We start from the raw sequence: 72,089 nt of genomic DNA, 5'->3' as shown, positions 1-72,089 counted from the left end.
CAAAGAGTGAAAGGATCCTCGTGAGACCCGGAAGGAGAAATGTCTTTTGGAATCAGATCATTAAGAGACCTTGTGTGCCATGACAAGAAAATTAGATTTACAAGTAAGGCAGTGGGAAGTCATCAAAGTCACTTAAGCAGAGGAGAGATACTGTCAAATTATCTTTTATTCAGTTAACATGTTGACAGAGTCAAGCATGGCTCTTGATAGAGATCAGTCAGGGTTAATAATCACTGAGAACGAAGGAAAAGGAAATAGTGATCAGTAGTCAATACTCACTGCGCTCTTGTACTCCTTGTGGTCCATTTATTTTTAACTTTGAAGACATGTTTTAAGAAAGGCAAATCACTACTGAAATTTGAATAACTAGCTCAATCAAAACATTATGAGAGCAGTGTTTCAATCCACAGCTGTCAAAGTTTTTTCTGTTCTCTCACTTTCTGTCTCATCACTCAGCTAGTTTCCTAGGTCTCCATTCCTTCTTTCCGCTAGTGCCAGCAGAGAAACTTCCAAAGGCTGCTGGCAGTTGTATTAGCCAGGGTTCGTCAGAGAAACAGAACCAATGGGAGATATATATGTATATACAGCATTCCCTCACTCATCGCAGGTATTACGTTTTAGACACCCCCCTCCCCACGAAGTAGGAACCTTACATTTATTCAACACTCTTAAAACTATGTAACTTTAACAACATACGTATACAGTACCACAAAATCCCATGATATAGCAAAAAACTGCAATAAATAATTAAATATAATATTTTTTAAAATCCTGCGATACAGTGAGGCCGCAATCAGTCAACCGCGATATGGAGAAGGGACTACTGTATACACACACACACACAGACATAAAATATGTAGATAAATATTATATATAATATGTATACAGTGCAATAATATACATGGTGGGAAAAAATAGGTTCCTAGTTGTTCGTAAGGAAAATAATACAATAATAAATAAATAATAATACAAGTATAAACTCTGTTTCGCATACTCACAAGTGAAAACCTACTTTTGCCCCACACTGTATATGTAGACATTTACTGTAAGAAATTGGCTTGTGCAACTTATGGAGGCCGGGAAGGCCAAAATCTGCAGAGTGCGCAGTGGGCAGAGATCCAAGAGGGCTGCTAGTGCAGATGAAGTTCAAAGTCAGTCTACTGAAGAATTTTCTCAATCGAGTCCAGTCTTTTTGTTCTGTTCAACCTTCAACAGATTGAATGAGGCCCACCCACATCATGAAGAGCAATCACAGTTTACTAATTTAAAGTTAATTGTGTTCAAAAAGATCTTCCAATTTGACATAAAATTAACCATCACAGGGGTCATCCCTGGACAGGTCTCAATGTAAGTTTCTACTTGATGGAATAATCTATGAAGCATCCCTAAGAGTCCCCCCTGCATGATTGGAAATGTCTCTCATCCCAGCAACAAATATTGGCTGTTGAAAAAAATCATTTGCTGCAAGTATTAACTAGCCATAGAGTCAAATTCAAAACTTCTTGTACCCAGTCTCATGATAATCTTTTATTTGCAAATAGCATCTCACGGGCTCCTTGGACCCTATTCACTGTGCCTTATGCACATGTTTTTATGTACCCAGAAAAATAAAAGTCTTGTTTTGTTGTGTTGGAAGGCATTTTTAACATTCACATAAAGGCACTCCTGTTATGTAAATAGGACCAAAATAAATAAAATGAGAGGAAAATTCCTAAGTAACATGAGAGGAAAATTTAAATTTCTCCCTGGGCAATTTCCAAATTCAGCATTTGGGAACATGTTTTACTATTTATCGCAAAGACAATTAACATAATGTATTATGTTTTTCTCTAAACTGTAGAAAAATGTCAGTCATTTTCCATGTATTACTGCTATTAAATAATATTCTAAGCATGTAATGCCTACAAAGAGCATTAATCAAAAACATTATTGTATCTCGCCAGCATCTGCTGAGCTCCTAGTCTATGCCAGGCACTGAATAAACGCTTTCTGCTTTCCTACAGTTCCAGGGCATCGTTCCCAGTTGGGCACACTATACTATTTGCACTTAAGAGAAGCATGAGATTGTGGATGCAGATACCAAATCCTAATACTTGGCAATCATTTCCTCTCTTACTCAGCACCACTCCTCTTCCAACTGCCCTTCATCCAATAAACAGCTCTGGAATGAAATCAACCCGGGGAAATAAAACTCCACAAAAGAGATTTCCTAGACACTCCTTGGACCTCCTGGCTCAGGAACTGTGTATCCAAATGTACTGAGTCTAGCACTGTGCATGAATGAGGAGGGCTACCCCTGGCTTGTGTAAAGTGGAGAAAACAATGGAGCTGTGGTGGTGTCTGGTCTACAGGATGTGGAGGTCCTGGAATAGCCGGGACATTTGCACTCACAAAGGAGAAGCAGCTAGGCATTGCAGCTAGCCACAGGCACGTGGCTGGGATGTGTTCGCAGCAGAGACCTGATGGGGCGGGTTGGGCAGGTGCTCTGCAGTGCCATCATCTCTTCTCTGAGGCTCTGACAAGAAGAGAATGGGAAGGCATTCCTGAGACAAGAATGGAGAGCACACACTGCCAGAGGATCACACTCCCCGTCTTCGTACACATATCTGGTAAACTAGCTGAAGTCTCACATGTTGTGCTGAGCTCCATATCTGAGAGTATCATTCCAAGTAAGTAAAATGAAAGAGAAGCATCATGAAATTCTCTGTTTCCTTTGGCATTTTCTACAAGTTAAAGCAAATTCTGTGCTGAAGTTAGGGTGCTTTAAAATGCGTTCAAAGAGCCCTGGCTGGTGTGGCTCAGTTAGTTAGAATATAGTCCCATAAACCAAAAGGTTGCAGGTTTGATTTTCTGTCAAGGCATTTGCCTAAGATGAAGGTTCAGTCCCCAGTCAGGTTGCATATGAGAGACAACCAATTGATGTCTCTCTCCCTCTCTCTCCCTTCCATTCTCTCTAAAAATCAATAAGCATGTCCTCCAATGAGATTGTTTGTTTTTTTTAAGTGTTCAAAGAGACCTGTGTTAGAGTGGTGATAAATTTTAGGAAAGAAAGAATTCTTGGCAAACTGATTCTTGACTGCAAAGTTGGTACTTGACAAGAGGAATATTTAACATAGTCTGCTTTTACAGGAAACTAGATTAGTATTAATGTAAAAGTTAAAATGACTATGCTCAGACTAGTTCATCCTTCCATTATTTATCTTCAGTGATCAAAGTGACATATGTTATAATCCATCTGGATGAGCAAAAGATCAAAACAAAGCACATGAAGCAGAAGTATATGCTATATGCCACATGTTTCTATGATCCAATTTTTCTTAAACTTGATGCAATGTAGCTTTTTAACCAATGTATTTATCAATCAACAAAAATATATAGATTAGAGTGGAAATATGGAATGGTTAGAGGAAATGATACTGTTAAATGTACTGAAATTTTTCAATTCCTAACACTTTTGGGGGAAGAATTAAGGAGAATAGCAACAAACAACAATCTCAAAAAGACTATGACATGTGCAACTGCTATTCAAAAAAATAGGATTTGTATTCAATGACACATATATTTCATTAAACCACTTTTGCAAAGTGACACTGGACAAGGAGGAAGGCAGGAAGGCGATCAGAACAGAGCAGGGGCTCAGCAGACCTCACACACTGCAAGGGCCTGAGGGCCCGAGACAGACGCGGCCTCCGATCCAAGGCCCAGACTTCATCACCCTCATGGCATGACACCTTTCCAGGTTCTGCATATGACAGTTCTTCATGGTGTTGGTTAGGCACATGGTAGGTGTTTTAAAAATACCTGTTTGGGACAAGCCTCCTGGTTTGTTAAGTTATAATATGTTTTGACCCTCATTTTACTCTTGAAGATAATCTGATTGATTACAGGGACCCTGCAGTGTTCCAGGTCTACATCAAGTAATCTGAGTGGAAAATTGCTAATTACCCTGTTTTCCCACGGGTCACAGAGGCTCTGAGGTCAGTCAGACCACCAGGAGACTGTACTGAATTGTCCATTAATGCCTTCATGACAAATTAATCATGCATCTGGGCATGCTTCAAAATAGAGCAAAGTAGAGCCTAGAGGAAAAGGAACTTGACTTTCTCTCCATCTGAATATTAAATCTCTTGTAGGCTACTCCCTCTAAATCTTCTCCATCTGCTTGAACACCAAGTGACTGAGTTCTTCTCCTGCTTCATGAAGCAGTCCCTTGTGTTTGCAGACTGAAATACCCTGTTCTCAATATTAACAAGTTCTTATGTATAGTGCAAAACGTCTACTTCTCTGTAAGATTAATTGACCTCAGTAATCGTGTTTAGTCAAATACCTTGGGAACGTAAACTCTGTGATTACCAGGAACTCATCGATGTGACACTCTACCCCTAACTGCTTCAATGCTAAAAGATAGTACTCAATAAATTTCTGTTGAATAAATAAACGAGTCAGTGAATGAATGAATTAATGATTGGATGAAGTCTCAAACACTTTCAGTGATTTTTAGTGAAAAGGAAATTCTAGTGTAAAAAATAATGATAGTCAGGAAGCCTGGATTCTAGTTTTACCTCTGCATCTCAAGATTGATAACATCTTATGGCATATTTTGATATAAACACTCTAGGATTTATCTTTCTTTACCTGAAGAAGAGGAGTTTGGTTACGTGTAACCTAAGTCCTCATCAGACTCTGACAGTGTCCTTTTAATTTGAGGTTAGGCATTCCGAAACACACCACCACTAGCAAGTTCTGAACAGTACAACCTAGAGTGAGACTATTATCTCACTAGTTCTAAATACTACTTCTTTATCCCACAACTATTTATTTTGAGGCTGCAATGTGCCCGCACTGCTCTGGGCCATGTGATTATAACCAAGGAGAGAGACAAAGCACTTCTCACTTATGTGCCTTATTTTCAAGTAGGAGTAGACAGAGTAGGTAATTTCATAGTGGGATTCTTATTAATGAAGCCAATAAAACCAGCAGTGGGATAGAAGTCCGGCAGGGAGCTGCAGTACCATTTAAGACAAATTTAGACAGATGCTTAGAGTCAAATGCATAAAGAATTAAGTGGAAAGTACTGCAGGTGAAGGGGGACAGTAAATTCCAATAATTCCAATCCCTGAGCCACAAATGAGCCTTGTGTGCCCCAAACAGAAGGGAAGCCCATGGTTTCTGGCCATAGAAAACCCAAGGGCAAGTTGTCTTCCATACAACTTCATTGTAGTGTTTTACCAGTAGACCAGTTCAAGTTTATCATCTTAGATTTTCCACTTACATTAGCCCTGTTAGTGAAGGTGCCACAGAACCAAAGCTAGTGGAGGGGCTGTCTCTCCATAAGGAATCATAAATGGTGTCAAATTATGAACATTTACAGAGGTGAAAAGTGAGGCTAAATGTGCTCAGGTAGAACTCCAAGAAACTAAGACTAAAGAAAACAAGTAATAAAGCCAGGGAATAATTAAATGGGCCAAATTAAGACTTAAAAGAGTCTTTGCCCATGTATTTTTAAAGAATACGTTCTTCAGAGCTTGTATGTACGACCCATGGGCATGGACTTGGTGGGGGATTGCTGGGGGAGGGGGGTGCTGGGTGGAGGGGAGCAAAGGGGAAAAATTGGAGCTATTGTAACAATCTAATCAATAAAATATACTAAAAAAAAGAATATGTTCTTCATAGTAAGAAATATTGGCAAACTATTGTATTTAAAAGTCTAGGGGCTAGATGAGCAGACTCAGTTACTTAAGAGATTGTCTAACATTGCTGAGCCTTCCAAACAATATTACATTTTTAAGACATATATATACCTTTTATATTGTCATTTAAAATATCATAAGAAGTAGTAAAATATGAATTAGCTAAAGGAAAGAACCCCATCAAAAGAATTCTGCAGTTTGCATTTGAAATTGTTCAATTTTTAAAAATTAAATTACACTTTACTTTTAAGTATTAATTTATTTATATTAGAAGATATATTTGGACTAAAAAATCTTAAATGTATGTTTTAAGAGCTCTACTAGGTATAGAAATCTAAGGGGCTTGATTTAGAAGAATCAGAATTAGTCACTATCAGTGTAATTGTTATGGTTGTAAAGTTAATTTAGCAGCTGAAATTAACCAATCTAGCAATGGCAAAGATGATTTCTATATGTAAATGTGGTATTAAAATAGATTGTCATACCCTTCAAAAAATACTGTGGCAAGCATAAAATCTGCAGTTAACCTCTTCAGAGACTATCAGAACAAGCTGTGCAAATTTATCAAGTGTAAAGTCTCTAGAACAGAAAACATGAACATTATTTTAGAAAAGACCACTGTATCAGTTTCCTATGACTGCATAACAAACAACTGAAAAATATAAACACCCACTTACTTAGCTCACAATTCTGTGAAGTTGTTATTTGGGCCTGGGTCAGAGGCTCAAGTGATCTCAGCTAGGCTTGTCCATACCTCTTCAGTCAGCAGCAGACCGGTTGGTCTTCAACAGTGTCACTCACATGGCAAGCTACCTATTGGCTGGAGACGATGGAAGTGAGTGGGCTATATTTGTGTCACTGTGTGATGGCCACTTGATTTTAACCACTTTGCAAGAAAAGTTAGGAGGGCAAGTGCTAATGCACAAGTATTTTTCAAGGCTCAGTTTACATAGTTGCCCTACTCCCCATTGGCCAAAAACAGTCACGTTGGCAAATGCAGAAACATTTGGAGATACTTACTATTAAAGGCCTTGCATACAGGGAGAGCAAAAAAAAGTAGGAGCCATTACTGTGATTGATCCACCATAGCCACCTAGAGTAAACCCCCTAGCAAAAATAAATCTTCGCATTAAAAAATGACAAGGAATTACTGCAAGAAATAACAAATAAAGGTTCTGAGAAAGATAATGAGAAACTACTAGATTATATGCTGCATGAAGAGAGACCATGTCCCTCTTGTCCACCACCATATCCTTAGTATCAGGCCAGTGATTGGCTATTATTGGCATTACTAAAATTTTGTGAAATAAATAAACAATTGTAATGGAAGTGAGTTTTCCCCTAGAAGGGCTAGATGTTAAAGCACACCTCCTGTACTGTACGGTGGGAAGAAGCAAGTTGCTATAGTGATTTTCCCTGGGTTGACTGCCTGGCTTTGCCTCTTATTACCTGTGTATTTTGGGGAAAAGTACCTCTCCTTTCTGGGCCCAAACTTCTTGAACTATTAACTGAAGATGATGACAGTATCCATGTGTGATGGTTTTAAATACAGCTCCTAAGTTATTTGACATGAATTGCTTTAAGAGATACGGTCTGCGACACTTCTGAATAAAGTGGGCCATGAGTGTTTCAACCAATAGCGCCTAGCGAGAATAACACTGCATGACTTCCAACTTCCAAGACTTAGTCATAAAAGGGGATGTACCTTCTGCCTTGATTGTTGGAACACTTGCTTTTGAAGACCTGAACCTCAATTTTAGAAATATGACTACCCAAAGACCACCAGACTGTGAAGAAGACAAGGGGCACAGAAGGGCCATGTGTATTGCTCCAGCTGGCAGTCTTACTCTTGCAGTCATCCTAGCCCACATACCATCAGATTATTCCAGCTTTCAACTGTTGAGTTTCTCTCTCCAACCTTTGAATCTTTCCAGCAGAAATCTCAGGCATCATGTAGCAGGGAATTCTGCTATGCTTGCTCTGCCCCAGCCCAGCTAAGCTGTCTGAATTTCCAAACCATAGAATTCATGAGAATACTACTGTTTGTTCTAAGCCACTAAGTTTTGGAATAATCTGCTATGTTGCAGCAATAACTATAACAGAAATCTGGTACCTGGAAGAAAGGTGCTACCATAAAAACCTCAAAACATGCCTTGGCTCTGGGAACAGGTATCAGGCAGAAGCTAGAAGAATCCTGTGATGATTAATTTTGTGTGTCAACTTGATTAGGCCACAGGGTGCTCAGCCATTGGGCCAAATCTTATTCTGAATATGTGTGTAAAGGTGTTTCTAGGTGAAATTAACATTTGCATCATTAGACTAATAAAGCAGATTGCACTCCTTAGTGTGAGTGATCTCCATCCAGTCAATTAAAAGACCTGAGTAAGAAAGAACTCCTCCTTCCTCCTGCTTGGCCATACTAGAAAAACTGGACCCAAGAAGTCTCATCTGTAACTGTAGAGTTTAAATGACAACATCCTGGACTTGTAGTTGACAAAATGGAGTGAGACTTGAGAAAGGGAATTATTATATTTTGCACCCTGGAATGCAAGGGAAGGAATGTAATTATTTGTGGCTACAGGTGAACTGTAGCACTTTTAGAACTTGAGCCCAGAATTATTTGATGCTACTTCCTTACATCTAGATAGGAAAATAAACACTGACTAATAAGCTACTGCCTCAGTGATGTTGGGGCTGGTTTCTGAGGCTGGGTCATAGAAAGCAATGCAGGTTCTGATTCGTTTCTTGAAAAACTCACACTTAGAACTTTGTGCCACCGTTAAGAAGTCTGACTCCCCTGAAGGGCCATGTTGTGCAGATACAAAGGTATATGAAGTGGTTAGATGTAGTTATCAGTTGGCAGTCCTCGTCTTCCATCCATCCCAATGCAGGTGCCCAACACCTGAGTGAATGAACTTTCAGATAATTCCAGTTCCTGGTACCGAGTAACCTCAGAGCCACAGACCTGGAGTAACAGCACCCACAGTGAAACTACCCTCACTGTGCTGTTAAATTCCTGATCCATAGGATTCACAAGCATTATAAAATGATGGCTTTAATCCATTCAGTTTTGGGGCAATCTATTACGCAAAAATAGCTACTGGAATACAATCTCATAGAAAAGTTGTGTCATCATAAAAAGCACACAAAACAATTTCTGTTGTTGGTGTTCAATAATTAGTAGCTAGAATAATAACACTGATGATTATAAATATATGAAATACATACTTCAGATATAAGTTTAGTGTCAGGGTTGGCTAAAAGCTACATTTATCTTCATAGTATGGTTATTATTTATTTAGCAGGTTGGGCAGAGAAATTACCTGTTAATGCTAATAGCCACATATGTGTATATGAAAAATGCAGGGAAAGAGGAAAACCTAATTAATAGCTGAAATTCAACCATCTACCTTCAAGGCTATTAAGACCAGGATTTCTACAACTTTAAACACGTGGGAGAAACTGATCATGTCCCTTGTTGACATTATACAAAGGCAGAGTGACTGACCCCTAGTAAGTATCATGTATAGTGCCATCTAGTCCACGTAAATTAACTCCCTAGTCTCCTATTCTGTTATCCCAACTGCAATTCAGCGCAGTGGCTGGTCCTTGGGCACTTCTTCTCTCTCAGCCATTTAATTGATGTTGCAAGCATGGATATCCCCAAAGAGTATCAAAGGAAAATTTTTCACAGAAAAACTCATGTCAAATTGAACCAAGCCAGTACCTTAGGTAAATGCTATAAGTTCAACAGTTAATAAAGTCATCATTGTGCAGGTGAAGGCATTTAAAAGCTGTTCAGCCCAATGTTATTTTGTTTAGAAAAGAGTTATTATGACTTATAAAAACTGAAAAAAAAAAACTTTCACTATTTCCCTAAGTACTCAAATATTCACAAAATAATCCTGTGCATTAACTTTCAACAAACTTTCCTATTTAGTATCATCAGCTATTTTAGGTTTTCATAGTATGGCCTGTTCTTTATAATATCTAAGAAGCTGGTAAAATAAAAGGTAATTAAGGGCACTATTGCCCTGGCTGTGTCGCTCAGTTTGTTGGAGTGTCGTCCCATACACCTAAAAGTTGCGGGTTTGATTCCCAGTGAGGGCACATAACTAGGTTGCAAGTTTACTCCCTGTTTGGGGAGCATATGGGAGGCAACCAATCAATGTTTGCCTCTCACATCAATGTTTCTCTCTTTCTCTCTCTCTCTCAATTCCTCTATCTTCTTCTCTGTTCCTTCGTCTCTCTCTAAAATCAATAAACATATGTTTTTAAAAAACATAACCACCATAAAAATGAAGAAAAGCAAAAACAAGGATCAAAATGATATTTATTATTATTTATAATTCTTAAATTTAAAAACCCATGAAATGTTGAAAAACATTACTGTAAGTAAAAAGCACTGGCAACATGTACATGGAACACAAGTGAAAGACAACATGGATCTTCCTACCAATTTTTGACTCTAGAAAATTCTTGGTTCATCAACTGTGGGGTTGAGGTTATGAGAGCAAAGGAAAGCCACAAGGTTAAGTTTCACTTACCTAAGACAAACAGACATGGTCTATGCCATAGAGAGCAGAGTTTTGGCAAACTTCAAATAGTAATGAGTTAGCTGTTTATTTTCATTATTTTTATCATCATTATTATAAAAAGCTCAATCTATGATGCCATGCAACCTTAAATATTTCACTACTTCATCGTTAATGGAAGCTATTAATTAATTAGTCATACTCATTACAAATAGAATATGTTGATGAAAAATACAGTCAACATAGGGAATTAATTTCTTTAGCATTTTCATTTACCAAGCTTTTAATGGTATTTATTTTGCCCCAGTGAAACCCCCAAGCACTTTTAAATAATCAGTGTATTTTAATTCTCACAACTTTGAGGCAGTCCTCACATCTGTCACTATTTTACACATAAAGAAACTAAGGCACAGAAATGTTAACTAATCTAACCAAAGTCTCACAGTTAAGTAGCTTCGCTAGTTAATATTTGTACCCATTTATTATTCCTCCAGACATGTTTTTAACTACCTCACTCTGTTGCCTTTAAACACAGACAGCATGCAACGAGAACGAGATTACTTGTAAGCCTAAAGCATGAAGTTTCTGTTATACTCTCATTGGACACCAAAGAGAATTCCTGAGTTAGACGGTAACACTGATAATCAAAGGTAAACTTTTCACTGTGTAATCGACTGTGTAAAGAAATCACTTTTTTTATGCTTAGTGAAATAAGCCGGCAAAGAAAGAAAAATACCATATGATATCACCTAATACAGGAAACTAAAGAGCAACACAAACAAACGAACTAAATAGGACAAAGAGCAGAATAGCTGTCAGTAGGAGGGAGGGGAGAGGGGGAGAAGGGGGATAAGTAAGGGAAGGGTCTAGTCAAGGAACGTGTATGAATGACTCACGGACATGGACAACGGGGAGGGATATGATTGCGGGAGAGGGGGTGGGCTGGGTGGTGGGGAGCAATGGGGGAAAACGGGACAACTGTAATTGAAAAACCAAAAGATAAAAATAAATAAATAAATTCCTTCTCCATGTCCAAACCAAAAAAAACACCTGACTTCAAACTGAAAAAAAATAAAAAAATAAAAAATAAAAATAAAACTTGAATGAACTGCAGTACTAGTTTTACAGTAGTAAGTTGTAGTATAGAAAGTCGTTTTAGACTAAAATAAAACATATTGCTAGAATTTAAATTTTTAAAGCTCTGTATAATGTACAATAAGAAATCTCATATTTTCTAAGTTTATGAAAATGAATTTTGTGTAAATTTGGAGAGTAAAACTGTTACGGATCTATGTCTGTGTAACTGATACAACTGTTAGCCATACACCGCTGAATGGGACTTGGTTAGGAGTAAACCTGTGTGGGTTTACAGGTAGGAATAATTACTATCTGTAAAAAAAAATTGATCATCTGTGAAAACACAGAGAGCTGGTAGTCACTTAGCAATTGTTTGTTCACTCTGTAAACAAACACATGTGCTTTTCTGTTCCCTGCAGCATCGCAGGCCCAATCATGTCCTGGTGCCGAAACTTTTCCTGAGAAACATTCTTTTGGATGGTGACATCAAAAGTACAAATCCTAAAAAATTCAGAGTGTCCCTTCGTATTAGAGAAGGTGTATTCATTGGCAGTGGCTGGGCTAAAGAGATTTCTTGGCAACTGTCTTCTTTGCCTTCATATCTACATTTGCACAGTTTGATGAATGGGATAATCAGTGTAAAAAAGTGAGAGGCCAAGGGCCCCGAGTCAGCCAGCCAGCCAGCCAGCACCCTGGAGCACTCTGTCCTTCCCTTATGTCTCCTTTCGTTCACTTAGGAACAAAGTCTTATCGTCAGTTCTCCCCTCATGTCACACCTATTTCAATTATTTCCCAGGCTTGCAGGGACAGGGAAAAGAACGAGTATTGAGGAGATGCCATTTCTCACCCTCCCCCGGAGGTTAGGAAGGCTGCTACATGTGGCTCAGGGTGATCTGTGAGGAAAGCCGCATTCAGACGGCATCCCCCTTTAGCAAACCTCCGACTGAGGGGCTCTAAATCCATGTCGCTATTGTCAGCTCCCTTTGTGCTGCAGAGAATTGAGTCAAATGTTGGCTCATCAGCAAGTTCTAAAAATCCCGACTGGTAAAGCAGTATAGCTACAGCTGCTCCTCCTACACTCCAAGACATTTCCTCTTGAAGATTTTTGTTCAACAAGCTTTCACACATGATGATTACACTGAATCTCATTAAATCACCTATGAGTACATACTAATATTTAAAAAGTCCACACCAGGGGAGGAGTTTTAACAATCTACCTGCTTAAGTGAGCCCACACTTTTAAAAATACTGACCAGGGTATACCAGCAATTACTAATTGTTTTCATTTAATAGTCAATAAATGTGTTATTCAATCTTACTAACTAATACAATTACCTATAACATCTGCTTTAAACAAGAAATAGTAATGTGAATTATGCTAATTTCATTGCTGAAAGCCAATAATAACATGAAAATTAGCTGGTTTTCATTATATGAAAGTATTTTAATACTATTAGCATACTGAGTGGAATCCACTCTAAGCACATGGGACTCTAATACTCAATTTAGACTCAGGAGAGTAGTTGGAAAGGGCTTTTCTGAACAAATAAAAAAGAGAATTAGCCTTGTACCCCCTGGCATTCACCCTATAGGGTCTGATTCACACCTGCTGAAGATGTAGTTCATTTGGTTAATACAGAACATTCTGAGTAACACAAGTTATTCACAAATAAATGTTTGTGCCTGCTTTACCTGAATCCCAGCTATTTTCAGTCTCAGGAGTCAGCTGTTGCACAGGTAACGATGCAGGGCACTATTGTAACTACACTTTGGCAAAGGAGAATCATTTAGAGCTCTATTGTGTTGTAAGTGATATAACATCCAACCAAAAAAATGACTTTAAACAATAAAGAATATATTTTGAATTACTTGAAAATTGTTTGGTTTTGAACAAGCATTGGTCTCAAGCAAGGACTGACCAAGCAGCTCAACCAATATCACTCAGAACTTACTTTTTCCTTCCCTCTCTGCCCCATTTCCCAGTCAGCTTCAGCATCATCAAGAGCATCTCTGGTTCCCCTGATGCGCCAAACTTCTCCTTTATAATACCCAGATCCAGACCTCATGTCCTCATACAAACTATCCAGAAAAAGAGAGTAAGTCCAGTCAAGAGGTTTCTAGGACCAATAAGGCTTCTCTTCCCCAAAAGTCCAAAATGTGTGCCATGGATTCTGATACAGTTATGTATCTATTACTGAACCAATTTCTATGACAGAATATTATGATATACCGACTGACAAGCAAATCAAGGCTCACCCTGAAACTTGTGGCTGAGAACGGGCAGGGGTGGTTCTCTAAGACTGTTATAGAAGGAAGAATGAATGATGCACAGCAGAGACAACAGGTGTCTGTGAAAGATGAGTCCTCAGAACTCAGTTCTATCCCACCTGAGCCAAATACAGTAACTCCTCACTTAACATGGTTGAAAGATTCTGAATTAAGTAAAAGGACCTATAATGGAACCAGTTTTACCATAGGCTAATGTATGTAAACAAGAGTGAAGTTCCTATGGCATCTCATCAATGTTATAACAAAATGGCATTGAATGAAACAATGTTATTCCAGGATCTCCTGTATGCCTTTGAAGGCAATCATAGTCTTTACATACCCAGAGTGGAGCATGATCCCATGATTATGTTAAAAGAGTGGAAAAAGAAAGAAAAGAAAATGCTCTTATTTTTGAAATAATATATGGTAGCAACAAACATCGTTATTTTCTACATTTACTAGTAAATATACATTTTCTTTAGGGGACAAACTAGAGAGATTAGGTGACTTACTTGAGGTTAAAAGGCCTTGGAGAAGCCAAGACTCCATTTCAGGTATCCTGAATTTCACTCAGTCCAGTGTGCTCTCTAAATGATTTTGTCCATTATTATTTCATTTTATCTTATTTTCTAAATTATAACAAAATTAATTCTAGTTATGTTTTATAAACAGAACCCATTTTATATTCCCACCTGACTTTATGAGTCATGAGCAGAAACTGTAACAATACGAAATCGAAAGTCCCTCATTGAAAGGTGAGCAGTTTTGAAGGTTATATAACTCTTTTAAATTTGGGGATTGTAAATCTGTTCTTGAAAGAAAACTTACCAAATGCAATAATAGTCAGCAGGCCTGTGTTTTTCCTCCCAGTTTTACCACTAAATAGTGGTGTGACATCGGCAACTTATTTATTTTCTACAGGTTTCAACGGTAAAGTTAAAATAAAGAACTCTTTAAGGGACTTCCTGATTTTGAGATCACTTGCTTCTACAAATTTTGCTTAAGAAACGTGAAAAGGTTATAGTACCTTAATTGTAAAGAAACACATAGAATTTGAAATTAGATTGGCTCATCTCAAATTAGGCACTGGCCCTGAGATTAATTAGTTTTTATGATTTTCTACTAAAAAGTAAATTAATAAATCTATAATTCATCCACTATGTTTAAAATGAAGAATATATATACCAAACAGCCATATTTTTTCAAATCACTGGAGTTCCTGGAAGGATTGCCAATGAACAGATCAAGAGCTACTGTAAGGTGGCCAATCAGGATATCATTGGAAGGCAAGCAGAAGACTTTGAAAGGGATTATCCCAGAAAAAGGGAAGGGAATTTAACATTCTTTTTAGAAAGAAAAAAAAAAGGGAAAAATGAAGGTAAAGAAACATCATAAAACATCATGAAAGCAGTAAAGGAAAAATGTACATATAAACAAAGGTGGTTTTTGTTTTTGCCCCCCCCCCCCCCAAAAAAAAAACCCCTTCTAAAGCGTGGTCCACATGCATGATCAGTTTGCGAGTGCAGAACAGGCGGGAGGAAAGTGCTCATGACCTCTTCTCTCCTCTGATGTCACTTCCGTTGTCTAACTCCCAGCTCTGTGCTCACAGCTTATGCAGCACCCAGTGAAGTGACAGTAGCACCCTGGGCTGGGTCCATGGTTCCCCTCTGTATTTGAAATACAGGAGGATTTAGAAACATTTGCTTATAAATCCCAGAGAGTCACAAGAAATATGTGCAAGAGGTTGACTAAATACTGAAATTTATACAATCATAACTTCCAGTTACGGAGTGTGAAATTAAGTTACCTCAAGAGTTCTAAGAATTTGATTACTCTCATAAGAGACAGATGTCTTACAGGCCCGAATCCCCTATGTGAATTAACTGGAGCCTAATAAGTGGTATTAACAAATCTAAAAACAAAAAGAAGAAAAAATGGATTGACAGAAGCAAGACAGCCCACTTAGAAAAGTGGGCAAATGAGAATTAAAGAAGCCAAACTGATCAGTCTCTGTACCCAACTCGAAAAGAAGAGAACTGGAGAGATCTAGAGCTATGAACCTCCTCAGAGAGCACTTTTCTTCCATGGTTCTCCCAATGCTGCAGCTTTTCCAAGATATAGATGAACTATCCCTGCCCCAAACCATTGAATTTCCCTCATTGATTCCATGCTACCAAGGAGAGTCTGATTACTAATTTCTTTCCTCGGACTCTTCTAGAGCATTGCATCACTAAAAATCATTATTTGCAGGTTTAAGTTAATAAATTTGACCAGCTACACTATATATAAATCTTCCATAACTCTGATTAGTCTATCCACTTCACAAGAAACTGACCATCTAATAATCAAGTTGTGCTAATAAAATCTCGTCTCTGGAATGCAAGTCTGAGGCACTGTCTTTTAACTGTTCAAACAGCCTCTAGAGCTGATGTATCTAGAAAATAAATCTGCACCCTTTGCCCAAATATTAATACCAACTATTACCAAACTGGATGTAATATGCTATTTCGTTTCTGTGCTTCTGGCGTTATTGAGGAAATACATAAATAATTATGCCATTCCATGTAAAATATGTCAAGTGCATAGTGATTATATACCTTGGAGTTAGAATTACTTCTTTTATTTTAATGTTATTATTTTTATAGCTTAGATCTTTTGGAATATTATAATAGTTAGTAGTTTCTATATTTAAATTATTAAAAAGAAACTAGATATAAAGTGCATGGGTTAGTATATTCAAGAGTTTCTAAGTTCCTAATGGAAGAAATTAAATTTGCTCACATTTAAATTAGCAAATCCTTAATTCTGAAACTCGGCCATTTGCCTCGTGTGTGTGTGTGTGTGTGTATTATTTTGACAACTTTGACAAGCAAAATACATAAAAGAAATTTCAAAGGAGACTGTGTCACATTTGTTCAATCAGAAAAAGTACATATGTGTTCAAGATGTTCTACCTTCCTTCAGAGACAATCAACAGTTGTCCTCAACAGATGTGTCTTGCTTTCCAATACACAGGTGTATGTTGTTTAATTAATCCATCTAAAATGTCATTTATAACTGTTTAAGACTCTTTAATTCATCAAAACAAGAGATTTAATAATCTCTTTAATGAGATTTAATGTGTTTCAAACAAACTCTTAAAAAGAAACATTTAACTCCAGCCTCTAGAAAACTGAGTATTTGAAACCTAAAAAGTACTTCTCTTTCTTAGAACTATGTCTCTTTTAAAAAATAACATGTAGGCTGGGAGCTTCCTTTGTTTTCCCCCATAGTTTACCTAATTTCCCTTAAAGAATGCCCACTGATTTGTCTTGTGACATACTCAAGTGTGTTTGCCCCTGAAAGAAATGTAGCCATTCATAAATAAATATTGGTTTAATATTTGTGAGGATGTCTGAAAATGTGATTTAAATGCCTGATCTTGCTGCAAAATTAAGCCTGAATGTAATAACTCAAATATTATATTTCCCTATCCTATGTAAGTCTCAAATAATGTTTTTTGTCCATGAAGGAAAAGATGAAACAGATATCAATATCTGAATAAAGATTGTGGCTATTTTTATTTGAGGTAGAATACTTTCATTATTATTTCTAACATGGAAAAAGTCAAGTTTGTTTGATTTTTTTTTTTTTTTCAAAAGTCAGATAAGCCAGCCATCCCAGCTTTATCGGATTCATCAGCAAGTAAACCTCAACAACAGGAGATTTCTAGTGGGGGCATATGCCAGAGAATGAGTGTGGTAGCGGGCAGGGGGATCTGGAAACAAAACCATGTTTTCATTTCCACACATCATTCAGATGGGATCATTCTAGATATCAAAATTGTCACTCAATGTCACCTTATGAAGTTTCATCAAAATTATCTTAAAATGCATCCAAAGAAACTAGATGATGAGTAAGGACAGCAATGTATGACGTTTACTAATCTGTTTTCAGCAACTCAAAGCCTATTTTCAGAAGAGGTCAGTGCCCTCTACTTCCTACCCCCATGTCAATAAATTCAACAGACAACTCTTTGATGTCCTAATAATCCCATTACCAAGTCAAAGAGGAGACATATTTGACATATTTAAGAGAATATTTTCAATTAACAACAAACTGACAAAGTTCCTGACTTTACAAGGATTTTTAATTCTTGGAAACTCCAGAAATACCCAACATGCCTACAGCAGAGCAATTACTGTACTGTAATGTAAAAGTACCTCTTACACTAAATCAGTCAGACAAATCTCCTGAAGTTTTGAACAAATTCTAGCCAGTCGTCTTCAGTGATGTTTCAAAACCAGTTCAAATTACATACAAAAAAGCTATAAGTGTCTGTTCTAATATAAAGGTACGTGTGAGTTTATTACTCTCTTTCTCTCAGGTACACCTTGATACTCCTCTCCATTGCCTTTGATTGTTTTGCTTGGTTTTGGTTTTGTTTCTATGCCCCCTCAGTCCCTAGTACCTATTCTTTAGAAAAATAAATAACACACAGAACTGGAGGTAGGGAAAGAACATTTTCTACAAAGCTAATAAGACCTGAAGACTAGGTAATAGTTAGATTAAAAAGATAGAGGATTACAGTATCTGGCATTCTATCTTGTTCCCTTTTAAGTGAACACAACAACATTTATATTTTCACCCAATATCCTTGAGTCTGCTCAGTCTTTTTCTTAAAACACTTTGAAGTAAGTTCCCAGCATCTGATCTTTCAGGCAGTTTAACTTAGAATAGCAGCTGCTAAATTTTGCTGTAAAATTAAGCCTGAATGTAGTAAGTTGAATATTATATTTCTCTAGCCCATGTAAGTTTCAAATAATGTTTTTTCCATGAAGAAAAAAATGAAACAGACATCAAACAAAAGTAACACACATTCATGCACTGGGAATGTATACAGAGAGCAATAAATCTTAGGAGGCAGTGAAATGTCATCCTCATTTATGTTATGTATTCAGTGACACAGCTGTCATATCTCTGGTTTCTGTAACTTTGTAAATGGAGTCACTTTCCAACATTCTAGCTTAATGAGTAGTGAGCAAAATTAGCAAACGTCAAATGCCCCACCATCTGAAAATGGACAACAGCAAAGCACACTGACATCCAGGACAGCTGGGTTGTGCCCCATCTACCATGGAAGTCCAAAGTGACTCTGGACACCATTTAGGAAAGGAGGCAAAAGTTTTTATCTGTCAAGCAGCAAGTGTCCTTGTGGATTTGATTCCCTTCTTCATTCAGAAAATAGAGGTTATGTTTAATGTGTCCCCATTAGTTACAAAGGATTCTCTTCCGCTCCACTATCACACACTGAGAGTGGGGGTCCGGCTGCTCTTAAGCCTCAGCCACATCCTGTGGCACAAAGAGCAGCATTGGCTATCGTTGGCCTGGTTGTCCTTGTTCATTAAATCAAACCTCCTCTTACCTCGACTTCCTTGTTCTTCTCTTTGTTTCTGCCCATTGAACTTCGCCCATTGCTGGCCGTCTCCCGTGCGGGGATTACGGATATCTGGTGGAGGGGCATACTGGCAGGGCTGCGGGTGGCCAGGCCCTGATTGGATGCCTTATCTCTTCGCTGGCCCTGAGTAGCCCACCTGCACAATTGTTCATATCCTTTCTTTGCCAAGCTTGGGTCTAAACAAAAAGGGGAAAAATAGTGTGTGAGACACTGTGCAGCAGGAGCCAGGGTCTCTGGCCAAAATGTCAAACACACTAAGGGAGTCTAAAAGAAATGCAAGAACCAATAATCCAGGGAGTGTTGCCTCTCAAAAGGATGATTTACTGCAAGTCATAACTGCTCTGCTTTGTCACTGGGGCACCCCCTCTCCCCTAAGAGCATTGTGGGAGACGATTCAATTTCTATGGTGCCTAATAACTGTCATGGAAACCAAGGAAACCTGGGTCTCACAGGCCCTTATTAGCAACTGCTTCCTTTAATGGCACAGACTCCCACATTTGCAGTGGCTGCCACTTCTGCTCTTGTTTCTCTCAATTCCCCAAGGGTCCGCTGAGCACCCAGAGACATTGCATTCTGCTGACTAAGTAAATAAGCACAAGGCTGAAAAGCTTAGTGTCCTATCTGGAGCCAAATCTCCTCCTTGAAAGGCATGACGAGCTGGCTGTGTCCTTCATGCCTCTGCAATAATCAGCTTAGGTCAAAGGATCAGACTTGAAGTGAAGAGCGTTGAAAAAGGTGTTATAAAATAAGAACAGAGAAAGAGGAGAGAGAGAGAGAGAGAGAGAGAGAGAGAGAGAGAGAGAGGTGGAGGATGAACTGGGAGCAAGTGCCAATGTCTTCCTTTGGATGAGGGTAAAAAGAGTTAACATCCCCCGCACCTGCCTTAGTGAGACATCAGCAACAGGAGTCAGAGGCATCATCATCCTGAAAGGCAGAGCAGCACACTACACATTTCAGCTTTACTGCAATTCCTGTGCTCCCTGAAATATATTTCTTACAATCAGTAATAGCTTCTCCTTGCTTTTCCAAGAAGAAAACAGACTCTGCTAAAAACTTTATTGTCCTCTTAATATATGATTGATCCAAATTTCTGCACTTCGTATTAGAAAAAAAATCCAATCTCTCAGTAAAGTGAGTTTTCAAAATATATTAACTTTTTTTTAAAAAATCCCTTTCCCTCTATGATCATTTCTTCTTTGTTAGGGTACTTAGTATTGTGTTTCTAAAAGGACAGAATTTGGATACATGCACTTTATATTTTCTGGATGTTTTGAATAGATCAAATCTCCCACTACCTTTTGTGCTTCTTTACCCCAAAAGAAACAAAATTTATAAAATCTGTTGTTTTGTTTTATATATCCTCAGGCACTGTGTATAAGTTCTAATTTGTCCCTAATCACAGAGGAGAACTTCCAGGTAGTTTCTACTTTCAATTCATTTTTAACCAGCTTTGTATTCCACAACAATAATGCCATTTTCTATAAGACATTCCAAGTTGTTTAAACTCAGGGTAGTTATAAAGTGAAAATGGTAGGTACTCCCATTGGCAATTAAGACAAAAATAATCAATGTAAAGATTGTTTTTAAAAAATATCTTAAGTTAAATATTTACTGAAGTAAATACTTTTACGTACTTTCCAGTTTGGTCTAACTCTTTGTTCCTAAATTCAAAACCCTACCAACCATCGGGCCCACCTGCAGAGATTTTATACACACAGATAGGTACCTAAGACTCACTTTACTACAGATTCTGGATCAGTAAGGCTGCAGTGGGAAACTGAGCTGCACATGTCTTTAAAATATCACAGGTGATTCTGACACAAACGAATTTTGGGAATCACTGCAGTACATCAGTAAAATAACCTTAGAACCATAAGCAAATTAGAGTTTGTCTAGTAACAAATCTCTTGCTTTAAAATAGTAAAAAATAGAGCTAAGTAGCCCTAAATCTGGCATTTGTTTATCATCATTCTTAGCTTACAAAGAGCATTTGTGAAACACAGAAGCTTTAATGAAGTGACTAAAAGCCAAACTCTTCCAAAATTGTCACATCTGAAGTTAAATAGGTAACAACTAAAAATCACATCTGTGACAGGTAATTGTGAAGTAGACATTTCCTTAATTTAAAAATAATCCTTAGACACTATCAATAAGAGCCAGGTGAAATAAAGAATATAATTTTTGAACTGAAGAACACAGCAGAAGGAATAAAAAGCAGGCTAGAGGAAGCAGAGGATAGGATCAGTGAGCTGGAGGGCAACATAGAAAAAAATTTCCAAACAATGCAACAAAATGAAAAAAGACTGAAAAAGAATGAAGAGGGTTTAAGACAGCTGCAGGACAACATAAAACGTAACAATATCCATATCATAGGAATACCAGAGAGAGAAGAAGGGGAGCAAGGGATAGAAAACCTGTTTGAAATGGTGATGACTGAAAACTTCCCTGACATGAGGAGAGATAAAGTCACACAAGTCCAAGAAAGCACAGAGGGTCTCAATGAAAATAAACCCAAAGAGGCCCACTCCAAGACACATCATAATTAAAATGACGACATTCAAAGACAAAGAGAAAATCCTAAAGACAGCAAGAGAGAAACAGTAAATAACATACAAGGGAGCTCCAATAAGACTATCAGCAAATTTCTCAACAGAAACACTACAAGCCAGAAAGGAATGGTAAAAATATTTCAAGCAATGAAAAACAAAGGCCTACAACCAAGACTATTCTACCCACCAAGGTTCTCATTCCAAATGGAAGGTGAAATAAGGAGTTTCCAAGACAAAAGAAAGCTAAAAGAATACATCTCCACCAACCCAGCATTGCAATAGATGCTAAAAAGACTGCTTTAAGAAGATGCAGAAAAAGAAAGAGAAAAAGAGAGAAGAACACAGATACAAAGGGGAAAAAAAAATCACAATGACTAAGTACCTATCAATAATAACCTTAAATGTAAATGGATTAAATGCTCAAAAAAAAAAAAAAAAAGGCATAGGGTAGCTGAATGGATTAAAAAAACATGACCCACCTATATGCTGTCTACAAGAGACCCACCTCAGAACAAAAGATCTACACAGGCTGAAAGTGAAGGGATGGGGAAAAGTATTTCAAGCAAATGGACATGAAAAATAAAAAGCAGAGGTAGCAATACTTATATCAGACAAAATAGATTTCACAAAAAAAAAACATAAAAAAAGACAAAGAAGGACATTTCATAATACTTAAGGAAAAAACCATCAAGAAGATATAACCCTGGTAAACATATATGCACCCAACATAGGAACACCCATATTTATAAGGAAAATCTTGGAAGACTAATAGAAGGATATCAACAACAACACACTTATAGTAGGGGACTTTAACACCCCATTATCAACAATGGACAGAGCTTCAAAGCAAAGAAACACCAAAGATATTGAGGCATTGAACAACACTCTAGATCAAATGGACTTAATTGATATATATATAGAACCTTTCACCCCAGGGAAGCAAAATATACATTCTTTTCAAGTGCATGTGGAACATATTCAAAGATAGACCACATGGTAGGACACAAAACAAGCCTCCACAAATTCAAGAAAATTGATATTATATCAACATCTTCTCAGATCACAATGGCCTGAAATTGGAAACCAACCTCAAGGAAAAAACTCAAAGACATTCATGGAGAATGAATAACATGTTACAAAATAATGAGTGGGTCAACAATGACATCAAGGAAGAAATAAAAAAGTTTCTGAAAACAAAAGATAATGAACATAGCAGCCCAAAATCTATGGGATACAGTGAAAGCAGCCCTGAGAGGAAAGTTCATAGCAATACAGGCCTACCTAAAAAGATAGACAAATCTCAAATTTAAAAAAATCTAACCCAACAACTACAAGAACTAGGAACAACAACTAAGAAAGCCCAGAGCAAGAAGAAGGAAGGAAATCATCAAGATCAGAGCATAATTAAATGACATGGAGCCTAAAAAACAATTCAAAAGATCAATAAAACCAGGAGCTGTTTCTTTGAAAAGATAAACAAAATCGACAAACCTTTAACCAGGTTCACCAAGAAAAGAGAGAGAGAGGACCCAAATAAACAAAATCAGAAATGAAAGAGGAGAAATCACAATGAATATCACAGAAATACAAAAGATTGTAAGAAATTACTACGAATAACTATATGACAAGAGATTTGACAACCTGGGTAAAATGGACAAATTTCTGGAAATATATAATCTTCCAAAACTGAATCAAGAAGAAGCAGAAAGCCTGACTAGACCAATAATAATTAGTAAAATTGAAGCAGTAATCAAAAATTCCCAACACACAAAAGCCCTGAACTAGATGGCTTCACAGATGAATTTTACAAAACATTTAGGGAAGAACTAAGTCCCATCCTTCTCAAACTATTCCAAAAAATCCAAGAAGGAAGACTCCCAAAATCTTTCTATGAGGCCAGTATTACCCTAAGTCCAAAACCAGGACAAGACACAACAAAGGAAGAAAACTAATGGCAAATATTGCTGATGAGCATAGGTGCTAAAATCCTCAACAAAATACTGGCAAACTAGATTGAGCAACACATTAAAAAAATCATACACCACGATCAAGAGGGATTCATCCCAGGGATACAAGGATGGTTAAATATTCACAAACCAATAAATGTAATACACCACATAAACAATATGAAAGACAAAAATCACATGATCATATCCATAGATGCTGAAATAGCATTTGATAAAGTACAACACCCATTTATGATGAAAACACTCAGCAAAATGGGAATAGAGGGAGCATATCTCAACATAATAAAGGCCATACATGAGAAACCTGAAGCCAACATCATACTCAATGGGCAAAAACTGAAAGCATTCACCCTAAGATCATGAACAAGACAAGAATGTCCACTCTCTCCATTTCTATTCAACATTGTCTTGGAAGTTCTAGCCACAGCAATCAGACAAGAAAAAGAAATAAAAGGCAAAGAGGAAGTAAAACTATCATTCTTTGCAGATGACATGATAGTGTACAAAAACCCTACAGACTCCACAAAAAAAACTGCTCGACCTAATAAATGAATTTGGAAAAATAGGGTGCAAAGTCAATATTCAGAAATTGAAGGCATTTCTGTACACCAACAATAAAATATCAGAGATAGAAAATAGAAAAAAATCTCAGTTACTATAGCAACAAGAAAAATAAAGTACCCCCCCCCCAAAAAAAGTACTTAGGAATAAACTAAACCAAGGAAGTAAAAGACCTGTACTCGGAAAACTACATGACACTGAAGAAAGAAATTAAGGAAGATACAAATAAATGGAAACATATACCATGTTCATGGATGGAAAGAATCTACATCATTAAAATGCCCATACTACCCAAAGCAATTTTTAGATTTAACACAATCTCTATTAAAATACCAACAGCATATTTCACAGACCTAGAACAAATACTTCAAAAATTTATATGGAACCAAAAAAGACCCCAAATAGCCACAGCAATCTTAAGGAAGAAGAACACAGTAGGAGGAACCACAATACCTGATATCAAACTATACTACAAGGCTACTGTAGTCAAAACAGTCTGGTACTGGCATAAAAACAGACATATAGATCAATGGAACATAACAGAGAGCCCAGAAATAAACCCAGGTCTATATGGACAAATAATATTTGACAAAGGGAGAAGGAACACAAAATGGAGTAAGAAGAGCCTCTTCAATAAATGGTGCTAGGAGAATTGGACAGAGACGTGCAAAAAAAATGAAACTAGACCACCAACTTACACTACACACCAGAATAAACTCAGATGGATCAAAGACTTAACTGTAAGCCATAACACCATAAAAGTCATAGAGGAAAACATAGCCAGGAAAATCTCAGATATGCCATGTAGCAATATTTCTACTGATATATCTCCTAGAGCAAAAGAAATAAAGGAAACAATAAACTAATGGGACTAAATCAATCTAAAGAGTTTCTGCTCAGCAAAATAAAATATCAGCAAGATGAAAAGAGAACCGACAGTATGGGAAACATATTTGCCAATGATACCTCAGACAAGGGTTTGATCTCCAAAACATATAAAGAAATTATAAGACTCAACACCAAGAAGACAGACAATCCAATTAAAAATGGGCAAAGGACCTGAACAAACATTTCTCCAAAGAGGGTCCAAAGGAATCAACATCACCAGCCATTAGATAGATGCAAATTAAAGTCACAATGAGATACCACCTCACACCAGTCAGAATGGCCATCATCAACAAATCAACAAACAAGTCCTGGCAAGGATGTGGAGGAAAGAAAACACTAGTGCACTGTTGTTGGGAATGAAGGCTGGTGCAGCCACTATGGAAAACAGTATGGAATGTCCTCAAAAACTAAAAATGGAGCTTCAATTCCATTGCCAGGATTATATTCAAAGAATCCTGAAACCAATTGAAAAGAACCTATGTACCCTATGTTCATAGCAGCACTATTCACAATAGCCAAGTGCCGCAAACAGCCTAAGAGCTCATCTGTAGATGAGCAGATCAAAAAACTGTGGTACATTTACACAACGGAGTACTATGCAGCAGAAAGGAAGAAAGAACTACCATTTGTGACAATATGAATGGAACTGGAGAGAATTATGCTTAGCGAAATAAGCCAGGCAGTGAGAGACAAATACCATATGATATCACCTAACACAGGACACTAATGAACAATGCAAACAAATGAGCAAAATAGAACCAGGGGCATGTAAACAAGGAGCAGACTGACAGTGACCAGGGGGTGGGGGAAGGGGAGAAGGCAGGGGAGGTGAAGGGTCTAGTCAAGGAACTAGTATAAATAACCCATCGTGGACAATGGGGTAACAGGGTGGGAATGGACTGTGGGAGCAGGGGTGGGTGGGTGGGGTTGGGGCAACGGGGGAAAAAGTGGGACAACTGTAATAGAAAAAAACAATAAATTTTTAAAAAAGAAGAAAATAATCCTTAATGCTTCCATGCAGAAGGACTGTCTCAATGAAAGAAGGGTTGGGAATAGTCTGTAAATTTAAGAGTGTGTGACAAATACTTAAATGTAAATTATGAATCTGTTTAGAAAAGTAATATCCTCAGTGTTTACACCCATGAAAAGCTATGGCAGCTTTCCAGATAATTTAGACTTCACTACTTTTGCTTAAAATATTCATTGAAGTTACAGGAGAGGAGGTTTTTAGCTTGAATTAACTAAATGGCTGTCTTAATCCTTGACCTCATTATGTATTTAGCTTTATCTTTTGTTTACTCTCAGATTTTTCAAAAATCAGATTGAAATTTCAAGCTAATTTGATTTATTTGGTTGAGTTATTTCAATTAGCTTTCTTTTATCTTAAAATGAAGAAAATAAATTGCATTTCTAAACAAAGATATTTACTTTCTAGAATATTTTACACATTAAATATGAGACAGTTTATTATGTCTTCTCGAGTAAATATTTCAGAAATAATAAGGAACATTAGTAACCAGGATGCTTAATAAACATTTACCTACCATTGTATTAGGTACTGCCCCAAAACAAGCTTTTAAATTTTCAAAGTGTATCAGAGAGAGAGAAGAAACAAAAGTACATGCTGTTAACACTTTGTGTGTTCTAATACTTTCTTGACTTGGAAGACACATCAGGTAACATCCTTGACTTGTATCTAACACCTTTCCCTAAGCAACTCCCAAAGTGTTCTACTAACTAGAAGCATGAAGTCTCTCTGGATTGAATCATTCTGTAACAATCCAAAAAAAGAAGAAAAAACTGTCATGGAATTTCTTTCTCCCGTGAGAACAGTCTACCTAGTGCAGTAATTAACCCCCGTGGAATAAACAAGCAGCAATGCATTCAGCAACTGAGCACTGCCAGGCTCTGCCTCGCTACCAGTGAAGAGCCATGGATTCTGTAATCAGTCATCCAGCTCATTTGTATCTATACAATCACAACACATGATCATGATCAGGATTTCCCAGCCTGATTTCTGTGGGAATTATTCACTATAATTATTGTTGAACCAATCCTGGAATAGTCATTCTCCACCTGATCCGATGCCATACAGCCTGGGTTACATTTGTTTTGCTTCCACCTTCTGGTTTCCAACCCTCTGGCTCTGGGAACAGTACCTTAATCACAGACTCTGGCTCCTAAATTTGGCAGTTACAGTTTGTAATTTTAATGCTAGGACCTCCCTAAACAATTCTGATTTGGTGCTTCTTCTTGCTTTCAATGACATAGGTTGTCTCTAGTTTAAATGGAAAACAAAGCAAAATATGCATCTGATTCTGTACTCTTAAGTCCTCCCTCAACTTTTCCAGTTGCAAAAATAAAAGGGTGCCTCTGAGAGGTTTATTTAGATTGTAATTAAGCAAGAAAAGAAAAAGTGTTAGGCAAAGGAAAAGAACCAAGTAAATATCTGCTAATGTATTAACTAGACAGACTGATAATTCAATTCAACAAACACTTATTGAACATCTGCTTTCTGAACCATGCTAGGAATCAAGAGACAGGAGGTAATTTATAAAATTATGTGAGACAGTCTCTGTAGTCAAGGAGTTTTCTATGTCATTAGGGGGATATGACTTACACATGCAAATTAGTTTAAAAATATATACCATACATCAATATTTGAAACATAATATAGAAAATTGACTGCAAGTACAAAAATAAAAAGGTTTGGCCACCAAGAAATCATCATAGGTAAATAGTTCATCTTAAGGAGGAATTGGGGGTTTCTAGAAATAAAGTGATGAAGTCACTTCAAGGCACAGAATATGAGATTGGCATGTGGGAGAGCAGAACACTTTTAAATACTAGAGAAAATTTGTCTAAGGGTATCAATTGATTTAGGACATGTATGTCCAACAGAATATGACACTGATTGAAACTTGGGAGAGGACATGGAAGAAACTGGGCACTAGCCTTAAGAAAGGTAAAGTCTATGCCAAGCAATATCAAAGTTATAAATGCATTGAGCCCTGGCTGGTGTGGCTCAGTGGATTAAGTACCAGCCTGGGAACCAAAGGGTCACTGGTTCAATTCCCAGTCAGGGCACATGCCTGGGTTGTGGGCCAGGTCCCAAATTGGGGGCATGCAAGAGGCAACCATACATTGATGTCTCTCTCCTTCTTTCTCCTTCCCTTCTCCCCTCCCTAAAAATTAACAAATAAATTTTTTTTTAAATGCCTTGATATAGGATATAGAATAATAAGCTAAGAACTTCAAGTGAATTCTAAAAATAGAAACAAATATTCTGAATTGGGAAAGATATTTCACAGCACAGTCCTGGTGAAAGAGAGAAAACCTGGATTGAACGGGTTCTCATCATGCCATCACACAAGGCCACTGTAAGAGGTTATAGGAGCAAGATACCACTGCACAAAACTTTGCGATATCTTGTAAAAGAGAAGGAGTAATAAATTAGATTTAAAAGCTATTTTTACTGGGGAAATGCTGAAGCATATACTTACACAGAAGAGTTAGGAAGTAAACAAAACAAGATCAATGGGAATAATGAGAGGGAAAGATAAAACAGAAAAACAATCTCTCAGTATATAAAAAAATCTTCAATGTGATGAAGCATTTCTAATATGGTATATTTTTCCTGGGTTCTATATGAATGTTGGACTTCAATCATGATTATTTTGGTACAGGCAACTATCTTCTGTAATTAGAACAACATCCTTTTAATGTAGAAATTCTGTCTCTGAAGACCTTTCAGAAGCAATTGCATGATCAACCTTGAAACATGAACATGAGATAAACACTTAAGATTTTTTATTTTAATCTCTGAAAAGTATTGGTCCTACTTTTGGACACATCTATTTTCTGAGGTTGAAGCAGATGACAATGGAGCCAAGGAATTCATTTCAGTCTCTTGCAGAATCAATAGCAATCCACACAGAACACAAGGTATGTGATAATTACCGCAGGCACCAAAACAATCACTTGCACTAGTTTTTATTCTTTATATTATGCTCATGACAAAAGAATGTCATCCGAAACAGAAGCTTTTTATTAACTTCATAGGACTAATCTTTGTTCCTTTCTAATTTTCTTCAGGAAAGAAAAACATCATTTCATTCTATTCTCTAAAAAAAATGTCAGAAGTAATCAAAACTCTAAGGAATATAAGCATAATTAATACTTAATTAGCTTTGTGGAAATAGTTTAGGATTACACAAGATCCAATTTTGTGTTGTATATTATTTCATTGGTAAAACAAATGAAATTAAAATCTTATTAAAAAAAACAAAATTTAGTTTGGCAAATGAAGTTTAACTCAGTCTCACTTTCCAAGTATATAAATGCACAGGTTAATTTTTGTTAACGTTCTCTGAAACTCTCAAAACACTAGTGTATCTACCATATAAGGAGCAAACAGGGAAAAATAATATTTTAAGGCTAATATCTACTTCTCCACATATCTTCAGAAAACGTAAAGCAGTCCTCCCGAAGGGATTGGTTGGCCTATGGGAGAATGAATTCATGGCAGAAGGTTTTCAAATCACTTGTTTCAGAACCTTTCCAGAGAAATAAGGGTAGGGGGATGTATTTTCACAGAGGGGAGTTTTTGTAGCTTATGGGTTTGTTTTTGTTTTAATCCAAAATAACAGAATCTGTGAACTAACTGGGTATAACCCCAACTGAACGATGTGTTCAAAGAGTTTATTGAGCATACAAAACTAGCTCTTGATCCTCTTGAGAACAAAATAGTTTATTCCTATTTTTTAAACCAGCATGTTTATGCCTTGCAGACTTTTAGAAATAAGATGGAATCCCAACAGAATTTAATAATATTTCTTTTCAACAGCCATACTACTCTCTGCTATGGATTAAGTTACCTCTTCCCCAAAATATATGTTGGAGTCCTAGCCCTCACGCCCTCAGAATATGATCTTATTTGGAGAAAGGGTCTCTATACAGATGCAATCAGTTTAAAATGAGGTCATTAGTGCAGGCCTCAATCCAGTAAAACCAGTGCCCTCAAAAGAGGGCTAAACTTGGACACAGAGACACATTCACACAGAAAGAACGCCGTGTGACATTTGGAGGTGTGATGCCCCCCGAAAGGAACTACCGAGCACTAGGGCCCGGTACAGTCTTTCTTGGTGCCTTCCAAAAGAACAGGGTCCCGTGCACACCTTGATCTCAAATTTCTAGCCTCCAGAACTGCGAGACCATACATTTCCACTGTTTAAGCCCCTCAGTTTTCGGTACTTCGTTACAGTAGCCCTAGGAAAGGAACTCACTCCTCTAGACAGGTGCTGTGAATCATTTGTTACTATTAACCCTCCTCTAAAAGTGTAAAATAACTGGATATAACCCCAACTGAACAGTGTATTTTAAAATAACTATATCTTAATCCTTTTAAGAACAAGATTTCTTATTCCTGTTTTTTACACTGGCATGTACAGTCCTTGCAGACTTTTAGAAACAAGAAAACAAAGTAAGAAATGAGATACTCATTGATTTTGAGCAGTTAATATAATGGCCTCAGAGAAAAGGTTTACTGAATTCACTGAATATTCTCTTTGCATGCATTGTTATTTCAAAAGTAATGTTATACTCTAATTTATTTTCTGACATGGATGAAAATATTATATGAACATTTTAATTTGCCATTATAAAAAAGCAATATCCTAATGGAAAGTAAATAACACCTAAAACCTTAACTCCTAATTTGTTGCTTATACTTCTAATATTTTTATAAATTAAAACAATTTTGGGTAAACATTACATACTCCACACTCAGGCAGCTAAGAGTTATGATCTTTTTCCAGGAAAGAAAGAAGTGATGGTCAGAAGAGTAATTTTACATTTCTACCATTTCAGATACTGAGTTAAGAGAATCAGTAAAAGCACTCAGATACCCTTGTTTTTTAGCTCTGTACAATAGACTCCATTCCTCACTAAAGCTACTGAAGTTTTTCTTCAGATTAGTAACCCTTCCTGGTGAGAGGCAAACAACAGGTGTATGTTAGAATGAGATTTACTGAAACCCGCGCATCCTGAAAGACATGATGCTTGTCTAGCCAGGAGAATAGGAATAATATTCCTTTGGAGATCCAGGCTTGCATAAGCAGGCAAGTGTGCTCAACAGGAAAAAGACCCACATGAAAGGCAAAACAGAGGAGAGCCTACAAGGCATGATACATAAGACGTGAGTGCTTATAAAGGACCAGGTGAAGGCAGAGGTTTCTGGAGGTAGTCTTAGCAGAAGAGTGGTGTCTATTGTGTCCTGAGAAGGCACAGTTTCAGGAAAAGTGAACGATTATCAATCAGAACCAAGGTATTAGTCAGATGGTAACAGTGGGTATCAAGTCCAAGGGAAATAGCCTAGGATAGAAATAGAAGACCAAGGATGATCTGATGAAATCCAAGAGCAGAGAAAGGCAGTTTTAAAAAGTAGCCTGAGAGCCCTGGTGACATAGTTCAGTTGGTCAGAGCACTGTCCTGTAACGCCAAGGCTGTGGGTTCGATCCCTATTCAGGGCACCTACTTGTACATACAGGAATCAACCAATGAAGGCATAAGTAAATGAAACAACAAACTGATCCCTCTCCCTCTCCCCGCCCCCTCTCTCTCAAGTCAATAAATTAGAACAAAAAATTTTAAGTAGCCTGAGAATGAAGAGTACAGTGTCTGCATTTTCTGTTACCCTATGTGTGGTTATAGGGACTTGAAAGAGCCAGAAAAAGAGGAGCAGAGGGAATGGTAAATGGTTGAATTCAAGTGGCAAGCCAGGTGTATTTTGAAGTAACATCTTGAATATAGTCCGACAATTAGAGGTCTTTCTGAGTCGGTACACAAAGGAAATTATCACAATTAGAGCTCTGTGAAAATAAAAACAGCTGACTCTTTTAGTCAAACTTTAGGAACAAACTTTAATATTCAAGTAGGGAATACAACCACTTATTGGGACAATTAAGGAAATCATTTAAAAATATTTCTAAAGGCTGGATTCAATAGCTTCTGAAACATCTTTTATTTGGAGGATTCTATGACATTATGTGTTGTATTTATCCTTTGCACACAAGGCTATTCCTTGTATAAAGACAGTAAACACTATGAGGAAATATAGTTTAGTAAAGTATAATTCGATATAAGTGGGCAGAGAGTCTGCTACTATTGAAGACTTAATAAAACACAGCAGAGAAAATAAGAGAAAAAGCACAAGGAATAAAAGGTATCTGATCTTATGGCAGAAGAAGACTTAAACCATCAAGTTATAACAATAAATGTAAGGGATTTAAATGTCTAGTTACTCACTTTATTGTTTGTCAATTACACATTCTTTATAATTTAAAGGTTCCTAAACTCACACACAAATGAATTCTATATGTAAAACATCTAAAAGTAGGTATAAGTAATAGAATAGATTCCAATTATAGTTAACTCTGAGGGATGAAATATTTTTTAAGTTATTACTATACAAATTTAATAAAAAGAAAGATATTCACTAAAATTATTAAAGGGTATACAGTATGAAATACTATAAAATATTTAAAAATGGGCTCTTGAATATTGAAGAGTATCACTATACTTCCTTAGGAGAATAAATCAAAAGACTTATCAAATGTACATTATATAATTTTATAGGATATTTCTATATGTATGATTAGGTCATCAAAATTTAATGATTAGAGTAATATATTAATTATTCAAATATTTTTATATTTAATAATATTAATAATCATCTAGACTTCAATTTTCTAATGCAATAAGGCTCTATTTTTTCACTTACCCTTATGTAAATATATTTAATTATTAACCCAGTAGTAATATGTTAATACTTAAATTAAATTAAATAATGAATGTAAGCTTCTTGGCACGTAGCCTATTATGGAGTAAGCACTAAATAAATGTTAAACACTCATTTTGAAGTTTAAATGTACATAAAAATGTTTCAATCATTAAACATGTGCTTATAGTTAAAGGAATACTGAAAATTAAATATAGTTATAAAAAAATAATAATTGAGTATGTTCCTTCAAACTCTACCTAAAAAGTATTTCAAATACAGAAGTAAAACCCAATCTCTGATATATAAGTGGAATTACTTCCACTTGCCAATTAAATATATATGCATATAGTCTACTGAAGAGCACTTTTTAAAACTAAGAATTATCTTAATAGCATATACATAGTTTACAAACTGCAGTTTACACAATGCAACTGTTCAGAGTTGCAGTAGCACAGTAACATTATAAATTTGAGTTATTACATTGTAGAACATAATAATGACAACAGTAATTACTATTTGTTGAGCCAAGTAATGTGTCAGGCACCCTACATATATATTAACTAATTTAGCTCTCATCATAATCTTTTAGGCAAAATTATTATCTCCACTTAACAGAGAAGGGAACCAAGGCTCCGAGAGATATATGACTTTCCCAAGTTCCCACATATATAGCCAGTGACTAATTTTTAGATTAAATTTAATTCTGTCCAACACCAAACACCTTAATACAGCATGTTAAGAGATTACTGATGGATGGATTACTGAACAAATACAATATTGATTGTGTGAGTTGCTGATCAGATTCATCACCGTACCTTGCTTATGCTGTCCTTGCAGTCCGTGGTACAAAGCCAATGCATGAATGTTCGTTCCTAAAACTTTGGTAACAATGACACCCAGCCCAATGAACTCAATAACGTCTTTGATTTCATAGTAGTGGGCCATTTTCCCAAGAATGTGGAGTTAACAGAGTACTAACAGGTCAAAAACATAGAAAATTAACTTTAAAACTGTAGAAAAACTAACTGAACCATAGAGATTCTAAACTATTTTTCTGCCATATAATGAATCACTAAACTGAAAAGAAGTGTTCAGCAAGACATTATTTCCTAAAAGTTTTCACAGATGGCAGTCATCATAGATGCCAAATGATCAAAAGAAGTACATAAATTTTAGAAACAAACTAGATTTACTACCCTAAGAGCTCTGCAGGCATTGGCTGATAAATTAAACTTTCAGTGAACATAAATGTATAAAAAGAGAAAGAAAAAGGAGACAGACACACACAGAGAGAAACTAAACAACTTTATTTAAAATACTTAAAAAATAAATTTGATTTTGGAGACTGGAATACTTGCTGATACAATTACTGAGTTAGATATAATTTAATAATTTTTTTAGTCCCTGTGGGGGTTACATTGAAAAATAAGGAACGCTTGAGAAGACTATTAAGAGATATTTATTCCAAGACAGCACAATGGACAAATATCTATAACTGGTTTAAAAATAAGATACAATCTGAATGATGATTCTATTATAAACATTATACATAATTTTAAATTTGATATCTTTTCCTTCAGAGAAGAACAACTACCTAATAAAATGTTTACTACTATATGATAATAGCATCAATATAATCAAGCAATAAAGACAAAGATTTCTATTTAAAATTAAGCAGTGATTTTTCATCTGTTGTAAAAGAGGCTGTAATTACCCAAGGATCATTTTTCTAAATATAACTATAATTAGAAAATGAATGAGACATAAAAGAAAATGATAATCATTTAGGTCATATTAAAATCACCACATAAAATGTCTACTTAATAACAGAAAGTTTAACGCATCTGCAATCATATTGTACAAGATTCTACCTTTCCTTTTAAATAAGAGGCTAATATAGATGTTATACCTTAAATTACTTACAAATAAAGACAACTATTTGCTGTTAGAGTCTATATTAAATGAGTACTAAAAAATTATTTAATAATTTCATTTGAGGTCAATACATAAAGAGTTTAAAAGCATGTGATTATAATATGTGTAAAGCACACGATATATTTTAACACATTCTAAGCTGTCAAAAAGTTAGGTTATAAAGACCTAGGAACAGAATGGAAATCACAGAATCAGGTAAGGATAAAAGAAGCAAGGTGAACAGTACTAGGAAGGAAGCAGCTCAAGGTTAAAAATCAAGGTGGGGAGATTACTTCCTCCAATTCTCTGAGGCTTCCTCTCCCACTGTATATAACTATAAACAACTATAAAGAAATGTAACACTGAAAAAATATGTCATATATACTACACAATTGTTTCCAGGCAATGTACAACCGGACAGCACAGACCCATGATTTCTGAAGGAAAAAAACAAAACAAAACAATGAGATAATTCCTATAATTTTCTCGTTTTCTGCCAGAAGTCAATTTCTAGGCTCTGGTACTGAGAAGAACAAAACCAGAACCGGGTTGTCTATCTTAGTTGAGAGGATATAGAAAGAGGTAGGGGGATATGGTGATGGCTGGAATTTGTGGAGCAAAGGACCAGAGAGAAAGGACCTATAAAGAACTCCAGAAATCTGTATAGGGTCCCCTTGAGTTTTAGCTACACACTAATCTGCAGGTTTGTGAGATGAGACTCTACAAGGTAAAGGAAGGAAAGAACTGCCTGAGAGTTATAAACCAAACAAATCCCAGAGTTTACCCAGGGTCCGAGATCAATAGAGTGAGAGAGAAGAGAACCTGTGAAATCACAGGATACTCAGTAGAGATCTCCAAACGATTAGACCTTGGAGTAAATTCTACTCTAGGTCCTCCCTAAAGAAAGCTTATAAAGTCAGCCTCTAAAAAATACAAACAAATCTCAAGTACATTAACTGTTTGCTAAAATAACTTTTTGCATTTTTAAAAGGAAGATGGCAAAATCCAGATTCTCAACAATGGAATGTTTAGAATATTTGGCACTGAACAAAACATGACTAGACATATAAAGCAGCAGCAAAATATGACTCACAGTCAGATGTAATGTCAGTGATGTGGCAAATGCAGAAATTACAGAGGTGATGGAATTAGCAGACAAGCCATTATAATAGCTATTATAAATTGGTTCAAAGGAAAACATAAGGAGAAGAAATGCAAAATACAGAAAAGAAACAAATGGAACTTCTACATAAAAAATACAATATCTAATATAAAAATTCACTATGTAAATTTGAAGTCAAATTAAACATTACAGGAAAATAAGTAAACTTGAAGATGTAACAACAATAACAACAATTTTAAAAAACCTACCCAAAGAGAGCAAGGAGGGGAAAAGAGAAGACAGCAATGATAGAGAAAGTGACATGTGAAAGGAAATCAAGCAGCTTGACACTCAGGCAATTGGAAGACCGGAAGGAGAGAAGAGATAAAGTGTAGCACAAATTATATTTAAAAAGCTGAAGGTCAAAAAATTTCCCAAATTTATGATAATTAAATCTACAGATCTAAGAGGCTTATCAAACCCCAAGCTAAAGAAATAAGAAGAAAATAAGACCTAGGCACTACAAATCCAAATTTCTAAAAAGCTTTCACTAAAGGAAAATCTTTAAATAATGCTAATAGAAAAAAAACCTGTTTCATCCAAGAAGACAAATAAGAATCACACCAAATTCTCTTTATTCCATCTGAAAAAAAAAAAGACCTGCAAAGTCCAAATCAAATACCAGAGATAATATTATTTGAAAATGAAGGCAAAATAAGTTTCTGCACAAATAATGACCAAGGAAATATGTGCTAGCGGTCCTGCATTATCAGAAATGTTAAAGGAAGTTGTTTAAGCAGAAGAACAGTGACACCAGACGGAAATCCCTATCCACAAAAGGCATGGTGAGTGCCAGAAATGGGAAATATGTAAGTATAAATGACATTTTTGTCTCACTTAAAATTTTATTTAAAAATGCGTTGTTTAAAGCAATGCATTATAGAGATTATAATATATATACACACATATGTTTATACATATATGTGTGCATTTTCTCCCCCTGCCCCCAGGTCTGTCTGGAAAGTATCCAGCCATATACTGTGAAAAACAGAGACATTATTGAAGAAGATACAACATATAAGAAACATGTATATAGGTCAATGACACCTCAGTCCCCTTCAAAGTAGGCACCTTGGGACCTCACATAGTTCTAACAGTCATCAGCTGCCCCATCATATTTTCCTGAATCTCACTGATGGTCTGAAATCTCTTCCCTTTCATAGGTGATTTTAGTTTTGGGAAAAGCCAGAAGTCGCAGGACACCAAATCTGGGCTGTCGGGGGACTGAGCCACCTGGGTGATTTGATGTTTCACAAAAAAACTCAGCCCGAGGCCTGATGCGTGAGCGGGTGCATTGTCATGATGAAGCTGCCAATCACCAGCTGCCCGTGGCTGTAGTTGTTTACATCACTTGCACCTCTCAACTGATGAAGAACATTGAGGTAGCCTTATTAATTGTTTGGCCTGGAGGGATGTACTTGTGATGGACAACGCTTACCCAATCAAAAACATAGTTAACATGGTCTCGATCTTGCTGAAACTTTGCCACACTTTCTCTGAGTGTGGAGAACCAGGCAACACACATTGGGACGACTGGGCCTTCATTTCTGGATCATAGCTGTAGACCCTCGATTCATCTTTTCCACCTTCTTGAGGAAATCTGGTTCTTTGGTAGCAGTTTGAATCAAGTCATTAGCAACAATGTCCCTTCTGCTCTGAGAGCAGAAGCCACAGAACGAATTTTGTCACGACACATTGTATGCCAGTGTCCTGCATCACGACCTCAGGCACAGTAGCCTTTGGAATCCCCAGATCAGCTTCGAGTTCTCACACTGTCAGTCGCCAATCTTCATAGATTGCAGTCTGTACGCATTCAACATTCTCGGGTGTTCTGCTTGCTGTAGGCCTTCGAGAATGTGAATCTCTTTCAACAGATTATCAACCATCTTTGAAACATTTGTGCCACATTTTTATTTGTGCTGAACTTATTACATCATCCCCAAAAGCTTTCTGAATCATCCGAATAGTTTCCACAGAGAAATGTTCAAGCTTAGCACAAAATTTGATGCAGATTCATTGCTGTACTCGCTCAGTCATTTTTAATTGACTGCACATAGTCATACACATGCTTACTCAACGGCATCTACCATCCCCACTGACAAGTACAGTGAAGTCATCGTTGTCCATGCTCCTTGGATGCCAGGTTACATAATGCCATGCAAACTGTTCTTGTTATATTAACAATGGCTGGACTTTTTCTGGACAAACTTCATATACAGATATATGTAAATAACAGGACAAAGAATTGGTGTAGCCAGGTGGCTCAGTTGGTTGGAACATTGTCCTATACACCAAAAGGTTGTGGGTTCAATCCCTGGTCAGGGCACATGCCTAGGTTGTGGGTTCAATCCCTGGTAGGGGCATATACAAGAGGCAGCTGATTGATGTTTCTCTCTAATGTGTCTTTCTCTCTCTCTCTCCCTCTCTCTAAAAAATCAATAAACATATCCTTGGGTGAGGATTTATTTTAATTCCATGAGGACTTTTGAAATCTCATTTGCATTCCTTTATTTCTGGCCCAATTTCTCCATTCTTCTTTCATGCTTTTCTGAGAAGAGTTCCTAATGAATTACTGTCACAGGAACATTCACTCCAAGACCTGTCTTTGGAAAGTCTAACCTGAAAATGTTGGTAGTGGTATATACTTCCAACCTGTTCATTGAGAGTGGTAGATTGGGTAGAAGAACTCGTGGGACTTCTATGAAAGTTATCTAAAAATAGCTGGAGGAAATCTTTTTGTCCATTTGTTTTTCATCCTTCTTAGAGGCTGAAGCTCAGACATGACACATCTGTCTTGACTCATGAGGTAGCTGTGAGGATAGAAACAACGGGCTAAGGAGGTAAAGCAGACAGTCAAAAGCTCAGATCCTTAATAGAAATGCCATACCTCTCTGGGCTGTCTCCATCGGAACTCCCTTTCTGTAAGAAGAAGTGCAAATTATGTTTAAATCATGGTGTTTGTTTTATTTTGCTTTGTTTTTTATGTTATGTGTAAGTTTGCTTACCTTAGCTGACCAAAAAACAAAACATAGTTATTTTCCCTTGAAGAAATATCTAAAATCGAATCAATCTCTGCATTGTATCTGCTAAAAGTCAATGTTCATTAATATGCAGAAAGAAATAACTTCCCATTTTATTCCATTTCTTGATTTAAATATATACCTCTTAAATAGATGATTATTAAAACGCCTGTCTCTGAGGAATTGACAACTTTCAGGGCAATGGGAAAAAAATTTGTCTAGATGGTTAGCAAATTTTCATGCAAATATTCACAGATATAGAAACCAGTGAGTCACAATGATGCCTGCTGAACTTCTTTGTTCCCTAAAATTGCAAATTCAGACATGTTGCCAGAAAGTGCAGGTGCTCCATCTATGTAGAGCAACAAGAATTTCTTTCCAGTTGAATTCTGGCTTGGCATACAAATTGTTCACCATGTGAAGGTACTGAGTTTGCAAAAGGACACGTAGAATTCTTCCTTGATATTTGATGCCTGCACATAAGAGATGGTTTTACTGAAGGTACAACAGTAACTGTTCCATCTGGTTGTATGTGGAAGGCAAATAACAGCTGCCAATTCCTCCATGACCGTGCTCTTACGGAGGCACTGGTTCCCTTTGCTTCCTCATAAACCAACCTGACATTTCCAGGACACGCGGCTCCACCAAGAGCTTTCCGATGTATACACATTCTTTCTCTTAGCAATGCAATAAGCAAGTCTGTAGGATGCTTCAAAACCAGCCATTTATGTTGAGACAAATTCAAGTTTGGATAAAGTTCTCGTCTTTTCAGATTGATGTTTCTCAGAAAACAGTGCCACATGATTGATACATTTTCAGGATGAATAAATAAAACATGTTTCTTCAGCTTTCTTGTCATAATATGAATTCATTGGCAAAAACTCCTGGCCTTTTTTAAGAGGCAGCTTTTGTATACGATCAAGTTTAGCAATGAAAATAAAATTAAACAACAAGTAAGCTTTGTTGTACTATTTTTTCTCAGTTAAGATTAACCTGATGTAAGTAAATACCTATATCCATAATCATGATGGTGGGTACAAATTTATTTTATTTTAAATATCATATTATGCAAAACTCATAAATCTGCATCATCTGGTGATTAACAAGTGTATAGTTGTTTAAAATAAATAAAATTTGACCTTACTATTTTTTACAAAGATAAACTGGGTAAATAAAATATTTTTGCAGTGAGTTCATAAATCAAAAGTAGGTTAAAATAACCATTTATCTGATTCTCAGACCTGCCACTTAGCATTAGTATAAGAATTGTCAAGCTTTTTATCATCTTTGTCTCTCAGTTTTCTCATATATAGAATGAAAATTCTGTCTGAAGTAAATTAGATAATTTTGTGTAAAAGTCAATTTGCAAAACTAAGTGATTTTAGTTTTGTTTCTTGTCACATTCTGCCTATACCATAGTTTTTGTACAAAAAAAAAATTAGGGCTTTTAAAATCAAATGTGGTCCTTTTCCCAAAAAATATTCATATTTTGATACTAGATTGACAAGTATTGGATTGGCCAAAAAGTTCATTTAATTTTGCTCATATGATGGCTCTAGTAGTGCTTAGTTGTGTTTAATTTCATTCGAAAAAATTTTGTTAATCTGTACTATGACAGGTGTCATATGAGTGTGCATTTTTTTAAAAAAACATCAAAATTGGTGAATTTTTGTACAGCCATTTTAATAAAGATGGAAGAAGATACACAACATTTTTTGGTGTATTATGCTTGATTATTTGAAGAAAGAAAAATACATAACTGAAACACAAAGAAAAACTTGTGCAGTATATGGAGAAGGTGCTGTGACTGATCAAACATGTCAAAGTGGTTTGTGAAGTTTCTTGGTACTATTGACATTTAGCCAAAGAATTCTTTGCTGTTGGGGCCGTCTTATGCATTGAAAGATGTTGAGCAGCACCCCTGGCCTCTACTCACTGGAAGCCAATAGTGGGAGATAGCTGACATACTCAGAATATCCAAATTAATGAAGTTGTTGGTGAAAATGAAAACTCTATCTTTTATTTTATGGGAAAAAACTAAACAGACTTTTTGGCCAACTCAATGCAATGTGAAGTCATAAGAATTTAGCTAAGGACTTGTCCATGAGCCTTATTACAAATAACATAAACAGTAGTTTAGAATCAATATATACTGAAAATGTATTGCAGAATTTAATTGAAAGTGATATTGAAGACCAAACTTCTGGTAAGCTTTCAAGCTATACTAAAATAAAATAGAACCTCAAATAAATGGAATAGTAATCGTACATGATTCTAATTTTAATCTCATAATAATTTGTACTTTATTTGCAGCCCTGGATTAAGATGTGATAAGTTGTATGAAATTCTTTTTTGACCAATAGGTAGTAAGAAATATTGCATAAAATGCAAAATATGTCATTTGATAAATAATTGAAAAAATAATTTTTCTTAGGACAAAGTAGGAACAATCCTGAGTATTTTCAAATAATTGAACAGCTTTAGTTTAGGAAAAAGGTGCAACATTCTTAATAGCCCTCAAGGAAGAAAACTAAAAAAATAAGTTACAAAAAGATAAATTCCCATTCAATGTAAATAAGAACTTTCTAATAGTTGTAATTGTCTAAGAATAAAATGGATTTTTATAAGCACCACGGGAGATACATATTTTATCATTTTTCTCATGCAACACATTCTCTTTGATAAATGTGTAAGTTGTCTTGTTATTTGGGTACTTTGCTCCTGAATTCCAACTTTCCCCACTTTAATCATCATAGTCTCTTATGTTTGATGAATTCTTTGATTCATCATATTTTCCTGAATATGAATAACTGATTCACTTTTGAAACTTATTTCAGTGCCTTAGGATCGAACTTTCCCCCTAGAACTTGAATTCATTTTGGAAGATTTCTATTGAAGTATTCTCAATGGGAAAGAAAAATGTAACTAAATTTGTACTCAAGTAGCTCAGTTTTGTCCTCTGTGACCATGATATTCTCTAGCCTAATGTAACGAGCTTAGCTCCTTTTTATTTCTTTAGTTCTCTCAATTTCTACAAAAGTTAAAGAGCCTTTTTCATTGTGTTTCAATTTTTCAAGGTTTTAAACTCTTATAATCCAGATATTATTCTTAAAATTTCAAACTGCACTTTTGCATTTTCTAGAGCAGTACAGCCAGAGAAACTGAGTTATAGCAAACACTACGTCAAAACATGTAGACTGTTGTTTTAAAATAACTTTCTGTCATGACATTTAATGTTAAATATACTAAGTGACCAGTAGAGGCTTTCAATAAAATCCAATATTTATGTACCCTGTGGACTTCCCCCCAGAGGTTTAAGAAGATACTCTTGGATTTAAAGAGGCCGCATCTAGAATTGTACTAGAACGTACATATGTATATGAAACCAAGAAGCGGTTCATTTCAAAAACTGATGGGATGGGGAATGAGGGGGAGGGTTCAATGTATATTCTTTGTAGGGTGACCACATATTCTAATCTGATTTGTGCCCACATTTGGACCTAGAATGGTCCACATTTACTCCAGTTGGCTCAGCATCATATCCAGTTAGTGCTCATGTCCCTCCCCAAAGTATCCTGGGATAAATGACTAATTACATGTGATTCTAATTCTGTAGCATGGAATTACTCATTTGGAAGGATATTTAAAGAAAGCAAAGTGAATTCTGTTTTTGTATATTAAAAGCAATTGAATACCTTAAATACAGTCAGAGTCACAAAATGCTGTTGATGCCAAGCTAAAAGCCCTAATCTATTCTGTTAAAATATTCAATTATATAATATAAGAACCTGTTTTTGTATAATAATGTTTAATAATGATGACCTCTGAACAAAGGGATTGTGGGCAACTTTTGAAAAGCTTCTATACCTCTGTATTATTCAAAGTTGTTATCATAAACATGTATTACTTTTGTAGATTAAAAATAATAAAAGACATTTTAAAAGAAAAAAACTACATTGCCCTTGATGTTTAAGCTATAAATTAAACATCATTATTCAAATTTTAAAAAGTAATAATAAATGAGCATCATTTTATCTCTCTTTCAGAGTGAAACATCTTACTTCTTTTGTATCTGGAAATACTAGTTTATAAAAATAACAAATACTTTCATAAGTATCCTAGAAACTATTTAGCCGAGTTCTTCAAATGTAAAAGAAATAAGGAAAAAGCATTATTCTTTTCTAACATTTGAGTTTTTGGTATAAACTACATAGTTTTCAGAAATAAAAACTGTAGACGAAAAACACGATATCTCAATATTTCATTTCAAAACAAAAATTAATAGTGATTAAAAACATAACAGTCTTAACTGTTAAGAAACTATTAAATGGTTAAAAAGTACAAAGTATTTTTGTCCATCAAAGAATAAAACTATATTGATTAACTGCACTTGCATTTAATGAGCAGTTATATTTTATTTCATATGCTTTTGGAAATTAATATTAGTAGAGCAAACACAGACAATGTCGTTTCCCCAAATTAATCTAACTTGTCATAATAAATATTTAAAGTTCCATTTTTTATTCCTTTGAGATGCTTTGCTGCTCTTATTTCTTTCTGTAAGACACCTCCTCAGGTTGTTACTGACAACACACAGCTTCCTAGTGGTAATCTTTGCTTTCAAAATGTCTCACCGTGCTGTGTGTTGCTGGCACCTGCTGTAAGTGTATGCTATATGAAATAAAACTACATTTTCTTCTTACCAGCTTCCCCACCCTGATCTGAAAGAAAAATGTTTCATTGCATACTTTATGATTTTTTTAGTGCAGCAAGAAAGTGAAATTCATATCAAATAGATAATTCCAATGCCAACAACATGACTGTGCATCTGTAGATTTTTTTCAAAAGACTCAGAAGCTAGAGAGAAAAGTAATAAAAGCAGTTTTGCTCTGCACTTTGAGCTAATCAAAATCTGGAAAATAAAGTCATTTCTGACAGGGAAATGCCATGACTCCTTCCCTATTTGACACATCATCAGAAATATGCAGTGATAACAAAAACTGTTGATATTAGTTCAATGTGGTTTTTTTTTTTTTGCTACAAAAATATGAAAACTTTATCTCAATGTTTATTCATGTGTTTCTACCAGCATTATTATTCACTATCTAATGCTTTCTCTAGAAACAGATAATTTTTAAATATTCTCTTTTTCATCTCTCTGAAAGGAAACTTGAAGCATTATTCTTTTACAAAAATGGCAGGACTAAAACCCTGAAATTAAGTCATTTTCCCTAGTTAAAAAAAAAAAAAAACTTTGTCAATGCCTTGCCCCTGCATATTTTTAAACTGTTAAAAGAAGATAAATAGGGGAGAACTGGCAGATGTACCAAATTAGTAGAGTGATATTAAGTACATTAAAAATTCATAGAAAGGGTCTGATGGTAACTGATCTTAACACTGAAGATGAAAAACAAGTGAGTTGAGAACTGCAGAATTTGCATAGAAAGAGAAGAAAAATTCTAGGGAAAGAAAAAATAATCTACACAGAGTCATAAATAGTTTCTCTGAAGTCCAGTGACTTGTGCAGACATTATGAGTATGTTATAATTTATGAGCTGAGTTTACAAATAGGTTGATGAGACTTGGATATACACACGAGGGACAGAATATAGAAGTCTCAATATTAGCCAGAGATGTGAATATGAGCATTGCTACAGTGAGTGTTGCATACTCACAAAATTTGTATGTTAAAATCTAACCCCTTATGTGATAGTATTAGGAGGTAGAGCTTTTGAGAGGTGATTTAGGTCATTAGGATGGAGTCCTCATGAATGGGATTAGTGCCCTTATAAAAGAGAACCCCAAAAGCTCCCTCACTTTTTCCACCATTGGAAAACATTGCAAAAAAATGGCTCTCTAAAAACCAGGGGGTGGGTTCTCACCAGACACTGAATGAGCTGATGCCTTGACCTTGAACTTCCCAGTCTCTCAAACTCTGAGACCGAAATTTCTATTATTTATAAGCCGCCCAGTCTCAGGTACTCTATTATAGCAGCCTGAACTAAGACAATCAAGTAGGAAATTAAAGGCCATTGGATTTTGGTAAGAATTGAAATGCTGACTACACTATTTTAGGAAGTTAAAGTTTAGCGAGGAAATAAAAATAGCTGGTATTTGCTGAGACCATGTTATAAATCAATTATTTTGCTAACTTTCCAAAAATATTTAAACTTAAAAGTTATACTTTGAAATAAGTAATAATGAAAACTAAGCATTTAGTTCTTAGATAGTTCCTTCAGTATTGAAAGACTAAATATACAAATGAGCAATAGGCAGACTATATATGGCAATAGAACTCTGATCAACCTAAGAGGTCCCGGGACCCAAACTACCACCAACCAAAAAGCCAAACCTCTGCAGCAACTGGCCCAAAATACTCAAGACTTGATATACAATTCTCAAGGTTTTTTTTTCTTTTTGTTTTTTGCTTTTTGCTTCCAACTCAAGACCAACTAGAGATACTAAATATGCTCCCAAACCAATCACAAAAGATGCATGGCTTCTAGTTAGCCTGCCTCCAGTATCCCGTGCCAATGACCTCCAATTGAGGCAGGCCTGAAACCTTCCCTTTCTTTCACTATAAATCTTTCCCTCTTAGCTGACTGCCTCTGAGTCTCTGCCATGTGCACCAACTCCTTGATGTAGCAAGTTCTGAATAAATATCCTCTGTTTGTTCCCACTGGAGTGGTCTTCACTCATTTCTAGAGTATGCAACAGGTAAACAACCTTTATAGAGGCAAATATAAAAATATGTACAATATCCTTGAAAATGGGTATAAACTTTTATCAATCTAACTTGGAAATTTACCCTAGAAAAATTAATACAAAAAAACATAAAATCTATATGAATATTCCTTGCTGCATTATTTGTAATATTGAAAAAAGTAGAGCCTGCCAGTCTAAAATAGTTATTTGGTTGAATAAATTCCAGTGAATAATAGAATAAAAAACAAGCTGCCTTAAAAAATTATTAGAGGTGTATTGATAGACATGAAATTTTTTCCTCAGTATATTTTGAAGGGAAATCAAAACATGTTATATGTACTACAAATGGGACTATCCCATTGTTTTTCAAAAATCTACCTGCAGTGGTTTCATCTGGATATTTTAGTGAAGTATGGTTCATTTTTCTTTATTTTATAAATCTATATATTAGATTATAATTATAAGAAACAATATCTTATACCGCCTTATTTTACATTAATGTTTGGTCAAACCAGTTCACCCATTTGTAGCAGTGACATTATGTAAAAGGCGAAAGATTTATATGATCTGAAGAGAAACCACAGTATGTAGCAGTGACATTATGTATGCTCCATATTTATACACATACATACATCTGCCTTAAATGTTAAATCAGTAATTACAGAAATTAAAAATAAATAAATAAATAAGAACAGCCTCTGTTCTTTGGGCTATTGTGTTTAAACTATGTATACCAAAGAAAACAGAAAAAAATATTAGATAAATATAAAAATAATAAACTGCTTAATGGAATCACAGAACTGACAAGATAGTGAGAAACTACTGAGACAGACAACAATGCGGTAAAGGTGGGGGGAGGGGCTTGATGGAGCGGGAAAGGGAGGGCAAATGGAGGACATCTGTCATAGTGTCAACAATAAAAAATAGCCTCATTTTTCAACCCAAAGTGTGTCCACACCCTTTCTCATGTTGTGACCTCTGACTGCCTCTGCCTCTGGTCTCACCGTATGGATTGCTTTGGACCACTGGGATGTTGGTAAGCATGTTGCAAGCAGGAGCCTGAAAGATGTTTATGTGTGTTGATTTTCTCACTCATATCCTCTGTGTTGCCACAAGAGGGACATGACCAGGCTGGCCCTATTTAGTCACAGGGAGAGAACAAGAACCATGAAAAGTATAATAGCATCAGATCACACCAATCATGCCAGCTGAAGCCATTTTTTGCACAGGGAAAGAAGCCCACCAAGATCCTCAGAGCTGACTTGCTGACCACCGCAGAAACATGAGCAGTATTTACTTTTTATTATAATTAACTTTAGAAATAAAAAGGAGAAAGAAACATCAATTTGTTGTTCCACTTACTTATGCATTCCTTTATGCATTTATGCATTCTTGTATGTGCCCTGACTATGGATCAAACCCACAACCAGATGGGGAGGATGCTCCAACCAACTGAGCTACCCAGCCAGGGTAATATACGCTTACCTTTGTAGATCCCTGAAGTACTGTGATTGATGCATAGCATTAATACAGCACTACATACTAACACCTAAGACAAAGTTTAAGTGATAGTTAAAACCCAGAGGATTAGCTGAATCCAGAACTGCATTTTGTCCTGAGAGCTTTTGCTAAACTGACTGAATTTATGCTTTAAAATACACACACACACACACACACACACACACACACACACATATAGCAAACTGATTACCAAATAAAGTTAGTTAACACATACATCACCTCACATATACTTTTTGTGTATGGTGAAAACGTCTAAAATTCTCTTAGCAACTTTTAAATATACAATATAGTATTAACTATAGTCACCATGCTGCATATGCTTTTGTTTTAATATATTGAACAAAAGTGAAAAAGAGCATTAAATGCCAGGGTGAACCATCAAGGTGGGGGGTGGGTGCTCATAGTAAATGACTCAGGTACTTGACAGAGGAAGATCAAATATTTCTAAAAAGAAAGACAGCTTTCATCTAGGAGTCAGAATTCCAACAAATAATTTTCTTTAAAAATAAATAAATAGCGGCTCATAAGAAAAAAGAAAAAATTGAGCACATCATAAATAAGAAACCATAAACAACCACTAGAGGAAACAAAAAGCAGAAAAAAACTTGGAAATACATTCAATATTAAAATTCAGAGAAACAGATTCAAAACAACTATGCCTACTATGTTCAAAAAACTTAAAGACAATATATAGAATAACATGAGTTAACAAAACTGAAAAATAACCCAGGATTTAAAAAAAAAAAAACTACATAGAAATTCTAAATTCAGCATTCTATAGCTGAAGTTAAAAATGCCAGGACTGGCTAAAGAGTAGATTATATTACCTTCTTTACTAAGATATATATCTGGGTAAAAAAGTTCTGTGTTAACTTTAGAAATCACATTAATAATTCTACCACCCACTATATGAGTCTGTTTTCTGAAAACCCTTACTAATTTGATTTAATGGGAAATTATATCACATTGTTACTTTCATTTGCATTCCTGTAATTTTTAAGGCAGTTGAGCATCTTTTTATTCATTTAGGGCTTTTTCATGTCATCCTTTGTACTTCCTTGTTGATATTTTCACCTATGTTCCTAATATATTATGTATTTGCTTCTTACTCCATTATAAAATATATTTTATACTATAATATTAACACTGTGTGCTACATATGGTATTTTCTCCTTGTGTATTCTTTGTCAAAAAAAATATGGCTCTACAATTTCTGAAAGACCACTACAGCTTTTTAAGAAAGATGGGGAAAGTTACTAAACAAAAGAAAAGTTTGTATTTTCAGCCAAACTAAAAATTGAAAATGGAAATGACCACAATAATTATACTTGTTTACAATAAGCATTTAACAATTGTGGTGATTGCCAAAGCCAGAACTTTTATAGAAATGCTATTCTTTACAATGTTCATAAATATGTGCAAGATTTTTTTCACTCTATTGTGTCCTGCTAGACAACATGTTTTCTTATTTTTATTAGAGATCATGATTAAATGGATACCTAAGGAAATATTACCAGAATATAAAATAAGTTTAAGGCCTAATATAAGTTCTAATCCAGCAATCAAGTAATCTCCTAGTCTAGAAGTTTTCATAATTATTTACAGTCCTTTATAAAAAAATTAGTGTCTTTTCGGTCAACTTTAGCTACTTTTCTATTTCTATGTATCTATTTCTCAGAAGTTATGAGTATTATTAAAATAAAATAAAATTTCATAACACACCTAAAAAAGTATTGCAAGAACTTTAAGTAGCATATTTTCCATAATATTAATATTACATATTTATTAATGAGTGAATAGCATTATAAACACAATATATTAATATCATTGTGACAGTCTACTGCATGATACCTCACAATAAACTATAGCTTAGTATTCATATCCTAGTATTGGGTTGACCATTTAGTTTTTTCAGTAAAATAAAAGACACATTTTTCATTTTCACCAATAACTATTGATTTGGATATTCTGAGTATGTTGGTTACCTCCTGCATGGTATAACATTGATTGTTCTCAATTAATGTCTTGATTTGATTGCTATCAACTTCAACTGTTCTATCTGATTGTGGAGCATCATCCGGAGAGAAATCTCCATCATGAAACTTCGCAAGCCACTTTTGACATGTTCGATCAGTCCCAGCACCTTCTCCATACACTACACAAATCTTTTTTTGCATTTCATTTGCATTTTACCTTTCTCGAAATAATAGAGCATAATATGCCAAATATGTTGCTTATTTTCTTTTATCTTCAATATTAAAATGGCTACACAAAAATGTACCAACTCTGATAAGTTTATTTTTTAATGCATGCCGATATGACAGCTGTCACAATACAGTCTGACAAAATTGTTTCAAATGAAGTTAAAGACAACTAAGCATTATTAGAGCCATCTTACAGGAACAAAAACAAACAAACTCATTGGCCCATCCATTATAATCCCATTTTGTTGCTTTTGGGCTGTGAATGTGACTTACTTAAATTAATTGCAGTTAAATTGAAAAAAAATAAGTAAAATAAAAATTGCTGGACAAAGGTCAACCAGTTATAATATTGGTAAATATTGAAAATCATGACTTAACAATGCCACATTAGATAAATATCCTAAAACTGAACACTATTATTTACATATTAAAACATCAAAACCAGCTGTGTTTCTGATTCAAAATAGCACACAAATATAATTATGCTAGTAGATTTTGTTCACTGATTTTATTTAAATTTGTTATGGGAAATAATACTGTTTTAATATGTAATCACTGGAATAACTTAGTCAAGGAAAGTTTTTGTAAAATAAGATTTTTTTCCTGACAAGTTCCTAAATAAAAAAATTATGCTGCTTTTCCTTGTTCAAGGAGACAAACTGAGACCACCAAAAAAGAGAACCTTCTCAGAATCCTGGGGTCTGCAGGGCAATGCAGGAATTTAAATATTCTGGGTGCTCCTCTACTCATCATTTAATAGCATGGCACATGGTCTCCTCGTAGTTCAGTGGCAAACAGGAAAAATTGCTTTTCATATGATCAAGGTTTCCTAGCACAGTTTGGAAGTCATTAAGACACACACACAAACACATACACAGAGATATACACACAAAACAATGCAGAAATCAGAACTTGGGTCCTACTCTCTCCTCAGTAGCTACTTGGAAATTGGGTCACTTACCTTTACCTACGGTACATGTTTAGTCTTCAATGCTTCCCAATACAGTAAGGGTGCATTTTACCCATGGCTCTGCTACAGCTATACTGGACTGATCGCCATCTTGATTAAGAAAACTAATGAACACATCATCTAAGAACACAGTGCTAATAAGTTGTCTCATACCATCTGGCTGGCAAATGTGCACAGGTCTGCTCTCTCTGTCCTGTGCCTGTCATCTTGTCTACCTTGCCAACAGAGCAAGGTGACTTATTCACGTATTCGTGTTTTCCAAATAATAAAAACAGCTCCAGGAGGCTACTGTCCCCAAAGCCTCTTCTTCCTCATATATGCACATGCGTAGTCCCTTGTAAATGTCAGATTCTCCAAAGAACACACGTTTGCTTTTCTCCAGTGACGCCTGTCTTCTCATTTCACCTTCAGCGATCAAGAGTTTCTCTTTTTTTCCCCAAAGCATGAAATTATGTATTAGTGAAGTAAATGATTCTCAAAAACACTAGGGACAGGTGCTACATTTCTTAGTGTTGTCAGCTTAAACATATTAATTTACAGACCCCTATATATAGTTTGCCAAGAATGTACATAATATGAAACAACAGATAAAAGAGCTTTTAGGTACTGCTTCTTCCCAATTCTGATCTTCTACATGTCTTTGAGTTAGTTTATAATCTAAAAGATGCCAATTTTACAATAAATTTTTTAAAGAAGAAAAATAAATAGTACAATTTTTACTTCATTAAAGATTCAACCCTGGCTGGTGTGGTTCAGTGGACTGAGTGCTGGCCTGTGAACCAAAGGTTGCCAGTTTGATTCCCAGTCAGGGCACATGCCTGGGTTGCAGGTTAGGTCCCCAGTTGGTGTTTCTCTCCCTCTCTTTCTCCCTCTCTTCCCCTCTCTCTAAAAATAAATAAGTAAATAAAATCTCTAAAAATAAGATTCATGTGTTTCCTAGAAAGCATACATACAATCATCATCTCTAAAACATATCTAAAATAATTAGAAAATTATTTTAATCTACAAAAGCATGAAGTAACTGAGCATCCTAATATCACTTTCCTCTTTGTTCAGAATAGTAGCAAAGAAACACATGTGTTAAAACTAGACCAATTCATGAATTGTATCTCATTTTCAAACCCATGAAGCAAGCAATGTGGTCATTTCTGAAATTAGCCAAATTTGATGCCTTCATCCTGACTTGCGATCCATTTTAAGCCGAGGAGAAACAGGATTGTAATGAAGCACATCCTTACAAATCACTGCTACAAATCAGCACCAGCCATGTAGAGTACTTAAATTAGCACTGACATTAAAAACGCTTGCCCTTATTCTGCTCTGAATCTCAAATTTCAAAGTTCTTCTTACATATTGAAATGTCCTTCTTATATTTTACTAGAAAAGATATGAAAATGGTGGCTTTGATATGGAAGGTTTCCTATTTATTATACCTCTTTTCTTCCCGTCCTTGGAGCATTTGGCATTTCTACTATCCTGGAAGAGGACAAAATAAGCCATCAAGGATGCTTCTACTGCCTCTTTTCAGGGAAGTAAAGGAGGAGCTCTGGTGGGTAGAGAGATGAAAAATTCTTGACTATGATCTCTGTGCAGTGGAAAACAGAATTAGATGAAGCTGAATGTAGAAGAAATTTAAAAGTTGCTGAAAGGTTTCTTTGTTGTTTTTTGTCTTGTTTATAATAATCAGCTGGCTTTTTCTTGGACCAACTGTCATATAAAATCAAATTAATATACTAATGATTCACCTTGTCATATGTTTCTAAAGGGGCACTTTAGGGATGCTTGCTGGTGTGACAGCTCCATTCCTAGCTCATAAAGGTGCAACATGGATTCAGTACCAAGGGCATGAGGGAAGGGACAGCTAGACAAAGGGAACACCTTGCTTTTCTGTAAAAACAGTGTAGATTTAATAGGCAAAAAGATTACTCCAAAAAGTATGTACCGATGTTGATGGTGGTGGCTGTATTAAGTGAAACAACCTAGAATATTTCACAGCATCCCCCCCCCCCAAACTCTAAGCTGCATCCAGCGGTCTGGAAGACAGGCTCTTGATTTTTGAGGAATAACCGAAGTGAGCAAATGTTTCCAACGGCCTTAAGGTTAAATTCTAGCACCACTCAATTCTGCTTCAGTCACATTTTTAAAAATCTGATTCCACACTTGCATGGAAGAGTAGATCTAAAAGGATCCCTAAAATTAATTTTCAACACCTCAATAAAAACCCTAAAGGCACAAAAATAGAGGCAAGTATACAAATCATTTGTAGTACTTTTTTTTTTTTTCCATTAGCCATACTTCATTTAGATTATTTTAACCTAGGGATGTGATTTTGGGTTTTATTTTTCAAACCTGTTCCAGTTTTTCTTGACATAGTCTCCATGTAGCGAAAGATCTCTAACTTAGTGTGGGGCGGCCTCTAAAAACTATTGAGCATTTACATTACTAAAGACTATGTTAGGCACTTTGGTATGCTTATCTTATTGCATCATCATTGCTTCATATGATAGGTGAAGAGACTAAAGAGCATAAAAATGAAGAAATTATCCTAGTCATATAGCTAGTAAATGAAGTTGGAATTACATTTCCTCTCCTGCTAAATTTTCCGGAATAAAGGATTTCTGTTTTAGAAATGTTAATCTTGATTTAATAACTGTAATTTATTATAACTTATGTAAGGTATTAGATCATGGATCATCATATATTATTTTACCCAACTGGGTTAATTTATTTGTTGGATATAAAGGTATAGAGTGAATAACCTTTTAGTGAATTAAATTGCATTGAATTTCCATACTTCAGATAAGGGTTTTAAATAAGGAAGAAATAAGAATTTTCAAACTTTAGATAAAAAATACTTTTTAATTTGGAAAATAATTTAATTATAGAAATGTAGTTGTTCTTGCATAAGCTTGTTAAAATAAGCAATTATTAGTATTATTAGTACTCTAAGCTGGTATTTTACATAAGTTCTAAATTTGCCAACCTTCAAAGTTAAGTGCTTATAATTTGCTACTTTACTGTTCTGTATGAATTATAGATTTGTATATTTCCCAAATCTGGTAAGAAATATGGCAAAGTAAGCAACATTTCTTCAATGTTTTAACTGGGAGACATATGTTTGTATTCAGCTTCCTCAGTCACATTACTTGAACCATATTAATGTCAAAGAAACAAACCTCATTGACGATTTTATCAAAACATATCATATAAAATGAAACACCACTTCTGTGTGATTAGAAAACTTGGTGTGATTTTTTAACTAACAAAATCTAATAAAATGATGGGCATCTATTTACATTTTCCTGAAGGAATTCAATTATTAAGTCCACAAAGCCCAAGGAAATCTCTTATACTGTCACTTGCTACTTCTAGTGCTTAATTGCATAATATTAACCTGTGAACCATTTGATAAGTTCACTCTCTATTTTTCCATTCATTATATTTCTTTTATCTACATAATCTAATTTGACATATCCAAAAATATAGAATTGTATTTCCAGCAATAGAAATGCTTTCCATGTAGTGGACCTATTATTTGAGTTACAGCAAAATTTCTATTTCACAACTGTATTCCTATAGGTCTTCATATAAATATAAGATATACTGCTTTCTAACTTATTTAGAATCCTAGAAACACCAAAGTTATTTGTTTTATGAGACTTTTAGAGGCAATAAAGTGGAAAGGTTTAGTCCAAGTTAAATTTGCTCTTACATAAAAAGTAATTGTCAGCCTTTTCAAAACCATGTGTTTTATTTATTTATTTTTTTAAATATGAAATATTATATTTGGAGATACATATTTATGCAATATTATACCCACCACTTCCAAAAGTGGATAATTATTATGAATCTTCTTTTTCCCTAGAAATGTATCATAAGAATACAATCTAATATACATAGATGTTTGGTACAGGTTCTTTGGGATTTATTTATTTATTTTTAGTTTAATGCTTATTTATTTTTTTCCAGCTTTTCTTTATTGATTATATTGTTACAATAGTTCCAATTTTCTCCCCTTTACTCCCTTCCACCCAGCATCTCCCTCCCCCAGCAATCCCCCCCCCAAGTCCATACCCATGGTTCGTAAAAAATAACTATCCCTCCCTCTCAGATATTAAGACCCTTTGTAATCTTGTAAAGAACAATGGGCGAAGGTCTCAAGCTCCTCTAGCTGCTTCAAGCTGTACATGGTCGTCGTCCTACCTACCCTTGGGTCCAGAAATCCCTAATAATAGTGGGGGTGTGGAGATGTGTTTTAGAAGGATCTCATGTTTGTTTCGCTATATACAATGCCATAATGAAGTTAAAAATCAAAAAATAAATTCTGCATACTCAGATACAAGTGATTATATTCTCCAACCCAAAAGTACAAATAATTAATAAAAAGTTATATTATGTTCTTGACAACAGAACTTCCCTTTTATATTTTTAGTATGTTCCCTTTTAAATATATCTTATTGCCATTCAATTTGCTAAATTCCCAATGACAGTAAAGCACAGACTTAAGAAAGAATATTGTAATTTAAGGGTTTTGTGTGTGAAAAATAATACATGGTTATCAAGAATAAAACTCTTGTGCACCTGTAGGGAAATATAGCTATTACAGATTTCTCAAAAGCAAATGCCAATTTAGTTTCTTTCAGTATACCGGCAACAATTCTGTAGTGCAATTCTGAAGTCTGTCTTAGTGCATGAAAATCACTTCTATTATGAAAGATAATTATGGTTATGTATTCCTCACCACTTTTCTAGATAGGAGTAAGATAAGGAAAAATACAATTAAACCAAGGTTAATATTAGATTATGAAAAAACTAAATCTTGCAATTCTCATTCTATGAGTTCTATAAAATATTTGTATGGGGATAAGTTATTTAATTATTACAAGGAATTGTGATTCAGTTTTATAAAAAATAACTAAAAAGGGAAGGCAATTAAATACAAATGATATAACTTCTAGGAATACAATCTTCCAAAATAATGTTTTGCTGGCTCTTTTTAAATCTTGGGAGTTAAAATATTATTAAAGACTAAAAATATTTTTAAAATATCATTAGCTTTAAAGGATTAAAAAAACTTTTATTTTTCTAAATATTCTTCTGCTTTTCAAGTGTTGATCCAGTTATAAATACCAGGGCATACTTTTATTTCTTATATCTAAGGCCACTATATAAATTTTATGAATACTGGCTAAAAATAATACATTTCCCATAGAAGTGTATCATGAATCTTATAAAACAGTTATCATTGGAAAAACACAGTGTACTGTAATTTTTTTTTGGGGGGGGGGTCTGCTGCATGGGCAACAGCAGACCCTCCATATCACCCTGCCCAGGCTCTGTAGCTTCAGCTTCACTGGAGAGGACACTCCAGCGTCATCACAAGATGTCGATTCAACACGGGAGGAGACAGATACCGTGTCACTCCCGAGTTGGACTGCACAGCCATTCTCGGCGGTGCAGATAGACTCTTAAGAAGCTACACCATCGTCTCTCAAGACGGACGGCTGCCGACGACAACGACTGTAATTTTTTGAACTAAACTTTTGTTTCCAAATATGAAACCATTTCCTTAATGAATATACAAATGGCCAATTGTAACCTTGGATCCTTCATTAATATAATACATTTCACTTTCAGTCATAAAGAGTTCAACATGTTTTACTACTGTAACCAGTGATGAAGTGTAATAGTTATGGATTGTAGATTGTATCACTGACCTCTTTCATCCACCTATGTTACAGAGTTAAAAATCAAATGTTCAGATTAGCAACCAAATAGCTAAAAAGTGACAGACTTGATTGTTCAAGCCCAGCTAAATTTATACTCCATGTTTTTAATCAGTAAACCACACTGAACTTAAGGAATTAATAGGTGTTAAAAGAAAATACTAATTAGGAATGTCAATCATCATCAAGAACTCACATATAATCTCTGTTAAAGATTTGCTATCATGAATGTGGAATGAAATCATTTGATAAATTTTGGGAAGAGAGATGGAGGCTTGGGAGGAGGAAAGAATATCTTTGAATGAATGAAAGAAAATATTTAACAATAGTTACAAAATGGAATGTAAGTCTGGAAACAAAAATTCAGCTGATAATCTTTAAAAAAAAACCCTAATGTATGTGATTACTGAATGTTGCCTGAAGATCTCATTAAACATACAAAAAATTTTAGCACACTATTTTTTTTATAAAAACAGCCTGTTAAATATAATTTTAAAAGTACTAATTTTTGCCTTGGCTGGTGTGGCTCAGTACATTGAGCACCAGCGTGTGAATCAAAGGATTGGTAACTGGTTTGATTCCTCAACATGCCTGGGTTGAGGGCCAGATCTCCTGCTGGGGGCACATGGGAGGCAACCACAAATTAATGTCTCTCTCCCTCTCTTTCTCCCTCCCTTCCCTTCTCTCTAAAAATAAATAAATAAAATCTTTAAAGAGTACTAATTTAGAAAACATGAGCTGGGTAATGTTCATCTCATTTTCCTAAATAATTAAAGCCTGGATTACTTACTCTTGCTAGGATTATGTAAATACTAGGAGCCTCTTAGATAGTCAAACACTGGGCCCTGACATTGAAAAAAATTATATCTAAACTTACATTTCATTAAAAATGTAGTATGACTCTTTGTTCTGCCTTAATAATCTTACTAGGTCTCTTTAAAATCCAACTGCTGCTAACTTTATCTCAGAAAGGGAATGCACTGACATATGTTGATCAGCTATATACAGTAATATCTTAGCTCAGCGTTAGCCACTAGATCATTTCTTTTTTTAAGTGGGTTTGCTTGCAGGTTGGAATTGTAATGAAAGATAATAACCTGTTAAATGCTCATCTGTAAGTATAAGCTTGAGAAGGACCTCTATCAGCAAATTTTCCTTAAATTTCAGAGAGCAAGTCATCTGGGGCAGCCGGTTATTAAGTGCAATGGTAATTTATCACTGAACAGACAATTTTTGCCAAAAATACAACTTGGGTGTTAAATGGCTAAGGTTTAAAATCATCCATTTATTAAATACCTGTGCAAGCTGTTACCTTGGTTGTTAATGTTACTTCACTAAAGATTTATGTGGTCAAGGGGGAAAAAAAGTATGTATGATTGCATCAAAATATATAGGAATAAATAATACATCTTTGGATCTTGCATTTTAAACCTCACACATCTTTACTAAGAAACATAATTTGAAAAGAGTTTTATGCTGTTTTTAAAAGGGAGGAACAAATATTATAAAAATGTGAAATTTTCATAAATAAACTTAAATATTTAATAAAAATCAGAATATTTTTCCTATTTTTAAACTTGATGTAGTTCAGATTTATCATTTTCAGTTTTTATTTCTATAATTTTTAAGGAAAAAAAGATTATCACTAGTATTATTGGTTTGTAATTCACCTCATAATCAATAGAAGGTAAACTTCTTATGAAAAAAAATAGACTCAATCTGCTTCTGCCACCAGAAATCAGACCTTAGAGACCTCACAAATCACTTTGTTCAGGTTTCTCATATTTTAAAAAGAGATGACCATTAGATCCACTTAAATTACATATAAATATGCTTTAAAAGTTAGAAGGGCTAGTAAAAAGAATAAATAAATTTTTACTTTTTAACAGAGAATATATTCTATAAAATCTATTCCTCTTAATTTATAAAGTAGGAAATGCAACCCCAGAGAAAACAAATGGATTTTCCAAGGTGATAAAGTTAGTGGCAAGGACCTACATCAAGTACCCTCTTGACCCTTAGCAGTGCATGACAGTATGTTCCAAACTTAAGGTATCTGCAGAGAATTTGACACCTCTGATAATCATTCAAAGACAAAGTAGACTAAAAGTGATTATTTTAACATCATGTAATACACAATAATTACTAGAGGCCCACAAAGTAGCCAATACAAGAAAAGGGAGAGAATTAATGACACGAGATGAGAATTTATGTCTATATTGCTTGGGAAATATCAACAGTGTTATAGAAAATAGGAAAAATATGGTTAAAGTTCAGAAGACATAATATTAAAAAAACCTTTTAAATATTTAATAATATTTAATATATTAAACACTTATGGAATTATATGAAGAAAATATAATTAATATATATGAAGGCCTACTATGTGCCATGTAAAGCACATAACAGTCATGAAAGGGTAAAAAGTAATCATCACCATTTTTAAAAAGATATCCTTAGGCTGAGAATCAGTAAATATGTGGCCTAAAACCCAAGGCCACTCAATAAGAAATAATCAAAGTCAAGATCTAAATTTCAGCTTCATTCCAAAGTCTGAGGTTTTATCTTTGACCACACGGCATTAGAAGGTTGGTGCAATGGACTATCTTCTATATACCAAAGTGATGGATTAGTGTTGGAGCTCCTGACCCTGGCTGTCTGGTTTCCAATTCAAACACTTTGGGTGGTAATAGCAATGGTTGAGGCTATCTGTGTTCCTAAGTTTTGTCCGACCACAAACATAGTGAGTAATACAATTAGACACATAACCATTTGCCTTTAGGAATTCCTCTAACCATTGGAAAAGTCCACACAAATGGCCTAATATTTCCCACTGGCTCCCAATGATGTAGATTTTCTGTACCACTGCATAGCAGAAAAGATTCCGTTGTGCAGATTTAGCATTTGAAATATAACCAGTGTTGGATTTCTGTAGAGAATCCTCAAGCACAGTATCTGTCATCATTAACGATGCTTCGATGCACCATCCCTTTAAAATACAACAGAAAGCTTCAAACCAGTAGCCTTGGCAGCATAAACAAAAGGTCTGACCTTGGTGTTCTACCCAACCCTATCCAATCAATTCAGTCCAACCCAATCCAATCCAATCAAGTCTGTCTATAAAATGCTGTTTTCAATTCCTGTAAATTTATATATTTGTCAAAACATCTTTCATCTTGATAACTAACTCACTGAAACAAAATCGGTTTGAAATAAACTCTATTTCTTGAAAAGGTGTCTCATTTTCTCAGGTAAGTATTGTATAGGCTACTGTAGCAGTACCAATTACCTGAGGCATATTAAAAAGCAATGATGCATAAAGTCTTTTTCAATATCAAGCTCAGAGCAGGACAAAAGGTGAATTCATTAATGTGAATGTTAAGACAAATGAAATGGAAAATCACAGTTGTTAATTATGCTGGGAAAACAAATTAGAGTTTGTCACGTTGAAAAAATTTTTTAATAAATTACTCAAAAAATTGTCATCATTGTTTCTAAAATTATATCAGAAATGTGTGTAACAATAAAAATGGAGAATCTAATGCTTTTAATTCTGTTATATTTTCTACTATGAATGTCCATGGATGCAATTGATAGTCATTATGAACAAAGAAGAAAAAGCAACTGTCTCTCTGCTAAATCAGCAAGAAATATTGCTGCAGCAGAAATAATAGATAAAATTTTGTTATTTGGGGAACTGATGCTCACTATATTGATCTCTAGTCTATAAATGAATCTCTAACTGAAAGGAAACTGAGTTTTCCTTTTAAAGACTTCTAATTTTTACACTTACTCATTTCTACTTATGTTGCATGTCTTTTTTTTTAATTTAGAGGTGTTAAGAGCTTTACTCTAAATAACAAACTTCCATAACTCCCTAATATACAATTTTTTATAAAACAGCAAAAAAAATGCATATACACATTTTCCATCACTCTACTTGGACACCATGTTTACCTAGCATATTTGTAACAAATAAACTCATTAAGAATGAAACTTAAGCCCTAGCTGGTGTGGCTCAGTGGATTGAGCACCGATCTGCAAACCAAAGGGTCACTGGTTTGATTCCCAGTCAGGGCACAAGCCTGGGTTGTGGGCCAGGTCTCCAGTTCGCATGACAGGCAACCACATATTGATGTTTCTCTTCCTCTCTTTCTCCCTCCCTTCCCCCTGCTCTAAAAATAAATAAATAAAATCTTAAAAAGGAAAAGAATGAAACTTAAGGTTTCACTGTGTTGATGACATATAGAATATCTTCAAGATCTTTGCTCAAAATCTTTAAGAGAAAGACATACAAAACTTTTACCTATTCTTTTAGTATTCTTTTAAGCATTTAGAGATGCTTCCAGACAAAAATCTTTCTGCACACAGGTACATTGACTTCTAGCAATAAACAGAATGGGCAGTAACATATGCTAAATAAGTTAATGGGTGGCCTAAATGAATAAATTCATAAACTTTAACTTATAAAATACCTTTATTTTTAAAATGATTATTATTTACAGAACAGAGGTGCTTTTTCAGTGAGGAATGAACAATTCCTGTCCTTCAGATATTCACTTAAACCTTATTTATGAGTTGCCTGCCATAAAACTCCCATCTAAAGCCTACTAGAGACAGTTGATATTCAAGACAATTGTCTAAAGAATTAGCTGCCAACTATTTACTCCTTTAAGATTCTTCAGGGTTGTTCCTCATGTGTCCTAATAATCAGAAAGCTGAGTGCATTGCTTACCTCGACTCTTAGCTTATTGGGGACAGTAACCGGGACATGGTGTCTACTACTCCTGTTGCCTGTGCCTCCTAACCAGCATCCACACATGAGTGGATCTGTATCCATGCTGGCCAGGCTGGTGTCCAGACCAGCAATGTCTCCTGGGTGTTCTCCTGCCTGGAACATGACATCCAGCCCAATGACCAGTGTCAAGTGACAAGACAATTATGAGGAGTGGAGTAGGTAGATGACTCCTTCACATCGTCTTCAGTGAGACAGGCACTGGCCAGCATGTGCCCAGGGCAGTGTTTGTAGACCTAGAATCCACAGTCACTGATGAAGTTTGCACTAGTACCTACCACCAACTCTTCCAGCTTGAGCAGCTCATCACAGGCAAGGAACATGGTGCCAAGAACTATGCCTTGTGGGCACTACACCATTAGCAAGGAGATTATTGACCTTGTTTTGGACCAAATTCAGAAATGGGCTGACCAGTACATAAGTCTTCAGGGCTTCTTGGTTTTCCACAGCTTTGACTGGGGAACTGATTCTGGGTTCACCTCTCTGCTGGTGGAACATGTTTCTGTCAATTATGCCAAGAAGTACAAGCTGGAGATCTGCATTTACCCAGCCCCTCATGTTTCCACAGCTGCAGTTGAGCCCTACAACTCAATCCTCACCACCCACAGCACCCTGGAACACTCTGATTGTGCCTTAGTGGTTGACAAGGCCATCTATGACATCTGCAGTAGTAACCTCAATATCAAGGTTTCTACCCTGACCTTATTAGCCAGATTGTGCCCTCCATCACTGCTTCCCTCAGGTTTGATGGAGCCCTGAATGTTCATCTGACCAAATTCCAGACCAACCTGGTGCCTGTCTGGCCACATATGTCCCTGTCCTCTCTGTTGAGAAAGCCTACCATGAATAGTTTTCTGTAGCAGAGATCACCCTTTTCCTACCTATATCAATCATTCAGGAATGGATAGGAGAGAATTTCATTGAAATGTCTCTTGTGACTGTCTCCCACTGGATAAAGTATAGGCTACCCAGCATGGAATTCAGACTTTTCATGATTTAGACCAAGCTTATCTACTTAGCTTTGCTTCCCACTATTCATTTCATAAAAATATTTTTCCAATACCTTTAAAGCTGGAATGTATATCATCACACCTAAGTAAATTCTAACGTCAAGCCAGACTTTTTCCAATCTATAATATCAGTCCTTTATTGTCCAAGTTTTACCTATATTTAATTTCTCTACTTTAATTACACTGATTCTCTGATTAACTATAGCACTTCATTCATTCATTGTTTTTTTTTCTACATACCTTTGACTATGTATGTAGCATACAAAGAATAGACTTCAGATGGGCATGGGAGGTCAGAGTTATAATATAGTCTCATTTTTTACTGACATTAATACTACATTTAATTTTTATATAATTGATTTTTTTCTCCACAATGAAATTATGGCAATTTAGAATTCATGATATTTGTACTTTTCTTTTACTCCCCACAGTTCTTAGTACAAATATTCATTTGATTAAATCCCTTAAATTAAAAAAAAAACTTGAAAAAATATAATGCTGACTTTATCTCTACTGACTATGGGAAAAGAAAGTCTATTTTAAAAACTAGCATTATAAGCCAGAAGACTGGTTTCTAAGCTGAAATTGTTCATTGTCTACAATACCAGGAACATAAACTCTATTGAAAGCTATTACCTAATGAAATGTAATCCTCTCTTAAGGGAATATCAATAATGGACAGTAAAAAGATAGCTGTAATATTTTGAATGTGTTCATTAAAACATTTGTTTAGATGAATTCCAGCCAGATGATGTTAGTGTAGCTCCAAGGAAAGTTCTCATTCCAAACACAGAGGGTTTACTCTGATCATCCTTTACACCCTTAGAGAAAACTGTACTAATTCTCCATTAGGGACTGGACAGTTATTCAACTGGGACCATAGCTGAACAGATGTTTTGATAAACCAGTTAACGTTGTCCTCTGTATGGTCGCAGAAAAACAAAGCCAATATTGATTGAAGTTAATGACCTATTACAAAATGTAAAATAGTAACTGGACTTGAAAGATTTTATGTTGGACAAATGAGCACTTTTTCTCTCACACAGTCCTTGCAAGATATGATTAGGTTTTTTTAAAGATATTTTAAAATAAGGAATTTTCAAAGTTCTATCTGTAATTATTCTAGTGCTTAAAACTTCTCAGATCATGAAAATCTTTACTGATTATAGTCCAGGTTTATTATTCTTCCAATTTTTTAAGTTAATACAAAATAAAGAATTGGTCATCTTTACTATAAGATCTCCTCATATATGTGAAGAAGAAGAACATTCAGTTATTTCACTGTTTTCTTCTTTAAATGGAATTATTCTACTTCTTTTAAATTTTTATCTCAGACATTATCACTCAAAAATTTTTATCACAAATTTTATTTCTTTCCTGCACCTCCTCCTTCAACTCCAGATTCCTCATTGGCTGAATAGACCCCTAGGTGCATAGCATAGTCAAGCGTACATTTGTTACAGCTCTTAGAAATCTTACTTGCATTTTACTAACCTAAATCCTAATGATACCTCTATGATTTCCAACTTGGATTTCTTAGACCTATAAGGATTGATGCAATAATAGGGAAAAAGAAGACTTCTGTGAAAACTAATAGAAAATATATATTCACCACTGATAAAATTGCAAAGGTCTTGTTCAACACCAAATTTCTTTTCCATTTTTCATGCATAGAGCTTGATACTTTGTAAATATTCAATAAATGTTACCTATTAATATAAAATTATATAGTCATTTTAGTGCTATTGTTATCCAACAATGATCAAAAGTAGAATTTAAGAGATACATATGTAGATAAATCCTTACATAATAAAACACAAAGAACTGATAATTTTTATTAAATACAATGTTTTAGGAGGAAAACTCCATGGTTTCCATGAAGAAAAATAATAATATGAATGGTTGATAATTTGGAAAAATGGAATTGCTCTGACATAGTTTAAATTTAAGAAGAAGGTTTTTTATTAATCTTCTATATAATCTTATGTTTATCCTTCTTAAGACATGTTAATATTTGTCTTTATAAAATTTTCCTCATTATTTTGTATGTGATTTTCCATCAGGGTCAAGATATTTTTTATTTGATTTATGCCCTCCAAACTACTATACATATTTCTAAAATCCGCTGTAATTTTTAAGTGTACTCTTCATTTACCATACTCAGCACTAATTACATTCAAAAATACTATGGTAATAGAACCCCTTTGATAAAGAGCGATTGGAATGGCTACTGTGACACTAATTACATATCTCTCAGTATATCTATCTTTTCATCTAATTAATACCCCATCCAGTTATTATGGGGACATAGAACATAATTTTTTAGTGGAAGTAGTCTGTCTAAATAGAAAGTATAAAGAAAAGAGAGGGGGGGATACAAAAAATACTTTTTCTTAAAGTTGCAAATGTCCAAATAAAAGTATTTCATTCTCTCAATCTACGGGGTCTGGCACAGAAATCTACTTAGAGTCTAAGGAACTATTTCATATCAATATCAGGAGGCAGTTTGCAAAAGAGGGGAAAATGTATTTGCTATACATTGAAATAGCAAAATTTCTCAACTTCGAGGTAATCAGAGGAGTTATAGAATTGAAGTTTCAGGAAACATTCAATTTAATGTCCTTCATGATCCTCTACACAGCAGCCTTTGTTTGTTTTGTGTAATGTGAAATAAATGAGTATTATATTCTAATACATCAAAGTCAGATGTCATCAATATAAATATTATAATTCTGGAATGTAAAATCTAAGTATTACTAAAAAGATGAAATCAATATGCTTCCTAAAAATGGTCAGTATTCAGTTACCTTCATGGGGTAGTTATTATAGATAAAATTTAATATATTTGTTCATTGAAATAGACATTATAATTACCAATATATTTACCCAGGCAAAATTAGTATTACTGAGAGCACTGCCCCCTTAACTAGCTCATCAACTGATAAAGTCTTTATCACAAGTCATTCAAATATTGGATAATAAGAAGGAAAGAGAGTTCATCTAAAAGAGAACTGCTTTTCACTATTTATTGAATTTAACTAAAATTTAGGTAAAGGAAGACTGAAAAAATAAAACCCATTAAGTCTTCCATTAAAGCAAAATTCTACTCTAATTCCAAATGACTATAAGTGCTTCTCTGCATCAGAAAGTCTTCATTATTAAGATAAAAATAGTGGAACTTACAAAATACAGCAGTGTCTTTTTTTAATCACAGCAGGACAACTGAGTATATTCTCTCAGAACTCTTCTTTGGTACATTTCCTGAAAAAGAAAATTAACATATAATAAATAAACTTAAAGGCTGAATGTTAAGAAATTAGCCATAAGGAAACTGAGTTTGTACAAATTGTGGGCTTATCTAAATAGCCTTTTAACTTCATAGGAATAACTGAGAGTGCTCATGTGAAAGAATTTATATCAATTTCTATACCATTCCAAACTATCTAAATACTTCAGCATATTATGAATGACTCAACTGAAGTTTTAGTTTCCAATAAGAAGTTCAAAATGATCTCTTCCAGTATAAGACAGAAAAGGTTATGTATGGCCTTTATGTGCTACTGAACAGCTAAGACACTCAGCAATACCTCCAAACACTGAGGACAGTTATTTCATCATGATGCAGTCTGAAATCGACAGGCTATTTTAAGCTTCATAAGGATGAATGTAAAGATGACACATTTGAAGGATAAACAAAGAACACTGTGTGAAGATGAGCAAGAGCTTCACTTTGGATCCCTGTACATTCCAAGCAGCACACCAAGAGGAAATATTCACAAGTCACATGCTCCACTGCCTCTCATCTCCCCATGTAGAAAACACCACCAACTATTCCACCCCTTATTTGTTTTAGGAGCTACTCCAATAAAAGGCAAACATGACTATAGTATTGAATTGCCTATGAATGGCCATGTCCTTACTGTGAGCTGACATCAGTCTCTGAGAACCTCTCCATGTTCTTTTTTATGTGAAGAAAGATCACAGATGGTATTTTAACAAACTGTACTAATAGACAATATTATTGATCATTTTTCAAAGAATGTAGAGAGTAACATTAGAGTTGTAGATAAAATATTACATTTTCATATCAGAGTTGGATCCATTTGTAGAATCAATGTGCATGGAGCTAAAGCAAAGTTTGTATAATAGTTATTAAAAATAAATTTCCCTGATTTTAAAAGTCAACTGCAGACACTAGGAACATATTATAACCATTATGGTAAAAAACAAAACAAAATACAAACTATATACAACAAATTGAAAACCAGACAAATCAGTTAGAAAAATAATAATAATGAAACAAAAATGTTCTATACATTGCATAGAACTATGAGAATTTTCATTAATTTTTAAATTATTATCAATGCAATTTCTAAAATAGGTCATTGTTATTTCTACTTTACATATTTTTAATAAACTGTGCATTTTCAAATATCTAAAATAGAGTATTAGCAATCAAATATCCATCAAAAATGGCAAATGGCTTCTTTTACAAAATAAAAAATGACATCCTTTTTTGGCTCAGAATAATCCAACTACTATCATCCAGCTTTAAGTATAGCTACTTTCAATTTTGCTTAAGATAAAATGAATAACTGGAAAATTTTTCATTTTTCAAAGGATCTCATTTTTACAGATTATGTAATTTAAGTGCAATTTAGATATTAAAATCTAAGTTTCAATTACAAAGTATTGTGAAATATAAATGAATCCATTAGCATAATGAAACTAAACAGAAACCCTACCAAACTGTGCAGAAGTGATGTGGTCATTAATTGCCTAAGAGAGATTAGTATTACACATTCTACTGCTTCATCATTTTAGGTTCATCATATGGCCTTTTGAAAGCTTAATAATCAAATGTTATCCCTCTTCATATGTACCTGCCCAAATCATCATGTTTTATACTTTAAATATCTTACGATTTTGCTGTCAGTTATACCTCATCAAAGCTGGGGATAAAAAAAATTTTTTAAAAAAGAACAACATAGGCAACACCACATGCACCTTAAGAGTCTTGTAAATTGCAAGCACAATTTCTGAAATCACAATCATTCTTGGGATGCACATATTTCAGAGAAATGAGACAAGGTAGGTATGATGGGAATAAAGAGATATGGACCATCAGCCCAGGGAAGCCAGCAGGTGTACTGGTCCTTCAGATTTCATACTATGCTCTCTTTCTTTTGTGCTGCTGCATATTATGAATTACTGTCCACAAAAACACAATTCCAAATACCAGGTATAGAGTGCTCAGCTCAGTAAATAATAACCTTATTAGAAATTCACACTTAGATTGGATCTAGGGTATTCCCTAAGTTAACAGGTAAGGAGTGTGAATAAGGTCACATCTCAGTCAGTAGGGTCAAAGGACTAATTTTCATTTTGTTCTTAACCCTTCATTCCAGGCAACTTCTTAATGGGGAATTGGTAAGCTTTTAACCAAAGGTAAGAACAAGGCAATGGTGCTCATTACTATTGGATGCAGTAGCCAAAGTAATCACATAAGAGAAAACAATGAGAGATATAAGCATTGAAAAGAAAGAGACTATATCTATTTGCAGATAACACAACTGTTCTGCATCAAAAATCCAAGAGCTGTCCCCTTTTCCCCCAATTTCTCTCCCCCACCCAACCCACCCCCTCTCCCACAATCTGAAAAACCAAAATAAAAAAATTTAAAAAAAAAAAGAATTTATTTTAGAAAGAGAGAGAGAGAGAGGAAGGGAGGGGATAGAGAAAAGAAATCAATTTCTTATATGTGCCCTGACAGGGATCAAACCTACAGCCCTGGTGAATAGGGACAATACTCTAACCACTTGGCCATGGACTCAATGATATTTTTTAAATTGGGAAATAAAATTGTTTTAATTGTGAATAAACCTTTACTACCTGTTATAAATTCTAGAGCTTTTTCAGTTGATTCATATAACTCATCAACTTAGACTTGTTAAAGAAGGTAGAAAATATATTGCTACTTACAAGGAGTCAGGGAGCACATCAGAGATAATTTGGTTAAACTTCAAGTAAAATATCTTAATTTATTAATTTTAAATGTTACAATTTTTAATAACTAAAAGGAATAGTACTTAAAATAAAAAACTCATTAGTACTTTCTGAATTCTGTCATTAAAATACTGTAACCTTTGAAAATTCTTGTTTAATTTTCATCTTGATTAGTTATGCCCAGGATTGTATGCAAGCTAGTTTTGACAATGATCAACTTGTCAGCAGATGAATTTTATATTTCTATATGTTATACCACCATTAAAAATATCCATGTCAAAAAGGTTAAATAAAATATTTGTATCAAAAAAGATATACCACTGGAATAACCTAAAGGACAAATTATAAATTGTTTCATATGAAATGTTTATTATTATTTTGTTTGCTCTCATAATAATGTTTTTGAAATATAAAGTGACACAAATATTAATTTAGAAACACTGATATGAGATATGTTGACATAAATTTGCAACACCATATTAATAGAAAAAACCATGTAGCATGTAAAACAAATTCCAGATGGCTATATTATATCTTACAATACGATTTATGCTTAAGTTATTATTGGCAGCTTTCAGGCATTTAATACCTACATTTTTAGGTATTATAAATAACTGTGAATGTGAGATAATACAAATTAAATATTTTGTAATTTTTAGTTACTTGGAATTAAAAGTAATGGCTAACTCACCATGAAAAAAAAAAAAAAAAAATCCAAGAGCTGAAGGAATGCTAATGCCAATGCTAGAGCAGCAAATTTAGTAAGATAAAAATACATATATAATTAACATTCAAAAATCAATAGTTTTCCTATATCTTTCAGAAATATAAAGCAAGGGAATGGCACAATAGAAGTAATAACAACAACAAAAAGATCAATGATAAGGAATAAATTTATCAAGAGAAGAATGCTATCTACGTGATGAAAACTTAATGAAAGATGCAAAGTAATCATAAAACAACTTTTATCCAAGTAAATGAAAACATTTTTAATTATCCACTAAAATGCTAAGAGGTGTTCTGTTTTGCTTTTCTCCTACAGTTGGACAGGATGATTCTAAAACACAAGTGGAAAAATCAACAATGGGAAATAGTAAGAAAACTGAAAAAAAATAGGGGGCCTTAGCCCTAGCAAACAGTAAGACGTGCCATAACACTTCTACAATCAAAGCAGTATTGCAATGACCCACAAATGCACATAGAGTAGACAGTCAAGAATCAATTCCATCTATATAATTCTGGAGGAAAATATATTTTAAATAAAAATGGGTGGACAAGTGTATAGCCTTTGGGGGAACAAATGGAGCTGTATCTAACACCACAGAGCAGCATTACTTTCAGTAGAAAAGACATTAAATCTTTTAAAAATGAATAACTACATGCACCAGAAGAAAACATGGGTTATTTCTTTATAATCAAGAGGTCAAATTTTCTAACAGTGATGTAAAATTCAGACACAATATAAGAAACTACAGATACAGCAACGTATATTTTTAAAATCCCAACATATTCACTTATATGTTTAAAATAACAAAATCTACCATAAGCAAATTCAAAGGACAAATTATAAGCTCTTAGAAAAACAACTATGAATGTGATCCCACTCTTTCAAATTAAGGAGAAATAAACTTAAAACCCCACAGGAATGACCACGAGGTAAGAAAAAAATTCACAAGACAAAAAAATGACCTTTAAATATATATAAAATGATGCTTATGTACTCATAATAAAATAATACAACTTAAAAGTATCCTGAGATACTATTTCTCATCTATCAAATGGGTGAAAATAACAAGAGTATTGAGAGCACACTGACAAAACTGTAAGGAAACAATGTATGCACACCCATACATTGCTGGTGAGAATGCAGAATGGTAGAGTGGCTGCAATATCCCACAAAATTGTTAATGTATTTACACGGTGACCCAGCAATTCCATCCTACACTAGAGATGCTCCTCTGCAAACATGGAACAACACATACAGTCTCCTGTGATCCGCTACCCCTTGTGGACTTTTCCCGCTACTGGGGCCCAAAGCTGAGCATGGTACTACTTCCTTCACGTGGCCACCACTCGCCTCACTCAGACACCAATACCTTGTACTAGGCTAACACCCCAACACCTAGGCCCCCTCTTTACCCTCTTGAACTCTTAACACCCAGCTCTGTTGTCTCTCAGCTCAACCCCAATCCTGTACAAATTCCTATGTTGTTTCCACCTAACGGTTTTTGAACTGGATTGTTTAGAAAGTGAAGTGGAGGAAGGGAAAGAGAAACGAGTGCAGATCATGATTTCTAAATACTTCTCTCGTCTAAAAGGCACAATGGCTCCTAGGGGAAGAGATACGTACAGAGAAGCTGAAACTTGTTATATTAGCAAAATGTTAGCCTGCCTGAGAGAGAGAGAGAGAGAGAGAGAGAGAGAGAGAGAGAGAGAGAGAGAGAGAGAGAGAGAATGTGTGTGTTGTGTGATGTGGGAAGGGACTCTTGCTACACTAGATATAATTTGTCATTTGTAAATACAATCTCATAACTGTAAATCTAATTCATTTTAAAACTTGATAAAAACAGTTTTATAATGGCTTAATAATACACTAAGAAAACATATGATCAACAAACTGATTAAGAAAATGAATTAATATATTTTACTAGTATAAACTTGTATTCTCCTATTTTGTGTGGTTTTGGTTAAGCAAAAATAGAACACTATTTGAGACTTGCCCTCTAATTTTGAAGCTGGAGTAAGTTATCTGAGACTGAATTACCCAAAAGGATGCACTGTCTCAGAGAAGTGGTCATTGAGAAGTACAGTGATAAACATTTACAACTACTTACATTAACTTTTCTCTGAAATAGTTACCTATATAATTTTCTTCTGTATAAATTTTTTCTCACTACATGGTTTTTACTATATACATGAATATTGGCATAACATAGATTTTTTCCCCCATGGTTTCTTCCATATCAGTGACTACAATCAAATATTGAATATTATTTAACAAAATATTGTTCTAAATAAATTTTATTTTTTAAGTTTTTCTAAAATCATCACCTTTATTCTAGAAAGTAAATCCTAGGTTACTGAATTTTAATCAAGTATATTCATAATTTATAATTCAGAGTGTTGTAAAAACATACACAATTAGAATAATGTTTGAATGAGATTAATTAGAATGCAAAAATCACACATTACTTTTATAAACATTATCAATATTACCAATAATAACATCTCAAAGGAGAAATGGAATAAAACATTTCAAAAATAAACACCTTGTTAAGCACGTATAAGTTTTAACTTATAGTGGTTTAACACAATACAGTGCTAAAGCATTTGCAAAAATACTTACGCTTTGAAAACAGTTATTAATATATATATGTATATTCAAAGGTACAAAAGTAATTTTAATTCAAATATGGGATGTTGTGGAGTACTTTGGTTTCATAAGGACACATTATACAGAAAGCAGTTTACTGTTCCTTTCTCAGTCAAGATTTCAAATACCAACAATGATTTCATTTATAATTTCACCTCTTTATTGTTTTGAATAAATGTGCTTAAAGCTATAATATCATTATGTTTTAATTGTGTATAGGTAGGACAATAATAAAACGTTACGATAGACTGCAATAATAAATCTTTAGTGCTTTGTCTTTAACAAAGAGTCTTTATACTAATTTCATATCATCTTCTCCACACCCTGTGAAGTTTCCCCCATTTTCTGAACTGGGAAATTGAGGCGCAGAGAGATTTCAGGACCTCTAAATAGTATGGCTGTAAGTGGCCCCTGGGAACAGATCCCAGCTTGGCTGGTTTGGCTCACTGTTTTTTTTCAGTATGCCACAATTCTCTCAGCATAAATTAACATGCTAATTCATATAGTTATGTATTATAAGTATGTATAAAGTAAATGAACTTGAGTGTTTCTCTCCCCGCTAAAATTCTAAATTTAGGAGCTTTTATTTCAAACAACTTTCTAGGATAAAAAGACTTCCTTCACATTGATAAAAATGATTCTCTGTGATTTCTTTGTCCACCAACAGGAAGGAGAGCAGTGGTTTTCTGAAATAATGTGACTCATTCTCATCTTTAGGATTTAAACACAATTCACAGTCAAATATTTTCTTGTGAGTGTAAAGGAATGTATATGCAAGAGTTCTCACACACACACACACACACACACACACACAGCTTTTCCAAACTAACAAAAAATGCCATCCTTGGACTGCTAAGGTAGTTTCCCTGGGAGAGATGAGCTCAGTTGAGAGACAAGGGGCCAAATGCCATTGTGGGTTGCCACGGGATAC

At 34.9% G+C, this 72,089-nt stretch overlaps 1 pseudogene; it reads left to right on the top strand.

Moving 5' to 3' along the window:
• The first annotated feature begins 37,105 nt into the window (after positions 1-37,105).
• On the top strand, positions 37,106-61,769 carry LOC149999358 (tubulin alpha-1B chain pseudogene; annotated as a pseudogene).
• Positions 61,770-72,089: the final 10,320 nt, after the last annotated feature.

Source organism: Furipterus horrens, unplaced genomic scaffold, assembly GCF_987537825.1.
Source record: "Furipterus horrens unplaced genomic scaffold, mFurHor1.1.pri manual_scaffold_10, whole genome shotgun sequence".
Lineage (NCBI taxonomy): Eukaryota > Metazoa > Chordata > Mammalia > Chiroptera > Furipteridae > Furipterus > Furipterus horrens.
Note: the sequence above shows the minus strand (reverse complement) of the source record. Positions and strands in the feature narration are given on the sequence as shown.